The sequence below is a fragment of the Ascaphus truei genome, chromosome 14 (assembly GCF_040206685.1).
Source record: "Ascaphus truei isolate aAscTru1 chromosome 14, aAscTru1.hap1, whole genome shotgun sequence".
NCBI lineage: Eukaryota > Metazoa > Chordata > Amphibia > Anura > Ascaphidae > Ascaphus > Ascaphus truei.
Genome location: NC_134496.1, coordinates 21,422,826 through 21,494,914, shown reverse-complemented (window position 1 = coordinate 21,494,914; position 72,089 = coordinate 21,422,826). Strand labels below are relative to the sequence as shown.

The window sequence follows — 72,089 nt, the reverse complement described above, 5'->3', positions numbered from 1 at the left end:
TTCCATTAAGGAAGAAAAGGGAATCTCTCCCTGAAGCTTCCCCAGGGAGGGGGTTACCCAAAAAGGAAATTTGCTATGTTGGGGCAACCCCCATGGTGGCTATGTGCCAGGGAGTGTGGATACCCTCATAAAGACTTGCTATTCTGTGAGGCGACCCCCTGAGGCTATGTGCCAGGGAGTGTGGATACCCACATACACTCCTCACCCCCCTCCCCCACCCCCCAATCTCGCTTAGGGGTGGGGGTAGATGGGCTACATATGGTTATTACTTGTAGTCCAGCACTGGGTTTTTAGAAGGCTGGCTATGCTTGGGAACAGATCTCAGGTGGAGTCCAGCTCCCTGCCCACTGTGTGCTGGCATTGCCAGAGAGCCGAGCTCAGGCGAAATGCAGCTCACCAATTGAAAGACTTTAAAACACAGTCTCTGGCAAGACTCTCTAGTTTAAGTACCTGTTACTGTTCAGTTTCCTGCTCATATATCTCTAATCGCAGATCATAACCCTGCTGCTCAGAACTACTTAGACTGCCAGAAGAACAAGACTGGAGATACAAGAACTGAGTATCTACAGAACAGTACCTTCCCAGCCTCTATACAAAGGCTGACTACAGTACATTCCCAGCCTCAATACAGGGCCTGAGTATCCACCTTCCCAGCCTCAAGACAAGGGCTGAGTGTCTATATTCAAACCTTAGTACAAGGGAAGAGTACTATCTACCTTCCAGGAGAGACTCCTACATGTGTGTTTAAGGCTGGTTCCTTTAATCTTGCTTATGCTGGAAGAAGCTACAGTATTTCTGCTGTGAGACTTTCTTGCTAAATAAAAGCCTAGCTTCGTGTTCATCTATGGCTACGGCCCCAGTGTTTCCTGCAGCACGCGCGCCTGGCGGCACGTGCACAGGTGACAGCCGCATTGTGCAGTCATGGGGCAGCGATTGGAGGTGTGGGGGTGCGACCATTATGGGGGCATGGCCACGACAACAGCGCAGCACAATGCACAGCAAGCTCCCTATTGGTCCACCCGATCTGCCCTGCCATTGGCTGCCGCACACCACGTGATCGCGTCGCCTGCTGGCTGACACACCATCGCGCTTCATGAGTCACGACAACAGAAACCACTGGGGCCTGCCTGATTGAGGTGAGTGTCTGGTGTGCGTCGCGCCGCCGTGACCACTGGGGACTCAGCCTAATTTGTTGAGTCCTGCCTCTTTGTATCCTCTGCTACACCCAGGTTACGGCTGGTTCTATAGTGCGGGCGCGTGCTACGCCGTGCGCGTGCGCGGCAGTTATAGATGGCTGAGGTTAGTCAGCCCTTCTATACAAGGGTCGCGCGTGCGCACGGCAGGGAGCGTGGAGCCGACAGACAGCGGGGAAGACCAGAAAATAAAGAATTAGCGCGGCTACCACCGATTAAATGTGTGTGTGTGTGTGTGTGTGTGTGTGTGTGTGTGTGTGTGTGTGTGTGTGTGTGTGTGTGTGTGTGTGTGTGTGTGTGTGTGTGTGTGTGTGTCAGTGAGTGTCAGTGAGTGTCAGTGAGTGTCAGTGAGTGTCAGTGAGTGCACAAATACATTTTATTTTTATTCTTTAAAAAAATCTTATTTAAGCCATTATATCACTCACACAATCTATACACACACATATACTTACATGCACACACATATATACACACACACACAGTACCTGTCGCTCCCGGCAGCACTGAGACTCTATACACACGAAAAGCATGCGGCACGTGTGCGCGCACAGCCGCAAACAGCATAGAACGGCCCTAACTCAGACAAGACTTTTCACTAACCTCTATTTTTGGAGGACTTTTACTTCTGGACACAATGAGTTATCTCCCAAAGTATAACGTATTATCTTGCCATGAAACTCAGGGCAGTTAACATAGTTTGTGTGACTGCTGCCTTGATGGCATTAAGCTGTATTCTACATTGATCAATTCTACCAACCTCCTTTTTACAGCACAATAGCGCACGGCAGTATTATGCCAAATGTGTGTAATGCTGCAGAAACATTTGTGATTCAGATTAATAGGAAAATTATGAGCATGAATTGATTAGGAAATGGAGAACCAGAGCAGGAAAATATTCACATTAGGGCTTCAGTCAAAAGAACAGGCATATATCTCACTTGAGAAGTAGAACAGCACAAGATATCTATCATCTTGTGAATCAGCCTGCAGGCAAAAACATAGAGAATGGTCCCTTAACCTTTAGGGAATGATTCCATCATTAGATTAACTACCTTAAAAGCAAGATCATACATCATTAAAAAAAACAAGCCGCGCATGGGATATAGGAATAATATGTGCAGTCACTTTGTGTAGGCATCTGCATGTAATGTAATATTCAAAGTTTCCTTGAACCCGTCTTTGTTTATTCAGTTCATCCGTTTCAGCTGAAATACACCATCGCAAGGACTGAACTCGGGCAGATTAAAAATGATAACGCAAAGAGCACATTTTACAGTGGGTGAGTCGTATATTTCTTATTCGGTCCAAAGTATTGCTGATTTGCTCATTTCTATGGCAGCGTGCAATTGATAAAACTGATTACTGTCAGCCACAATCACCACCTCCTTCCGAGAATGTTTATAGAGATTATATTCTTATTAAAAAAGACATCACAGAGTTATTGCTGACTTGTTTTTTTCCTGCCTGCTATGCAGATTCCTTGCGAACATCTATGTTGAGCTAAACTGCCAGGTCAACTGGTTAGTACTTTCCAGTGAAACTTTTGGTCACTTGGTTCATGTGCATTTTGTTCTTTCTAGTGTTAGAGGTTAGACAACTGTAGCACCTATTTTCTTGCCATTTTTCACAGGGCTCTGATAAGGATAATCGGAGCATGTTCGGGGTTAACTGCTATGCAAGTCAATGGCAGTTAGCGTCACATCGAGCGCAGATGTAATCCCTCTTGTGGGATTCTCCCTCTTGTGGGATTCTCGGGTTTATTCTTTACAGCAGATGTACTTCTGCGACACACTTTATTCGAGCAAATACCCAGTATGTACCTGGCAGATACCTGGAATGCGCCGCTCCTCACCTCTGACAAGCCCCGTTGTGTTTGCCTTCCCAGCCACGGTTCATGCCTGGCTGACGGGCGGCTGATCTGTTAAATGATAATGATTAGGATTTAATAGGCTGCAATGCTTCGCGTGTCTACCAGATGGCATAAATTCATGAATTGTAATGCAGTATATATATATATATACTGTGCAGTATTGCAGCCAGCGGGAATAAAATGCTTCAATCCCTGCCTGGAAAATAACGCAATGCACTCGGGCAGAAAACAGTCACAAACCTCAATACACCCGGGTATACCCGAATTCGTGGGACTAGCCGAGCTCGAATAAAGTGTGTCGCCAGTGTATCATGTTCCATTGTCTGCAGAGCATTGGCTGGAGAAGCAAAGAGCCGCTGCTTCGGAGACACTGCCTGGTCCATACTTCTGGGCCAGAACCCCCGCAGCGTTACTCTTCCGGAGCCGGGGGGCAGCCGCCGTCGTGTTCCTGCAGCTTCACGTGCTGGCCATATCTGTAGAGATAGGTCAACTCAGGTCTAGGACAGGGGTGCGGCTTCTGGTTATGTGTCGCCATGGCAATGCGGCGTCATTTCAAATGATGTTGCATTGTCATGGCATTGCAATGTCACATGACAACATGATGTCAGAAAATACCAGACACAGGGTAAGGGGGGGGGGCACGAGCAGGGGAGGGAGAGCAGGAAGGGGGGCGCAGACAAAAAAGTTTGCGCACCTCTGGTCTAGGACATTTGGTTGCAGCAGTCTAGGTGCAAGTAAATCTCAGCTGGCGTTTTGCGACCAGTGACCTCGCCGCAGGGATCACCCACCGGCAGCCGCTTCGCTGCTAAGGTAAGTCATTAACCTTAGCCCTTACCGTAAAACCCTCTAATTTTAACCCTAAATACAAACGCTACCCCCTACCCTAAAACCCTAAAGTTAATTCCCTACCCTAACCACTAAACCCCCTAAAGTAAACCCCCTAACTGCTAAAAACCCTGAAGTGAACCCCATACCCTAAAACGTACCTTCTTGTTGAAGCCGCCGGCAGCAGACGGTCCAGCAGCAAAGGGTCCCCCTGCGACCAAATGCCTGTGGGGACGTGTGCGACCAAATGTCCCATTCCACATACAGTACTAGGACCAAAGTGAACTAACCACACTGGCATGTGTAACAGTTTAATGTATAGGATTGATGCCCCAGTGGTGGACGACACCTTGTGGATCCTAATGTGTGATGAGAATATTCTGATTTTGGCGTATTATGGAAGATTTTCTACTTCTGAAATATATATTTTTTGTAAAGAGATGTAACATAATTTTAGACATAATCTTTATTGTGAATAATGTGTTTCATGGTCAGTGTTCCCCCTTTTCTTCATAGGGCCATTTCCCAGACACCCAACAGTGTCAGGGGGTGATGGATCAGAGAGAGAAACGTCACAGGCCACTGAAAGTGAGCACTTCTTCATACTAAACCTCCCAGAGGTGGATGATCCAGCTGTGGCCCCAGTGTCTGCTCCTATGGCCCCCCTATCTGCTCCTGTGGACCCTCTGTCTGCTCCTGTGGCCCCTCTGTCTGCTTCTGTGGCCCTTCCTGTGGCCCTCAGCTGCAACTATGGCCCCTCAATCTGATCCTGTGGCCCCTCCACTTGCGGCCCTTCCTGTGGCCCCCTCAGATGCTCCTTTGTCCCCTCAATCTGCTCCTTGGCCCCTCAATCTGCTCATGTGGCCCCTCAATCTGCTCCTACTGTGGCTCCGCCACCTGCTGCCCCATCAGTTGAATCCCAAATCCTTCATTACTAGCGGGAACGGGGGTCTTTGCAGCAGCAGCAGCATGTGCACTACTTAGCACCCCAATAAGGAGGCATTTCTGATATTACATAGATGCTCTAGGATAGGTCAGGGAATTTCCCTGCTGGTCATGCCCACATGTACATGTAACATTTCAGCACATACATAACACTCTCAGATACAATTAATAACGCACCACATTGGAAATACATTTGCACCAGAGCTGTGACAGAAATGCTTGATCCTTTTCCTAAAAGGACACACTTTACATGTATCACAACCGAGGGAAATGGTATCAAATTCTGTTTAGATTTGTATTCTGAATTAAACTCAGTGACTATGTAACAGTTTGTCACAAAGATTCCCTGAGCGCCTCGCTGTCATATTCACTCCACGGCTAATGAATGGTTTAATATCTTTATCATTAAGTAGAATATGCCAGTGTTTTTGAAGAATATACCAAAGTTCATCCTACTGTGCATTAAAAGGTGTGATAAATCTAACCCTTTTAGACTCACCCGAGCTGTTAGGTTTAGGGATAAGCAGACAATCTTGGTTTCTTTTCAATGCCCTTGCATACATTAGGCTTTTTGAATACAACTAGCTGTGCCCGGTGTAACATACGCCAATCTAGCAGATCTTAAAGGTTAGTAATTAAATATTACTCTGTGTTTTCACCCCTCCCTGTAATGCCTTGCTGTCTCTTATCCCTTCTTCCCTACCTTACTCTCTCCACCATCGCGCCTTTCCTCTTTGAACTCTCTCCTCCTCTCTCTTTGCACTTGCTGTGTTACTGTGTCTCTGTACAAACTACACTCCTTCCTCTCCTACTCATCTGTCTTGTCCTCTCCTTGCTGTTTCTCTGTTTCCTCCTTCTACTCACCTTGCTGTCTCTCCTCGCCTTTCTTTGCACTAACTCCTGCCCCTTGTGCACCCTGTTCTCCATTTCCTCCTCCTCGTCATTCATCATCTCCTTCTCTCCTTGCTGTCTCTCTCTGTCTCCTATCCCCACCTTGCTGTCTCTCCTCTCCTCCTTCCTGTCATTGCTTACCTTTGTATGGAAACATAGATAGATAGATAGATAGATAGATAGATAGATAGATAGATAGATAGATAGATAGATAGATAGATAGATAGACCACACTTAGTTAAGTTATGGTGGGTAAAAAAAGTGACAGAAACCCTCCACAATAAAGCATATAGCAAATAGAAATATTTCTGTGTGCTCATTTGTATGTGTTAGATAGGTCTGCAACCCTACCTTTCACCATTATCACCCAGCATACAGCGCTTCCACTGCAGCATGGGATTCTGGGAAATAACATGCAAATGAGCACACAATGCCACCTTTTGCTTCAAAACCATATAACATGGTCCCCTGTAAGCTTATGCTGTGCTCAAGGCTGTGAAATGCAGCAAGCATAAGATCCCCCTCCCCCTTTTCTGACCCAGTGTCAAATGATGCTGCGGGTCATGTGATGTCACGTCACCCTGCAGCGTAATTTTTCAGGACATCCCTGCTTCAGCACGGGGTACAGTTTTCGACTGAGCCACCTGTGCTGACGCAGGGATATTCTGAAAACCTGACATGGTGGTGGCCCTTGAAGACTGAAGTTGACCACTCCTGGTGTAGATAATCTGTGCATAGGTCACATCAGGTCAACTAAGCCAGTCAGGAAAACTCGTGTATGCCAGAAATCAGCCCTACACCGGCACTCCAATGGGCGTATTAAAACAAACAGGATGTACATTTCTGTCCAACCTTGGACCTTTGACAAGAGGTCCAAGGTTCGACCGAAACGTCGATGTTTGAATACATTATGTATATTTTTATTATTAGAAAATTGGAGTGTCAGTATAGGGCTGTTTTCTGCCACAACAGAAGAAATCAGTGATATTATTTTGATTGGATATTATGTCTGTGTAGATCGGGGGGGGGGAGCAGCTCCAGTCCTCAAGGGCCAACAACAGGGCAGGTTTTAAGGATATCCCTGCTTCAGCACAGGTTGAGCCACCTGTACTAAAGCTGGGCTTGATTGTGTCACCTGCTGCTGGGCAGTCACGGAAAGCCCAAACAGGCATAAACCGGGAAACCCAGGTAGTGGAAAAAACGTAAAGGCTTTATTTGAACATTAAAAGAGTGGCAGTCTTAAAACTAAGTGTGTCCTCCCACGCGTTTCACTTTTTCTCAAGGAAAAAGAAAGTGCAAGCATTGTGTGGGAGGACACACTCTGTTTTAAGACTGCCACTCTCTTAATGTTCACCCGCGCACCCACTCAGTCACCCACCCGTGCACCCACCCACGCACCCACTCAGTCGCGCACCCACTCACCCGCACATCCGCACACCCACTCTCCCATGCACCCACTCAGTCACCCACCCACTCAGTCACCCACCCGCGCACCCACTCAGTCACCCACCCGCGCACCCACTAAGTCACCCACCCACGCACCCACTCACCCGTGCACCCACTCACCCGCGCACCCACTCACCCGCGCACCCACTCAGTCACCCACCCACTCAGTCACCCACCCACTCAGTCATGCACCCACTCAGTCACCCACCCGCGCACCCACTCAGTCACCCACCCGTGCACCCACTCAGTCACCCACCCGCGCACCCAGTCACGCACCCGCGCACCCACTCAGTCACCCACCCGCGCACCCAGTCACGCACCCAGTCACTCACCTGTCTTTTGTGAAAAATATAAAAAGAAACAGGTTTCATTGTAATCTTTTTTTCGGTGTGACAATAACAAAACAGTTACGTTCAAGTTGTGCGCTAAAAAATATTTTTCCCTGGTAGGTGCGCTATGGGTTGGGAGGGGGGGGAAAGGGGGTGCCCTGCTCCTTTCATTTGTCCTGGGCCCCATGCTTTCTGTTGACGACCCTGCTCCCGCCCGCCACCGCAGCGGACACCCCGCCCCACAGTAAGTCCGCTGCCGCCACCCCCCCTGTTACACCCCCTGAAGCGCTATGTACATTAATGGCGCTATATAAATAAAGACATACAATACACACCGCACCCAAAGTCAGCCGCCGCAGAGATACCCGCAGGGTGAGCCGCACCCTGTCACTAACCCACCTGCAGTGGGCCGCACAACCCTCCCGCCTGCGCCTGGGGGGGGAAGGAGAATCAACCCTCCCGCCCCACCAGTGACACACTGCTGCCGAGCTCTGAAGGAAGGGGGGGGGGAAATCACTAACCAAAGGTTGAGCAACCGCCACTAACCTCTGAAGGGGGGGAGATTCCAACCCGCCCACCCATGGAGACGCCGCGTAGCTGTGTAGGGGGGGGGAATCCCAACCCTCCCGGCCACCCCCCCCAGTGACCCGCCGCCACAGAGCTATGAAGGCGGGGGTGGGAGGGTGAAGAATTGGAGATGTGAAAGGGGAAATCGGAACTGTGAAGGGGGGGGGGGAATTGGAGATGTGAAAGGAGGGGGGTGAGCGTAGAGCGAGGCGGAGCGGGAAAATGTTATCCCGGGCAACGCCGGGTATATAAGCTAGTGTTCAAATAAAGCCTTTATGTTTTTTCCATTACCTGGGTTCCCTGCTTTTGCCTGTTTGGGCTTTCCGTGAGTGCCCTGAACCTCTGTTGCAGATTTGCTGTTACCTTCCAGTTTTGACGGCACATGGAGGGAGGAGGGGGAAGTTTTTACACCACCACAGACTAGCGGTCTTGCACTACTACAAGATCCAAGCTTCACTAGAGGGTCTACATTAGGAGGTAAGAAAGTTCATTCTACCTCCAATCCCTCATTTAGCTTTTTGACGGATCAGATTGGATTTCCTTACACAACGGGACTTCATTACTGGGTCTTCACTCAGAGGTTAACAGCTGCATCATAGCCTCCAAGACCCCATACTAATCCCAGACGGACGCTCCACCATTCCTTTCCCAGGTCCATTTCTACTTTCCCTCATTGGATCAGCGCACTCCAGAGCACATGACAGCGCTGTTCTCTATTTGCTGTAATTATTTACCTTATATAAGAGTTATTCCAATAGGGTCATTTGTTGCAGCTAAGAAAGAACCGCTCTGCGAATGAAAATATTCTGTTTCCAGAGGAAAAAATTAGATCAACAACTTGAAATAAAGAGTGCATCGTAAAAGAAAAATCTGATGCCCTTATATACTTGGGAATGTAACTCCCTGTGTCTGAAAGCAGCGCAGGACATGGCCCCTTTAAGAATTTCATTCCACTGGACCATGTGACTGTGCTTAGCCAGTGGAATGGTTGGTGACAGTTGGAGAGGGAGAGGGGCTGAGTAAGGGCTGCATGGAGCTGAGACAGTGAGGGTGAAGGCAGAAGCAATCCTACATATAGGAACCTGCATGTGCCTCACAGCGCCTCTATGCTGACGACACACACATTTACTTTTCAACCCCTGACCTTACACCTGCTGTAAAGACCAAAGTCTCAGAATGCCTCTCTGCGATATCATCCTGGATGGCCCTCCGCCGACTTAAACTTAAAATGACAAAAACAGAGCTTCTCATACTTCCTCCCAAACCTGGCCTTCCACATTACTGTTGGAAGTACCATCATTCACCCAGTAGCCCAAGCACGCTGCCTAGGGGTCACAATTGACTCCTCAATCACATTCAAAATGTCTCTAAAACCTGTCGCTTTTTCCTCCGCAATAATACAAAGATATGCCCTTTCCTCTGTTGCTCGACTGCTAAAACTCTGACTCAGGCCCTCATTCTCTCCCGTCTTGACTACTGTAACTTCCTGCTGTCCGGCCTTTCTGCCTCTCACCTGTCTCCCCTACAATCTATCCTAAACGCTGCTGCCAGAATCACTCTACTCTGCTCTATGCTGCTCTCCTGCCCCTGACCCTTGGACATTAACCCTCCGACTTCTGGCACCCCGGACGCTGCAAGTATATGGTTAACCCTTTTCTCACCAGGCCCGGCAATGCAACTTACCACACTCCGGGTATGCCCTCACTTCTGTGGGTGCGTGTTATACCCTTACCCACCTCAGTACTGGGGACTGGCCAGGTCTGCGGGCATACAGGCGTTACAACGTGTAGGCGTTCCTATCATTTTAATTTATATTTTTGTGCATATCCAGGATTGCACTATTTGTGTTTTTTCGTTTTCACGTACTCACCGATGACCTGAGCTCCCTGAGTTTTTCATCCTTTTTTCCTTATAAGGACCAAGAAGAGAGGTCCATCTAAGGTTGAGACGCCATCATCGGGTTGTTAATTTTGTTAATTTTTATTTGATTTTTTCATACATTTTGCCGCCTATATATTTCTCTGTGGTCTTTATGTCCAGTCCCCTGCTTTGTTTTGCACTACTTGAGCGCCGGGTGTGTTCTTTGTCCACATTAGAAACATAATGTATGAATATTTCTTGGAAATGCATATCCATGCCATTTTGCTTTTATCGATAACAGCCCAAGTGTCCTCATAGATAATAGGAAAGTCATTTGCAATGTTACCACTGTCAGATCCCTACGGAATGAGCGATGGGCTTCAGATGTCAAGTGGATGCTGTTTGTATCTTGTGGCCATGGTTACATATTAAATACTTTGCTTAAAGCCAGGGCCGCAGACAGATTTTCCGGTGCCCAGGACTAGTGTTACAACCGGGCCACCCTCGTGTTGGCAGTCTTGCGATCCCCCTACCCTTCCATTTCACACCTCGCAGCCCCCTCTATTTCCCCCTCTTCCCATGTATTTCTCTCCCCTCCATCTCACTCCCTCTCTTCCACACTCACCCCCTCTCTCCTCTCACTCTCCCCTCGCCATCAATTACCCCACTCTCACTCAATCCCCCCTGCCTCACATGTATTTCTCTCCCCTGAGTCTCACTCCTACTCCCTCTTTTCCTCACTCACTCCCTCCCCCTCTCTTACACCCACTCTATCCTCTCTCTGCGTCAATTACCACACTCCCACTCAATCCCCCCGCCTCACACTCATTCCATCCCCCTCACACAATCCCCCCACAAAATACATACCAAAGAAAACCACCCCCCAATTAAAAAAGCCTTCCCATCCCCCAAATACATACAAAAAAATCCCCACCCCCAAATATATACAAAATAACCTAAATATATACAACACCCCCAACACCCCAAACACATACAAAGAAAACCCTACCCCCCAAATATATACAACCCCCCACACCCCAAATACATACAAAAAATCCCCAAATACATACAAAACAAACTACCCCCCAAACACATACAAAGCCCCCAACCCCAAATACATACTAAAAAAAAACACCCCCAAATACATATTTTAAAAAAGAAACACCCCCCAGCTTGCTTCCGTCGCCAACATCAGAAGCTCGGTGTCATGGAACAAGAATCATATTTCTGTTTGACCCCCCTTCTGCTTGTCAGCTCCTTAATTTCAGCTGCATGCATTTGTTCCACACACACACACACCGTGCCTGTGTGATGTATCAATATGTTGCCCTTTCTGCCTCTGAGCATGTAACCAGTGAGTTGCTACAGCAACCTCTGAGATTCTTCTCAGAATGGGCTATTCTGCCCTCCCCCCTGTCTTTGTTCACAGATAGTCTGTCCCAAGACTATTCCTTTTACCCACATTGCTCCTCACTTCCTTTTCCACCCTGGAGACAGTGAGTACAGCATCCATATCTGTTACTCTCCTATGGCAAGGCCATCTCTTTCTACCTGTTTCTAACTACAAATCACTACTACACACCATCCACAAGTGCCTGTATTTACTGCTGCTTTTCCAATAAAGTGAAGGAAATATTATAGGACTTGGAGTGATTTGGAAAGGGAGCTGAGTTAATGCTATCTGGGGCAATTCACACATCACACGTGACCCTGGCTTCAGAATAGTAGAAAGAGGACCATGTGGTTTGGGGGACACACACAGAGGAGCTGCTACCCACAGCCTTTATGCTAATGAAACAAGCAAGCAGCTTACACAGCAAATAAACAGCAGTCTCTCACCACCACAGTACAAGCATACTGCTCCACATTGCTACACAGAGCCACCAGCCTCTATACAGCAAACAACTACAGCTTTATGCAAAGACAAGCAAGCAGCTTTACACCGCTAATAAAGAGCTCGGACTTTCTACAGCAAAAGCCTTACAAACAGCAAGCAGCTTACACTGCACATAGCCTGCAGCTCACACTCAAGACTCCAGCACTACAGTCAAACAGTGCACTATACACAGAACCTTGATTGCTATTTTCTGTCTTTGAGTCCATCCTCTGCACAGCCTGACAGTGAGGAATTACCATCTCACCTAATCCTGTGCACGTTCCCACGGCTAGCGCCACCAAGGGCCATGCCACCGGACACCGCCAGGACACGGGTCAGAGCCACTGGACACCTGTAAGTACAGCTACCCCTACGCTTACCGCTGCAGGACACCTACCGGCACTATCCGAGACAGTCATCCATCGCTGACGCAGGTAAACAGACCGCATGCCATACACATTAGCTAAAGGCCTACACACACCTACAGCATGGCAGAACTCAGATCCTCACTAGACATCACGCAGGAGAGTGACCACTCAGACACAGAGAACGCCGCACAAATGCAACAGGCGCAGGCAGACGCAAGGCCTAAATGGATAGTCACACTGACACAAAAGGCGCGCAAAAAGTACGAAACTAACGTTGAAGCGCACTGCGCTAAATTAGAGAAGGCCTGGGAAATAACCATACTGAGAATACGCAATGTTACTAGCATTGGCAACTATGCGCAACAGCTCGAGCAGGCAATAACGCAATTAAGGACTGATCACTTGTGTTACCAAGAGCTGTCAGAGACATACATTACTTACCTGACCAGGGCCAACACCAGCGAAAGCCTGCAAGAAAGAGACCTACAGAGTAACATTGTCCTAACACGTGACAGCCGCGTGCGATCCACTATCACAGAGGCCGAGAGTAGGAGAAAAGATCTTTTGCTGGAAACAGCATCACAGCGCTCCAGCTCATCCAGGCACTCGTCAAGGTCAGCAAAATCAGCGCAATCTGACGTGTTCAGCACAAGCGCTACCAAGGCACGAGCCACCGCAGAGGCCGCACGTTCCAGGGCCGAATATGGTCGGAGAGAGGCAGCCGTAAGGGCAGAAAGAGCACACATAGGAGGAGCAGAACACCGCCGCTGCCAATGCCGCTGCCACCGCCGCCAATGCCGCCGCCAATGCCACCGCAGCTGCGCGTAGAAAGGCCGAATTGGACACGGATCTAGAAGCTCTAACCAAAGAAGAGGACGCCGCCGCCATAGCCCAAGCCGAAGTCTTAGAAGCTGCTGCAAGACAGGACAGCGGGGAGCAACCGTACAGATGGATAGCCTCAGAGGATCCAGTCCAACGCACTGAGGACTATTTGAGAAGCCTCTTCAGCATAAACACCAGCGCACCATCTCAACACGACGGGAGTGACTATACAGACACCAAAAACTTGCTAGGTTCATGAGGAGAAGACGCTGTTCCTTCAATGCTATATGTTGCCTGGGTAGCCACAGCCGCAACAGTGATCCACACGCCAGCGTGCACACGGATGCACTACAACAGGCTCGCAATCCAGGCACACCCACACGGGAAAAAACAGCCCCTCACATTGACCAGCAGTCACCATGCATCCACGCCAAGGAAGAGGCAACCGCATGGACCCTCCCAGCAACTACCTCAGAACGCGACCAACACGCCGATGCCTCAGGCCTGACAGACCTGGCCAAGTACATGATCCGGCGTGACATGGTGCAAACAGGACTTTCCAACTTTGACGACCATCCTGAAAACTACAGAATGTGGAAGTTTACGTTCAAGGACGCAATCAAGAGCCTGGGCTTCTCAGCAAGGGAAGAGCTCAGCCTGCTATCCAAATGGCAGGGGAAAAAATCCAAGGAGCACGTGAAGAGACTTGGGACGGCAAACGCGAACCACCCCCAAGTAGGTCTTGACCTAGTATGGGAAAGGCTAGAAGAGTGCTACGGTAGCCCCGAAGTGGTCAAAGATTCACTATTCAAGAGAGTCGACAGCTTTCCCACGATCACAGCTAAAGACTGCTCGAAGTTACGAGAGCTGGAGTTTGCAAGAAAAGACCATTCCTTAACAGGTCTCAACGTCCTAGACTCAGCTCGCGGAGTGAGACCCATCTTGGAGAAGCTACCCTACAACCTCCAAGAAAGATGGATTTCACAAGGCTCCAAATACAAAAGGGAGAAGCAAGTCGCCTTCCCTCCCTTCTCATTCTTCTTGAGCTTCATCCGTGAAGCGGCAAGGACAAGGAACGATTCCAGTTTCATCTTGGGTGCAAAGACCACACACAGTGCAAGCGACCTGAGGAATGAGAGACCAGTTTCGAGATACGGTAACACTCGAACACCCATCTCAGGTCCACAGGACGGACGTGTCCCCCACGACCCCAACTACTCCCGATCAGTCGGTCGCCGGAGACGAGAAACCAAGGGACCCAAACAGGGAATGTCCCATACATAAGAAGCCACACCCACTTAACAGATGCTTTGGGTTCAGGATGAAGTCCCTAGAGGAACGCAAGAAGTTACTCTGAGAATTCGGAGTCTGCTTCACGACTCACCTAGCCAAGGACTGTAAAGAAGCCATCAAATGTGCAGTGTGCAAAAGGGACATGCACGTAACATCTCTACATCCAGAAGCGCTGACACTCCACTAACTCAACAACCCATCCTCCGTAGCGGAGCATGGCAGGGAGAAAGGAGAAGGAGAGCCAACATCTGTCACGTCTCAGTGCACCGAGGTTTGCGGAAAAGGAAGTGACAAAATATCCTGCTCCAAAATATGCCTTGTCGCAGTGCACCCCCAGGGACAACCTGAGAGGGCTATCCGGATGTATGCAATCCACGATCAAAGTAAAAGATCATGGGCGAAGACGGAATTCTTCAACTTATTCAAAGCACAAGACAATGCCTCACTCTACACCCTCAGACTGGGACAACAGGGAGAAGAGCAAGCGGCTACATTATACGTTCAGTGGATAACAGAGTGAAGATAGCTCTCCCCACCCTCATCGAGTGCAACTACATGGCTGCAAACAGGGACGAGATTCCCACACCAGACGTGGCACGCCATCACCCACACCTCAGAGGAATAGCCAACTCCATCCCGCCGGTAGAAAAAGGCGCCAAGATCTTGCTGCTGCTTGGTAGGGATATCCTGAGGGTGCACAAAGTCCATAAACAGCGCAACGGACCCCACAACGCTCCATTTGCCCAAAGGCTTGACCTAGGATGGGTGATAGTGGGCAACGTGTGCGCCGACAAAGGGCACGGACCAAACTATGTTGACGCCCACAGAACAGTGATAACAGAATGCGGACACACATCCCTCTCCGAACCATGTCTTGGCCATCTCCAAGTGACAGGAGGGTCAAGTGAGGAGAAGAGACAAGGTCATACCCCTGAGATCAACAAAAACATCTTCACATCAGGGGGATGTGACAGTGGCCTAGGATGTTTAGTAGTCCAGACAACTAAGGATGATGAGTCGACTTCACTGAAGGAAGAAAGAAACCTCCTGAAGGTGCCCGACAAAGGGATCGTCCAAAAGACAATAAACAATCGGATGATCCTCCTGCGAGCATTGGCACAGCTAAGACTTACAGCCATTCCTCTCCACAGAATACCAAGTGGCAAAGCAGCCAGCCGCCACGGCCAGTACAGTTGCAAAAGATTGCACCCTGCAGGTGAAGCCACAGGGGCAAAAAGACTGTCCTCTCACACGTCTAAAAAGAGACAGTCGCAGAGACATTTCATAAAGGGATTTACAAGGGCAAAGGAGACTGTTCTTCGTCATGTCCATGGAGAAAATAACCTACTGATGGCAGTTAACAAAGAGACACAAAAGTGTTTCACCAAAATACGTGGAGACGTTCTCGTGCAAGAGAAACGTTTCGATGACCTAGGGTGCACAGCATTCCAGACAACAAGGGACGGTAACAAACAAGCACCATCGATGGAAGATGGAGAATTCCAGAAGTTAATGGATAAGGAGATCTTGAAGGACAGATCGGGCAGTTGGGTGACCCCGCTACCATTCCGTTCACCAAAAAGACGCCTCCCAAACAAGAGTACATGCCATCTCTAGGCTCACTTCGCTCCACTGCGAACTACAAAGGAAACCGGAGACCAAACATAACTTTGTGGCTTTCATCCAGAAGACATTCCTTAGCGGCCACGCAAAGCCAGCACCCTCACTAAAGGAAGGTGAAGAATGTCGGTAACTTCCATCTGTCCACCATCATCAGAAACCCGGTCAGATCTGGGCAATGTTCAGCTCCAATGCTCAGCACCAGGAAGCCTCTCCAAACGACGCCCTACGCACTGGGCCAGACTTGTCAGACAGTCTTCCAGGAGTGCTGATTCGCAAGGAGCCAGAAGCCATTACCTTCCGTCAAACACCAGGTGATGGAGTGACAAACTATCACGACTGGCACATCCACAAGGTGATGCCCTCTGTAGAGAAAACTACAGAGATAAAAGGACTGTTCTCTCATAAATCTAAGAAGAAACAGGACCAGAGACTTTTGCAAAAGACATTGTGGCGCACCCAGCTAACCTGGACCTGTGCATCCGCTTGGCATCCTTTGCCAAAGAACCTTTGCCAAGGGACTTTGAAGCCAGTGATACCAGCCGGTATCACATCGTTGTGTGGACATGGACCTTTGCATTGTTTTGTGAATACGATGTTATCTTTGTCATGCATTGCACATATGTTCCACATATTCCAGTTACATTGTGGTATCTCCAGATACCAGACGGGGAGTGACATGGAACAAGAATCATATTTCTGTTTGACCCCCTTCTGCTTGTCAGCTCCTTAAGTTCAGCTGCATGCATTTGTTTCACTCACATACACCGTGCCTGTGTGATGTATCAATATGTTGCCCTTTCTGCCTCTGAGCATGTAACCAGTGAATTTCTACAGCAACCTCTGAGATTCTTCTCAGAATGGGCTATTCTGCCCTCCCCCTGTCTTTGTTAACAGATAGTCTGTCCCAAGACTATTCCTTTTACCCACATTGCTCCTCACTTCCTTTTCCACCCTGGAGACAGTGAGTACAGCATCCATATCTGTTACTCTCCTATGGCAAGGCCATCTCTTTCTACCTGTTTCTAACTACAAATCACTACTACACACCATCCACAAGTGCCTGTATTTACTGCTGCTTTTCCAATAAAGTGAAGGAAATATTATAGGACTTGGAGTGATTTGGAAAGGGAGCTGAGTTAATGCTATCTGGGGCAATTCACACATCACACGTGACCCTGGCTTCAGAATACTCGGTGTGGGACAGTCAGTGAGGGAGGGCGGCCAACTCCAGTCATCAAAGGCCACCAGCAGGTCAGGTTTTCAGTATATCCTTGCTTCAGCACAGGTGGCTCAATCAGTGATCGAGCCACTGATTGAGCCACCTGTGCTGAAGCAGGGATATCCCTAATACCTGTTGGTGGCCCTTGAGGACTGGAGTTGGCCACCCCTGTCTTACAGTAAACACCAAAAAATAAAGATATCATGAATGGTTGTCCTAAGCACAATGCTCCTTTGTTTTCTTGTCTACTGAATATTCTGTGGACCTTTGCATTTTGTGGATCTTGTATGTTTCCCAAAGGGGTATTGACTCCTTTTATATATGGGAATCATAAGCATTTTCCGCTCAGTGGAATAGTTAATATTCATCCTCAGGGTATATGAGCAGTGAAGCATTCACTACACTGTTATAATTCTGTAAGAATCAGCATTATTGCCCTCGTTTCCTAGCACATTTAATATCTGTTCATATTGTCCGTAGGGAGGAGAATATTTGCTCTGTGTAGGTTTGAAAATGTACCATAACTGTACCATTACTGTGACTTTAGTTTTTTCACTGGAACAGTAAATAAAAATCCCACTTGTGAGCACATTCACACATCTCAGACAGGTCCACAACCCTGCCTTCCCCCATTATCGCTTAGTATGCAGTGTGGCAAGGGATTCTGGGGAATGACATGCCAATGGGAACAGTGTGTCACTCTTTACTTCTCATCCATTTTAACATGCTACGACCTGATGCCTGCCGTATTGCACAGCTTTTCTGCACAGCCTGAGTTAAAGAAGTGCAAAGCCAGTAACCCTACTCATAGACGGCTATTTCGACGTTTTAGGTCTCGTTTGGGTCTTCGCTGTAATAAAAAGTCATTAATAGTTACTAAGCCAACAGCAACTCAATGGCGATGTGCACACATTGTTAACGCTGACAACTGACTAATAGCATGTAACATTCTTGGTTACATCCTCATTAGAGACGTGTATTCCAGTTGCAAGACCAATGTAGCAAATGGGTTGAACATTCACAGTGCCGGGGGGTTCCGACAGCACCAGAATGCCACTGGACCTCCGGCTCATGTGATTGCTCCAAGCCACAGATGGAAACCGGAGTGAAGAGGGTTCCACTTCTGTTTTGATCAGCATGGCCGCTCCATTGGAGCAGCTCAATCATCCCCAGGAAAATGAGCAAATACCTTTGAATTATCTGGTATGTTCTAATAGTCTCTGGCATGCCACCCAGTGCCGTGCCGCCCAGTGCCGTGCCGCCCAGTGCCGTGCCGCCCAGTGCCGTGCCGCCCAGTGCCGTGCCGCCCAGTGCCGTGCCGCCCAATGCCGTGCCGCCCAGTGCCGTGCCGCCCAGTGCCGTGCCGCCCAGTGCCGTGCCGCCCAGTGCCGTGCCGCCCAGTGCCGTGCCGCCCAGTGCCGTGCCGCCCAGTGCCGTGCCGCCCAGTGCCGTGCCGCCCAGTGCCGTGCCGCCCAGTGCCGTGCCGCCCAGTGCCGTGCCGCCCAGTGCCGTGCCGCCCAGTGCCGTGCCGCCCAGTGCCGTGCCGCCCAGTGCCGTGCCGCCCAGTGCCGTGCCGCCCAGTGCCGTGCCGCCCAGTGCCGTGCCGCCCAGTGCCGTGCCGCCCAGTGCCGTGCCGCCCAGTGCCGTGCCGCCCAGTGCCGTGCCATATCAGGTATGTCATGGGGGCACTGTACAAGAGCTGTGTACTGTACATGAGGCTCTGTATCTTTTAAACCCACGTTTCCTTTTCTTTCTTTTATTGCTGTTGAGATTATTTAGCTCTGTGAATATCATACAGTATGTTACGCGTTCCCAAAGAGCATGTCACCTAGGCTAGGGTCTGAAATAAACTGAAACCTATTACAGGTGCCGCCATCCTTCATAGGCACAGAGTAAAGAAGTGGGTGAGTGGGGGGTTTGTATTGGAAGATGTGGCTGGAAGTGTGAGGAAACAGAGATAGCAGTGAGAGGATAGTTGTTTGTACTTTTAAAGGCCACAATCTCTATTGATTACGCGGTGAGATCACAGTATGTCAACGTGTTGGAGAAGAGGTTAGGTCCCCGAACATACAGCAAATGACTGGCTATGTTGTTCTTTAATTGGAAGGGCAGTGCTACCATCGTAGTTGATTTTGGAGGAAGATTTACCTGATGACTGCTCCTTTACCTGTAAATAACAATACTTGGGAAAACTGCAATTTTTGATGGAAAGAACCCTAAGAAATAAAATGCTGCGAGTTAATCTTTTATTGCATTTTTTTCTTTGCTGAAATTCTGCATAATCATTGAAGACATTTATAATGCTCATGTACAATATTACAATGCATAAGAACATTTGACCTTTAACTCAATCGCATATCTCTGAAAACTATATAAAGCCCCATCCGTGTGGATAGTCAATATTGCTTTCTGCAATACCTTTTCCACTAAATTCCAGCAGTTTTATTCTGCCATGCCTCAAAGGTCAGATAATATTTGTATTTTTATGTCAGGTAATAAATCCGTAGACTTTTATATTCGGAATTCTCAACTATTCATTGTTTTTTGTTTTTATTTACTTTAGCATGCTGATAACACAACCAAACTCAGTACAGGCATAACCCGCATTAACGTACGCAATGGGACCGGAGCATGTATGTAAAGCGAAAATGTACTTAAAGTGAAGCAGTACCCTTTTTCCACTTATCGATGCATGTACTGTACTGCAATCATCATATACGTGCATAACTGATGTAAATAACACATGTGTAACAGGCTCTATAGTCTCCCTGCTTGTGCACAGCTTCGGTACAGGTAGGGAGCCGGTATTGCTGTTCAGGACGTGCTGACAGGCGCATGCGTGAACTGCCGTTTGCCTATTGGGCGACATGTACTTACTCGCGAGTGTACTTAAAGTGAGTGTCCTTAAACCGGGGTATGCCTGTATATGAGTTTGACATCACAAATCAGGCATGTATATATTTTACAGGGCGAGAAAGGAAAGGAAATGGCTGAAATGATAAATACAGTTATTTTGCAAAGTTAACTTGATGCATAATCCCCAGAATATTCAGTGTTTTACTTAATAAAGAGTTTCCATGATCTAACATGTAAATGGTACAATATTATTCCATGTAGATGGAAGTTAGAAGACAAGGTACATTTTTCCGTTTGATTGGACTAACTATCTAATTGTAATTAATTACAAAGACTGTGCCATTTATAATTAGAGATGGTGAATTTTTTGGGGTGGATTTGGATCCGCAGATTTTCGTGGATCAATCTCAAAAATGGCGATTTGACGTTTTGCGGATTAAACCAATCAAATCCATCCGCAGATTTTCCAACGTGAAACGATGTTTGGAGGTGAAAATGCGAGAAAGGCCGGGAAAAGTATTTGGGCGGATTCACCCATCTCTATTTATAATAATAATAATACATTGAATTGTGCTTCTTCTTATAAAAGCCTATTACATACCTGTAGTTACAGAGTAGATGAGGTTGAAAAAAGACCTATGTCCATAAAGTTCAACCCATGCTATATTTAGACGACAGATACTTATTACAGTATTTTGAGACTATTGCGACCTCTAATTACTTTACTCAATCGGTATCAGTGCTGCTCAAACCTTCTGGTCCTAGTAAAGTATATGTACAGAGTATGATCAACGAGAGATCAAAAACGCTTCCCAAATAACTGCACTCATCCAAATTGAATAGTTATTGCTAGAGGTATTAGTCTTCAATTAGAATATTTCATTAAATTGCTGGTTACCACAGCTTGATGAATCCGGACCAATGTGTTGTAAGAACCAAAGAACACTATTATGTTGAAAACATTACAGAAAACAAATGTTGTGTGAATATATTGCCTCTTCCTACTAGTTGCTGGACCCACGACAAAACCAATTCCCCCTCTATTCCTTTGCACTATTTCTGAATAGCAGAACTGATGTTGATCATTGATCCTCTGGTCCGCTCTGCATTCTTTTGGCATTCCTACAAATGATTCTTCCGTTATTTGCCAAGCGTCCTCTCCTCGCTGTGTGAGCGCAGTGGTGGCGTGGAATGCAGAGATGTATCTGTCTTTTTCCCATGATCTTATTCATTTATATAGCACAGCTGCTCTGAAGGGACTATGCATTTCCTTGCTCTTTACATGCATTAACTGGATTTCTTTTATTATTGTTTCCTTACAGTATGTTAAAATCAACTATTTCTTTTATTAACAGTGTCAATGTTACTTATTTTTACCTTTTTAAATGAGTCAAACAAACATGATAGAACAAAGATGTTTAAACCGCGCTATTGATGGAAAAAGGGATAACGGGGATTGAAGTAGTATAAACAAACACTGCAAGTTACTGGTAAGGAGGCATACAGTATACAACAGGGGTGTGCAAACGTTTTTCTTTGCGCCCCCCTGCTCGCGCCCTCCATTCACTCCGGCATCATTTGCTATGGCAACGCTTTACCATTTGACCCCACGGCGTCGTCTGACGCTGCGTTGTCAAGGCGACGCGTCGCCAGAAGCCGGCTGAGAGCAGGTGAGAGGGAGTTACAGAGGCCTTGCGCGTCCCCCGGCATTTAATTTAAATGTTGTGGGGAGGAGCGTGGGGCTTCTGTAAGCATAATGTCACACACCTTCTTTGTGCACCCCTGGTGTACAAGCATTAAAGGAGCAATCCAAGGGTTTTATTTGTATTATTTTTTTGTTTGTTTTTTACCCAGATTGAAGCAGGCGGTCTCCAGAGCAGAACCCCATTAATTTCAGCCCCTATCACTCCTGTTTCCGGAGATATTTACCTCTAGTAGGTGCCAGTAGCCGCTCTGGTAGAGCTCACTGGGTTTTAAAGTTTAAAACTCTTGCATCACTTGGGCCAATAGGAAGCCAAACCTGATGATGTCACAGCTTCCTTCTGTATTGGCCCGCAAGGCTTAGGTGCTTTGAAACTCCGCCATTACATGATCGTTGCAAGCTGAGCAGCTCCCGGCGCCCCCTACAGAGGTAAGTATCTCCGTAAGCAGGGGGTCCCGGAGCTGAAATTTATGGGGTTCAGCTCCAAGGACCCCCTGCTTCAGTCCTGTGCAAAATAAATAAATATTTAAAAAAATAAAAGCTTTAATAAGCTCAACGTCAATCGTAATTATCATATAGGTCATTCTTTGAAACAGAGAAATATTCCTAAACTGTAATCACATTGTTGTTCCTAGCAAACAGAGTGCTATTGAATGATACTGTATGTAGTCATTTTACCGTGATTTGGAAGTTTAACATAAAATGTTTTACATTTGTTTATCACAAGTGAGTGCGGTTTTCTTCTCAGCTCAGCTCTTCTGCTTTAAAATAATTTTACAGTCCCTTAAAAATTAGCTCTTGAGTTTGGACCAATTATATTTTGCTGTTGCAGGAAATGCAATCAATTAACTGTCAAATGTATGAATTTCAATTATTGTGCTTGTAAGAAAGGGCATATCAACAGTAGCATAATGACTATAAAAAATGGTATGAAACCCAACAATATCTCAGATATAATGTATATCTTTAGCTATATAGCGCCATCTATGTACCTAGCACGTCAGAGCAGTAATACATGCAACTTAATAATATAACACACTAGCTGAGAGACCCGGCGTTGCCCGGGATGTGAAGCGTGAATAAGTATGTGTAAATGTTGTATTGTAAACTTGTAATGTTATGTGAATGTTATGTAATATATATAAAAATTGTATTTGTGAAAGAAAAAGAGTAGAAAGCACATGTATATGAGGGAAATTTTGTTAAGTGTATGTTAATTGTTAAGGTTGTTAGTTATGAAAATGTAATTGTTGTAAAGGCTTGTTGAAATATGTTTATGTCCATTGTTGAGAGTAGTGTATTTGATGTAATCGTGAAGTGTGTGTTGGTGAAATTGTTTGTAATAAAAGATGAGTGCAGTGAATTGAGTGAGTGATTGTTTTGTTGATGTTGGGGGTTTTTTTTTTCTCCGGATGAGCACCATGCGGTGGAGGAGGGGGGCGGGTGGTGGTAATGGGGTATTTTTTGATCCATGTGGTGGAGGTGAGGAGCGGGGGGGGGTGTTAATGGGTTTTTTTTTTGATCCGGATGAGCACCATGCGGTGGAGGAGAGGAGCGGGGGGTGTTGTTAATGGTGTGTTTTTTACTCCGGATGAGCACCATGCGGTGGAGGAGAGGAGCGGGGGGGGGGGTGTTAATGGGTTTTTTTTTTGATCCGGATGAGCACCATGCGGTGGAGGAGAGGAGCGGGGGGTGTTGTTAATGGTGTGTTTTTTACTCCGGATGAGCAGGATGCGGTGGAGGTGAGGAGCGGGGGGGGGGGGGTTAATGGCGTCTTTGTGGCTCCGGATGAGCACCATGCGGTGGAGGAGAGGAGCGGGGGGGCGAGTGGTGGTAATGGGTTTATTTTTTGATCCGGATGAGCACCATGCGGTGGAGGAGAGGAGCGGGGGGTGTTGTTAATGGCGTGTTTTTTACTCCGGATGAGCAGGATGCGGTGGAGGTGAGGAGCGGGGGGGGGGGGAGGTTAATGGCGTCTTTGTGGCTCCGGATGAGCAGCATGCGGTGGAGGAGAGGAGCGGGGGGGCGAGTGGTGGTAATGGGTTTATTTTTTGATCCGGATGAGCACCATGCGGTGGAGGAGAGGAGCGGGGGGTGTTGTTAATGGCGTGTTTTTTACTCCGGATGAGCAGGATGCGGTGGAGGAGAGGAGCGGGGGGGGGGGGGGAGGTTAATGGCGTCTTTGTGGCTCCGGATGAGCACCATGCGGTGGAGGAGAGGAGCGGGGGGGCGAGTGGTGGTAATGGGTTTATTTTTTGATCCGGATGAGCAGGATGCGGTGGAGGAGAGGAGCGGGGGGTGTTGTTAATGGCGTGTTTTTTACTCCGGATGAGCAGGATGCGGTGGAGGTGAGGAGCGGGGGGGGGGGGTTAATGGCGTCTTTCATGCTCCGGATGAGGACCATGCGGTGGAGGAGAGGAGCGGGGGGTATGGGTGTGGATGAACACCATGCGGTGGGCGTTGTGGAGGTGAGGAGCGGGGTGAGGACCGGGGGGGGGGGTGGTGTTTGGGGGGGGTTAATGGTGTCCGTGGTGGAGGTGAGGAGCGGGGGGGGGGGTTAATAATGGTGTCCGTGGTGGAGGTGAGGGGGGGGGGGGGTGTTAATGGCAAGTCAGTATGCCTCCGGATGAGCACCATGCGGTGGAGGTGATGAGCGGGGGGGGGGGGGGAGGGGTGTTTAATGGTGGTTAATGCTGAGTCGGTAGCCCTGGAGCAGAGTGTGGGGTGGGGGTGTGCGAGGGTGGTGTTTTGAAGAGGCGGTGTGTGGATGTGGGTGTATTTATAGAGAGAAGAGTATTTATAGAGAGAAGACTCTGTACCTGATTGTTAGAAGGTGGTGAGGTAGCAGGTGGTCAGGGTTGTCCCAAAAAAGTTTCAAATCTGTCAGTTGTGCAAATGTCTAGAGCAGTTAGGGTTAGGTGCAGCGATTCCCAAAGCTCAGTGAGGGGTGGTAGAGTGTGTCAGTGGTGTAGCTCAGTGAGGGGTGTGACAGTGTGTCAGTGTTGTTGGCCTTAGACCAATGAGAGGTGTGCGGGGGCGGGCATGGTGCGGGGTGCTGGCCGCAGACCAATGACAGGTGTGCGGGGGCGGGCATGGTGCGGGGGGGCGGGCATGGCCGACCAATGACAGGTGTGCGGGGGCGGGCATGGTGCGGGGGCGGGCATGGCCTGAGGCGGAGTGACAGGCCAAAGGTGCAATGGCATTGTCCCTAGGGACACCGGACATCCAGCAGGCAGGCATGCATGCATGCAGGCAGGCAGGCAAACATACAGTGCTTTCACTAATATAGTATAAGATAATAGGAATAAGCCAGTGGTTTCCAACCTTTTTTGGTTAAGGAACCCTATGTGAAATTCTGAGGAACCCCAACCCTCTCTAATAGCGCATCTGCGATCAGATACATTGTAAGGAACCCCAACCCTCTCTAATAGCACGTCTGAGATCAGATGCATTGTAAGAAACCCCAACCATCTCTAATAGCGCGTCTGAGATCAGACGCATTGTAAGGAACCCCAACCCTCTCTAATAGCGCGTCTGAGATCAGATGCATTGCAAGGAGCCCCAACCCTCTTTAATAGCATGTCTGAGATTAGATGCATTGTAAGGAACCCCAACCCTCTCTAATAGCATGTCTGAGATCAGATGCATTGTAAGGAACCCTGTAAGGGAGTCAAGGAGTTAAACTCCCTTTCCAGGGCAGGAAACTGCACTGGTGTCAGGTTTCATGCATGTGATGTGTGAAACTCCTGGTTGAGCAGGGTGTAAAAGAAAGGAAATAGCTGCTTTTCAGTGTCCCTGTTGGAGTGTGACAGTGCTGTCTCAAATCAGGAAGCGGACCTGCAGGGCTGAGGTCATGCGTTTTTTGGCGCGAAATTTGATTAATTATCAAGACTTGTTGCACCAGGTATATAAAGGTCCCCCAATGTATTGTGCCTTACTCCGTGATAAAGCACCTTGTTGTGTGAAACGCGTTGGAGGGTTTGTACCCCCTTGTTTGCTCTGTCTGATTGACAATAAACTCATATTTTATTTTTATACACCTGTGTCCCTGGGCAGTGCGCTGCTTTGTGCATTTCTTTGCATATTTTGGATCCCCACTGTTTCCAGGCAAAACCCGTGCCGGGTTTTGCTGCGGTTCGGGTTTTCCGAGTCACTTGCCCTTTCAGCTCACTGTGGCTATTTTGGGTACTGGCAGCCTGCTATTCAAGGCTGCAGTTCCTAGTGGGAGTCGCCGGGAAAGGTTCTACGTTTGCAGTTCCTGTTTGTCTATGCTGTCACGCGTTACCCTTTCGCCTGTTTGGATTTCCCAGTTGCTGACCCCGGACCATGACCCCGACCTCGCTGCTTTCTGCCTTCCCTGACCATTTGCCTGTTTACTGGACTTTGCACCACTGCTGTCAGCCCTGACCTCTGCCTGCTTACCGACTATGGTTACTCTTACAGGACTCTGTCTCTGGGCTCTGGTTGGTTTATTTGCATCCCTGAAATTGACGTCATCAGAGCGACTCAGCATATGCCTATGGTATGTAAATCTACGAACTTCATGTCCCTTCCTAATCACGCCCCTCCGTGACATCACCGCCAATCCACTTCCTGGCATGAGATCCGAGCGAACGGCGCCCGTGCTCCCTTACAGTGGAGATCCCCACACCACCAAATGTGAAGTGAAGAATCCCCACTGCCTAAGCAATGGCGCCATATCCCCACGTTGCCTCCGTCTCGAAAATGGGGTAGCGGCGATGAAACTGACGTGATCAGACATGGCTACACCCCTTTGTGACGTCATCACTTAGTCCGTCCCCTGTAACTGTGGTTAAGACGTCTAAAACACTCCTCCCCTCCCTTCCCACAGACAGTGGCACTGCTGTCATCATGGAGAGGGAAGAGCTAATAGCCATGACAACCACGATAATACTATGGGTATAGATGATATTAACCCCATAAGGACACACAACCATGATGAAGTCTGAACAAAGGGGATAACACAGGGATAACATCACAATATCTTAACCCTAAGGATATCAAACTAGAGCCCCCAATGAATGAAGATAAGACACCTGTACACAAAACAAGTGACAAATTTTACACATGTTTAAAATAGAGCTGAATAACAAACACAAATAATAATAAAAACAATACAAAATAAAATTACACTGGTGATTAATCAGTCTATTTCTATTAATGGTGTCATTATGATAACCTATTTTTGCAAGAAAAAGACTTTTGCAGGATAAAGCACAATCAATGTATCAATGTATTTTAATCATACTGAAATATGTTACTTCTATTTATCATGTATTACAAATAAAAAAATGATTTTTGTTTCCAACTTCCAATAGCAGGTTATCATAATGACACCATTAATAGAAATAGACTGATTAATCATCAGTGTAATTTTATTTTGTATTGTTTTTATTATTATTTGTGTTTGTTATAATTTAGAGCTAGGTTAGATTTTCTTCCCTTCTGAGTAGGGAATTAGAAATAAATAATAAAGGTTAATGAATGATGTTATATCTATCAGCTCTATTTTAAACATGTGTAATATTTGTCACTTGTTTTGTGTACAGGTGTCTTATCTTCATTCATTGGGGGCTCTAGTTTGATATCCTTAGGGTTAAGATATTGTGATGTTATCCCTGTGTTATCCCCTTTGTTCAGACTTCATCATGGTTGTGTGTCCTTATGGGGTTAATATCATCTATACCCATAGTATTATCGTGGTTGTCATGCTATTAGCTCTTCCCTCTCCATGATGACAGCAGTGCCACTGTCTGTGGGAAGGGAGGGGAGGAGTGTTTTAGCCGTCTTAACCATAGTTACAGGGGACGGACTAAGTGATGAAGTCACAAAGGGGTGTAGCCATGTCTGATCGCGTCAGTTTCATCGGCGCTACCCCGTTTTCGAGGCGGGGGTAACATGGGGATATGGCACCATTGCTTAGGCAGTGGGGATTCTTCACTTCACATTTGGTGGTGTGGGGATCTCCACTGTAAGGGAGCACGGGCGCCGTTCGCTCGGATCTCATGCCAGGAAGCGGATTGGCGGTGACGTCACGGAGGGGCGTGATTAGGGAGGGACATGAAGTTCTTAGATTTACATACCATAGGCATATGCTGAGTCGCTCTGATGACGTCAATTTCATGCGTTTTTTGGCGCGAAATTTGATTAATTATCAACACTTGTTGCACCAGGTATATAAAGGTCCCCAATGTATTGTGCCTTACTCCTTGATAAAGCACCTTGTTGTGTGAAACGCGTTGGAGCTTTTGTACCCCCTTGTTTGCTATGTCTGATTGACAATAAACTCATACTTTATTTTTATACACCTGTGTCCCTGGGCAGTGCGCTGCTTTGTGCATTTCTTTGCATATTTTGGATCGTTCGGAACTCAACCAGCGACTGGACATGCCCCCAGGATTTCAGTGAGTTCTAGGAGTGGGTAAGATTTTCATAGATATAAATTCACATGGATCTTCATCACTACTAACTGGGGTGAGTTCTCAATTTCATCATATCTATTTCCAATGAGGTACAGCGAAGTGTGTCATACATATTTTTTCTGTTGCCTTCAGGAGATTTTCAGTGGAATATTATAGTCACTCACCCAGTAACTTACCCACTCCATCATTTGAGCTTTCACTGTTGTTACATGATTGATGAATATACATAGAGATTCCAGGACTTTTACAGCACTCATCACATTTTTACAGTATACTGGAAACAGTGGGGAACCCAAAGCTCCACACAGCAGAGAAGCCTGCACGGATAGGGCAAAAGACTTTCCTGGGAGCAGCAGGACTTCAACACCTGCGTCTGGAGAAATCAGAGACGCCGACCAGAACACAGTCAGATAAGACTTTATATATTGTTCCCTGCTATTGTTGCATATGTTTTGGGGTTGGTGACAAGCTTAGCTGGTGGCCTAGTTAGAAAGGGCCAGAACGTATAGTTAGTTTTCCTAAAGAGAATAGGTGTTTCTTTTATGGTTTGGTTTTGCCTTAAAGGGGCAGTAGCCCCACTGTTTTAATTGTTTTGTGGAGAATAAAACCACTCAAATATTATGGTTTACCCAGAAATGCATGTGTGGACTCTTCTCTAATCTCGCCTACAGGCCACTCCGTCACAAACCCTAACACTTCTAATAGCGCGTCTGAGATCAGATGCATTGTAAAAAATCCAAACCCTCTCTAATAGTGTGCCTGAGATCTGATGCATTGTAAATTCTTCTGTATTTGGTACAATTTTAAAATGACGTGAAAATTACAAGGAACCCTTTAGGGGTACCTGGCAAACCAAATGATTCATAGGAACTATGGTTGAAAAACACTGGAATAAGCGCTTGAGACATTAAAGTAACATTAGGAAAAAGGAGTCCCTGTCCCGAAGAGCTTACAATCTAAGTGGAAAGTCGGAAGAACGTACAGTGACAGTAGGAAGGGGTCCAGGTAAGTGCATCTGCAAGGAGCCAAGATGTATAAGGTGTATAGTATCAGCCACGCAGCTACCCACATGCTTCATACTATACATATGCTACATATAATTGTAAGAAATACAGTACCAAGAGGACTTTATATAAAGCTATTGAAATGTATGTGCATCAAAACGTCTTCTTCTACAGGCTTCAATCCATGTCAAATGTAGGAAATGTATTAATCATCTTCATTGATTATCCAAAATATTTCGTGGTAAAGGTAGCTGAGAATACTGTAAGCTTCCTGTTCTATTAGGTGAAGAAAATATATATATGTGTAACATCAACTATTTGACTTTATTTAATGATGGTTCTCATACACACCTGCTGGTATATTGATCCACATATACTGCAATTCTGTAGTGTAATTTAAATGCAGTGTTATTCTTATTCCCAGTGAAAATAGACGATTGATCGCTCTCTACTCAACTGTAATCTTTCTTATATTGACAAAAACCGGAAGGTTGCACATCAGATAAACACCAAAGAGAGTGAATACATATTTAAAGAACTGTATCCTTTATTTGCATTCAAGAGAGTTCCTAGAATAAAATATAACTTTCATTTTATATACAGATAAAATAAGAGAAGGAAACATAGAAATGTGCTGTTAAACAAAAACTAATATTAACTTCAGCTTGAACCCCCTCCTAAAACAAGTCCTATATTGAGTTGAAGTTCCATGTGGTTACATACCATATGGACTGTTTGTGCAAACATAAAGTGCTTGTATGACGTGTGTGTGTGTGTGTGTGTGTGTGTGTGTGTGTGTGTGTGTGTGTGTGTGTGTGTGTGTGTGTGTGTGTGTGTGTGTGTGTGTGTGTGTGTGTGTGTGTGTGTGTGTGTGTGTGTGTATAGTTTTGTACTAATTAAATTATATTTGTGCTTGTAATCCCACCACATCCATATAGTGGTTGACAATATTAATCCTATGGTAATATTTCCTTGTGAATAGTCGCTAAAGAACTGATTCCTTCGTGAGAAACAGAGTTAAAATAAACTCCTATGAATCACTAAGTGCTGCCTGACTTTTGAAAATCTCATTAAATAACAGTAACCCTACTCTAAAGAAACTGAACTTTCCTAAATCCCTGAGTGGGGAACAGCTAAGTGTGTGTAGTTGGCAAATGCCAGCAGCTCAGACATGGAGTACAGGATCACGTTCGTGACATCAGTTACGATGTCATAAGAACCCGATGCGCGTTTCACTCAACTTGTGAGCTTCTCCTGGGGTGGCTCAAGCTCAAGTTTATATTAGAGGGTTTTAATTACACATTTGTACGTTTACTTCTCTTTTTGTATCTGTCTTCCAAATTAAAAGTTATATTTTATTACTAGGAAGTCTCTTTAAGTGCAAATAAAGGATACTGTTCTTTAAATATGTATTCATTCGTATTTTTCAGTAAATGCTACACAAATATAGTTTGTAAGTTATGACAAATACAAAAAGTCCACTCAGACTTAATGGTTCAGCTCAACTTAAACTCATCACCATATGTGCCTCAGACACCAAAAACATAGATTGTAAGCTCTACGGGGCAGGGAATGTGTATGTAATAATCCTACTTGACGTGTACTGTGCACTATACTGTAATTGTGACGCACTTTGAGTCCCATTGGGAGAAAAGCGCTATATGAAATAAAGTTATTTTTATGATTGAAATTAACATTATTATTACATATATGAAAAAAGAAGGACGCAGTTAGGATATGAGTATTTATGATACTGACCCCAGGAGACACTCAGTCAGTGAAACGTGTGTCGGATTTAGGGGTGTGTATATGTATATAAATTATTCATTAAAATATTTACTCTATGCCCTTATATTTGCTGCTAAAAGAAGGTGGGGCATTGCATGGAGTTTAAAGCTGCAGATCCAGCAATATCCTACATGTGTGTTTTTTTTTAATAGATTATTGTAGTTCTGTACTAGGAGAAAATACTGTAGCGTTTCTTTTTAAATAATGAATGACATATCTAATGTATTATAATGTAACAAGCCTTTTTTTTGTTTCTATAGCAACCATTTACAAAGTCACAGATACTGAGTCAATACTCCTCTGCAGCCATTTAGTGAACCCCCGAGCCGAATCTTCGCTGATCGATCTTCAACTTAGCTAATTACTTATTATTGTGCGGATTGTATTAATGCACATATTAAAGGGGAAAAATGCTGTTAAAAATAAAACGGCAGCTTGGACTGCTGCTTTAAACAGCAATATACATTGTCACATTGTATTAAAATAACATGTAGCTCCCATAAGAAGACATGAATAAACATGACCCATTTATTGATAAAATATTGATGATTCGGCATTGGTTCATGTAAGTATTTTACAGCCGAGGCATTTAAAAACAGTTGGAAGTGCACAATCCACTACAGCAGGGCTGGGCAACTCCAGTGCTCAAGGGCCACCAACGAGTCAGGTTTTCAGGATATCCCTGCTTCAGCACAGGTGGTTCAGTTCATTGACTGAGCCGCCTGTGCTGAAGCAGGGATATCCTGACAAGTGGAGTTGACCACCCCTGCAATAAACTTTCATTCGCGACTTTGCCCAGCAAATAGCAGCGCAGGCAGCATAAGAAACTGATTCTGTTGATGTAATGAATCCTGCGCTGACTGGAAAAGGGAAAGTTATTTGGGAGAGGGTATGACTGTACAAGACGAGAACCGACAGCCACAACTTAGCATCTAAAAATAAATGATGAGGTTTATCATAAGAGTGGGACTAGAATTCATTTTCCATGGCAGCTAGATCATTATTAGACTTGCTGTGTTAGACAGAGCTGTGAGAAATAAAAAGGAAATGCAATTCTAAATTCAATTCCGTTTAAATTGCTTGGTTTGTTTTCTTCATTATTTGAAGTCTAGAAGGGATTTTTGGCCTCCGGATGTGTATTATAACTTTGGCAGTTGAGCCGATGATCATTTGGCTAAATCATGGCATCCAGACACATTTTAGGTTGTTGGGAGTAAAATAAAGAGCCATAAAATACCTCCACATTACAGAGTAAAGCAAATACACTGAACTTCGGTAAAATCAGTGCATTGCAGAGCGACTTTGCATTGTTGTATCGCGTTATAAAACGTGTGCCCCAGCTGTCCCCCCCTCTCGGCGGCCCTGTGTGTTAGGGGGTGGGGGATTGTTGGGGGTACAGGGGGTGGGTACCACAGTATTTAAATACTGTATTTAAGTATTAAAAAATGTATGCTGTATTTAAATGTTTTGGATTTGTGTTTGTTTTTATTTTATTTTTTTGGATTTGTAGATGGTTTTATTTCATTGTTGGATTTTTGTTGATTTGTTTTTTTTAGGTTGCCCATTGACTGCCATAGCGGCAAAGCATGCCCATATTATAGACGGTATATATAATTTTTTTATTTTATATATATATATATATATATATATACTGTATATAAAATATACATTACCAGAAACTGGCAAAAGGGAGACAGCACTCAGGCAGGTAAATTCGGTAAGTGTATTAAAACACAAAGCACAGAAGTCCAACGTTTCGATCCCACAGGGGGATCTCCCACAGTGGCGTTCAGCGCACACGCCACCTTCCGCTCCGCGCACAGCACCGTGGGAGAGCCAGAACACGTGACACGGGAGTACCGGTCCACCGATGATGACGTCACTCGGGCACGTAGTAACATGGAGTGTTAAAGGAACAATAGTCAGCCGAACGGAGTGGGGGGCAATATGAAAAGCTCCCAATAATAAAGAACAGTAATCACAAAGCTCCTTTGGCACAATCCGGGAAAGGTACTCCCGTGTCACGCGGAGCGGAAGGTGGCGTGTGCGCTGAACGCCACTGTGGGACTAGACATACAAGTGCCGATGAACAAAGTATAGTAGCTTGTACTGAACTGTTAGGCTCTACTATTGTCTGCACGGAGGACTAAATGTGCTGTGCTGTGAGAAACTCTGTCTTCATTTACCACCGGGAGGATTGAACCATCTTGCCACTGATGAGAAGCGATCCAGATGTCAACTTCCTGATCTGTGTTTCCAGTGTGCGGTAATCCTTGCCATGTCACATGCCATGCCTGTTTGTTTTTAACCTGATGTACGCAGAACCTTGAATTAATATTAATATACATTTATGTTTCACTCTCCACGATGCGCGTTGTGCGCTGTGTTTTTCTTTTTCTTCAGTGTGTAGGGGTGCTGAGCCACCCCCTTTGACGGCTGCAGACGTTCCTTATGTTGCGTGGGTTGAGGTTGTATATACATTTGTATACTCACCTTGTTGCACCTATATGTGTGAGGTTGTACTGGACATTTTCTCTATATGCAAAAGACTTTTAAGAGTTAATCCCAAGGTTTGGATTTCTCTTGACAATAAATAGCGACAGGGGAACCCATTTCACCGAAATTATTATGACAAAACTTTGAAGTATTAAAAATACAGCAACATTTTCACTGCGCAAATGGTATTCTCAAAAATAAACTGCCAAACTTTGTTCAAAGAGTAATATGAGGTGGCCCGATGCCCTTCCCCTTGTTCTTATGAGCAGTGTTCAACAAACCTATACATTTGCTCGCCCCGGGCGAGTGGATTTAACCCCCGGGCGAATAAATATTGGCCCAAGCAGCACACGTTTGGTACTAGGTGGCGAGTAGATTTTTTGGTGATTTGTCAACCACTGCTTATGAGCATGCGCTCAATGTGTAACAAAGACTGGACGGTCTCCTCATAAGATTTAGATGGGTAGACCTATATATGAGGCTACCAAGTACTCCTCCCATTCCAGCACAATGCCAAAGTTTAACCATGTTTGATGATGTATTGTATTGTATGTCTTTTGATGTGACTGTTTCTTATTGTAAGTCGTTACTGATTTCAGTCAAAGCATTTCATTCACAGGTTCTCGCAGCCTTGACACACCAGGCACAGGAAGCTTGCCATGATCTACAACCCAGTGATTGGGTCCATGTGATGGTCCACAAAAAAGGATGCATTGGTATCACACAGGAATGGTCCATATCAAGTCCTACTCATGACCAGCATCGCAGTGAAATACCAAGGCCGAGACACCCAGATACACGCTTTCCACTGTAAGAGATCTTCACCACCAACAACGCAGAGTACTTCTACATCACCTGCAACACCTGAGAGGGTGTCACCTCCTGGGTCCACGGATAAAGAACCCCAGAGCCTCCTCAGAGAAGGGGTCGAGTAACCTCAGGTTCAACAGCGATACAATCTTCGATCAAGGAAGACAAGTGAAAAACTATAGAATTCATCATGGATCACCCACATCAACCAAAGTACTGCCCCTGGGACTTGGAAACATGGATGCCTGTAATTGCCATCTTTACAGCCGGCACTATGATGGACATAGCTATCACATATGTTGTTTCCAGAGACGACCCGTGTATGGGAAATACCGCCAGAGGCACCACCAATCCTTTTACCAGGACAAGAAGAGAGGCAAGCCAACCATGGAGGCACTATAAGAACAGTTATCTCCAGGCAACACATAAATATGCTGATTTGCTTAATGTCTCTAACTGCTGGGTGTGTGCCTACCTTCCCTTGGACAGTCACGGGGGAATACCAATACTTCCAATCCGATGGACGCCAAGAGATATCTGTGGGATGGTCAAAGCCATCAACCGTACTGACTATAATGCTGATGGTTTCTGCAGGGGGTATGGAGATTATATATTTTCTCTACGGAACCCCACCCTCTAATATTGTAAACATTTGAGCAAAACTGAATGGTTCTTTTCCACTTTGTTCCCAACTTATTGTCTTATGCGTAAAGTTGTCCAAATAAGAGACCTTGCCAATCTGATGGAACAAATCAACAATGACACGGCAGACGCTTTGGGACAACTAGCCACGGAAATGTCTGCTATGCGAACTGTAGCTTTGCAAAATTGAATGGTGTTGGACTATATATTGGCAGAAAAAGGGGGAACGTGTGCTATCATAAGGAAATAATGTTGTACCTATATACCTGATAACAACAGTACTATTCATGATCAAGTTCAGCGTATCCGAGAAGCAGGATCCCAAGTTCATAAAGGAGAAGGATGGATTTTCACCACTTGTTTTTCTAGTTTATTTTCGTCCTGGGCAATGTGGCTTAAACAATTACATTTTTTGGTTTGGCCATATTGTTTGTTATTATTATGTTATATCTGTTATTTAGGTTAGGATGTTGTATGTGCACTCATCCTCCACAGTTGACATTACCTCACAAGGAACAAAATCATAACATAGAATGTCAGTTAAGAAGAAAGTATGAGTCCAGATTGAGGGACGAGATGGAAGAGAGGGAAATGTACATTTAAAATTTTCAGCGAGACTTCAATAGTCTCTAATGTTGGAATGTGGCAGTATAATATTTTTATATTATTAAAATGTATAGCTATAAGAAAAGCAATGGTTTGTATTACAGTGTATTATGGTTAGAAGGGTAATGCCATGTATATTAAATACGTTGGTTTTTTTTTTCCTTCTCTGAACTTTCTGTCGCCTTATAATAGCTGACTGTGCTTATTTTGCTGAGGTGGGGCCCTCAAGTTCTTATCTGTTAATTCTGGCTTTGTAGAGTTAGGCAAGAGATATATTGCTGTTAGCCTTGAAGGGGGAAGATGATTTTGCCAGGCACCATAAGTATTTCTTTGTGTTTAATCTGCAAAAATATATAATAGCAGATGTACTAACCACTAATGACATCATATAAATTAAGAAATGAGACATCAAATGAAAGTAATAAATATACTCGCATATGAAATTATGCATGCCCGCCCCCTTTTTGGGGTAGAAGTTAGATTGCTTGGGACTCTCAGTAGGGCTTTTGTTAGTCAGACAGCAATGTTTGATTAATATTAAATGCACTCTTCATACAGCTGTTTTCAATAAAGTCTCTATTCAAATCGCTTACCCTAAAAGTGGCAAGTGTGAACTCAATTTTTCCACAACAGGAGCATGTGGGGGAGAAGCTGGTGAGTAGGGGAGCATGTGGGGGACAAACTCATAAGAAGGGGGCATGTGGGGGAGAAGCTAGTGAGGAGGACGCATGTGGGGGAGAGGCTGGTGAGGAGGGGGATGTGGGGGAGAAGCTGGTGAGGAGGGGAGCATGTGGGGGAGAAGCTTGTGAGGAGGGCGCATGTGGGGGAGAAGCTGGTGAGGAAGGGAGCATGTGGGGAAGGAGCTTGTGAGGAGGGGGCATGTGGGGGAGAATCTGGTGAGGGGAGCATGTGGGGGAGAAGCTGGTAAGGAGCATGTGGGGAAGAAGCTAGTGAGGAGGAAAGCTGGTGAGGAGGGTAGCATGTGGGGAGAAGCTGGAGAGGATGGGAATATGTGGGGAGAAGCTGGTGAGGAGTTAAGCATGTGGTGGAGAAGCTGGTAAGGAGGTGAGCATGTGATGGACAAACTGGTGAGAAGGGGGTCATGTGAGGGAGAAGCTGGTGAGGAGGGGTGGATGTGGGGGGGAAGCTGGTGAGGAGTGTAGCATGTGGAGGAGAAGCTGGTGAGGAGGGGAGCATGTGGGGAGAAGCTGGAGAGGAGGGGAATGTGTGGGGAGAAGCTGGTGAGGAGGTGAGCATGTGAGGGAGAAACTGGTGAGAAGGGGGTTATGTGAGGGAGAAGCTGGTGAGGAGGGGTGGATGTGGGGGAGAAGCTGGTGAGGAGTGTAGCATGTGGGGGAGAAGCTGGTGAGGAGGGGAGCATGTGGGGGAGAAGCTAGTGAGGAGGAAGCATGTGGGGGAGAGGCTTGTGTGGAGGGCGCATGTGGGGGAGAAGCTGGTGAGGAAGGGAGCATGTGGGGGAGGAGCTTGTGAGGAGGGGGCATGTGGGGGGGAATCTGGTGAGGGGAGCATGTGGGGGAGAAGCTGGTAAGGAGCATGTGGGGAAGAAGCTGGTGAGGAGGAAAGAATGTGGGGGAGAAGCTGGTGAGGAGGGGAGCATGTGGGGGAGAAGCTGGTGAGGAGGGGAGCATGTGGGGGAGAAGCTGGTTAGGGTGGGTGCATATGGGGGAGAAGCTGGTGAGGAGGGGTGCATGTGGGGGAGAAGCTAGTGAGGAGGGGTGCATGTGGGGGAGAAGCTGGTGAGGAGGGGTGCATGTGGGGGAGAAGCTGGTGAGGAGTGGTGCATGTGGGGGAGAAGCTGGGGAGGAGGGGAGCATGTGGGGGAGAAGCTGGTGAGGAGGGGAGCATGTGGGGGAGAAGCTGGTTAGGAGGGGTGCATATGGGGGAGAAGCTGGTGAGGAGGGGTGCATGTGGGGGAGAAGCTGGTGAGGAGGGGTGCATGTGGGGGAGAAGCTGGTGAGGAGGGGTGCATGTGGGGGAGAAGCTGGGGAGGAGGGGTACATGTGGGGGAGAAGCTGGGGAGGAGGGGTACATGTGGGGGAGAAGCTGGTGAGGAGGGGTGCATGTGGGGGAGAAGCTGGTGAGGAGGGGTGCATGTGGAATCCTGTAATATTCTGTTGATTTGCGTATTGTGAACATTTATAGTACGTATAGACCAAATTAAGTCCAATTAAATTGTACTAGACCTGAGATATGAATTGTGTTTGATACCACTGATCTACACTACAGCAAACTCTTGAAATATTACTTCAAAAAATGTTAAATAACATTCAGAAATGTGGCAAACGTGACCTGCAGAACAACGTGAAATAGCCGGTAACGTTTCCATCTCAGCTGTTTCGTTGATGAAAACTGAAACTTCTTTTCATTGAAAATAACAATGGTTAATTTTCTTCTAAAGCCGAGATAGCAAAACAAAGTGAATGAAGCGGCAGCAAGAACAATTAGCTGCAGAATGACATGATAATATCTTTGGACATGTATACTGTATTGCAGTCATTGATTACAAATATGCATGGCAGCAGGCAAACACTTAGTGAATTAGGAGAATGCTGCTATTGACTAATTCAGAAATACAATCTCAAAAACCTAGACCTTAAAAAGGCATTTGGCCCAAATTGACTAAGCAGTGCTATTTCACCCCAAAACTGGAACAACCTACCAGAGACTCTCACATCCACCACCAGTTTAAATTCTTTCAAATCTAAGGCTGTCTCAGATTTTAATCTGGTCTGTAACTGTTTCATACGCCCATAATATATATTTTATTTAACTGTGCATGCAATGTCTTGCATATAATGTACTAGCTGATATACCCGGCGTTGCCCGGGATGTAAATCCGTAATAGGTAGTATTTCTAAATAGGGTAAGAATAGGTTGAGTATTTGGTGGAAAGGTTGTATAATAATGTTGAAAAGAAACATGAAAGAAAATGTAATCCGATGTTGTTTAAAAATGGTTTATTGTTAAGTTATTGTGAGTTGGCGAGTGGCTGGTGAGTGCGGTGTGGCGGTCCCACTACGGTGGGAAGGGGTGTGAGGTGGTGGGTGAAAGGCAGGGGCGGGAGGGGGGCGGGGGGGGTGAAAGGCAGGGGCGGGGGGGTGAAAGGCAGGGGCAAGGGGGAGGGGGAAGGCAGGGGCAAGAGGGAGGGGGAAGGCAGGGGCAGGGGGCAGGGGCAAGGGGCAGGGGGCAGGGGCAAGCGGGGGGAGGCAGGGGCAAGGGGAGGGAGGCAGGGGCAAGGGGGGGAGGCAGGGGCAAGGGGGGGAAGTCAGGGGCAAGGGGGGAGGCAGGGGCAAGGGGGGCAGGGGCAAGCGGGGGGGAGGCAGGGGCAAGGGGGGCAGGGGCAAGCGGGGGGAAGGCAGGGGCAAGGGGGGAAGGCAGGGGCAAGGGGGGGGATGGCAGGGGCAAGGGGGGGAGGGCGTGGGTTATTTAGTGACTTTATTTAGTGACTTTTATCTAGTGACTGGGTGGGTTATTTAGTGACTGGGTGGGTTATTTAGTGACTGGGTGGGTTATTTAGTGACTTGGGTTATTTAGTGACTTTATTTAGTGACTGGGTGGGTGGGTGGGTTATTTAGTGACTGGGTGGGTGGGTTATTTAGTGACTATTATTTAGTGACTGGGTGGGTGGGTTATTTAGTGACTGGGTAGCTGGGTTATTTAATGACTGGGTGGGTGGGTTATTTAGTGACTTTATTTAGTGACTTTATTTAGTGACTTTATTTAGTGACTTTTATTTAGTGACTTTATTTAGTAACTGGGTGGGTGGGTTATTTAGTGACTTTATTTAGTGACTGGGTGGGTGGGTGGCTTATTTAGTGGGTGGGTTATTTAGTGACTTTATTTAGTGACTGGGTGGGTGGGTGGCTTATTTAGTGGGTGGGTTATTTAGTGACTTTATTTAGTGACTGGGTGGGTGGGTGGCTTATTTAGTGGGTGGGTTATTTAGTGACTTTATTTAGTGACTGGGTGGGTGGGTGGCTTATTTAGTGGGTGGGTTATTTAGTGACTTTATTTAGTGACTGGGTTGGTTATTTAGTGACATTTATTTAGTGACTTTATTTAGTGACATCTCCCCCTACCCCCGCCCCCCGCAGCCCCCATACCTCAGGCGGAGGCCTTAAGATAGTGGTCGGGCAGGCCTGCATTTCCCCCCTGCATGAAGCGGCATGAAGGTAGTTTCAGGCCGGCACCCCCCCCCCATGCGGCGGCTTTGGGGGCATGAAGATAGCGGGCGGCACGCCATTCTCTCCAACCCCCCCCCCATACCTCACGCGGCGGCTTGAAGATAGCGGGCGGCCGTAGTGGAATCTTTGGGGAGGCGGGTTGGTGTCACGTGGTGATGTGTCCCTGCCGCGGCCGCCACTGCCCTGCTCCTCCCGCCGGCATGTCCCGCAGTGCGCGGGCAAGCAGGTTTGCAGGATGTGAGGAGGGTGGAAGGAGGCGGTAGGGCTGCTGTGTCGCCCCTGAGGGTTGTGAGGTGATGGGAGCGGCGGCGGCGCTAAACCCTCCACCCGCGCGGCCAAGCAGCGTTAAGGGCGCCGCGAGTGGAGGTGAGTTGCGGGTGAGGGCGGGTGATGAGGGGGGGGAGGTGAGAGGTTTGGGTGAGGGGGGGGGGGGATCCAGAGGGCCAGGCCTCGGAAGGGGTGTGTGTGTGTGTGTGTGTGTGTGTGTGTGTGTGTGTGTGTGTGTGTGTGTGTGTGTGTGTGTGTGTGTGTGTGTGTGTGTGTGTGTGTGTGTGTGTGTGTGTGTGACCTTTGGCCCGTCACTCCGCCTCAGGCCAATGAGAGGTGTGCGGGGGCAGGCGGGCCAAGGGAGCCATCTCATTGGCCTGAGGCGGAGTGACAGGCCAAAGGTCCAATGCGATTTCACACATACAGACACAGACACATATGACGGTTTCAGAAATATATAGTAAGATACCCTGTTCATTTATGTAACTGTATTTGTAACCATGTATTATTTGTCTTAACTCTGTGCCCAGGACATACTTGAAAACGAGAGGTAACTCTCAATGTATTACTTCCTGGTAAAAATATTTTATAAATAAATAAATAATATTTCATAATACAACTTTCAGCGCTTAAAGACACCTTACCGCCCATTCAATTAAGTATGCCGAGTCTTCCGGCACCTGGAACATGTCTAATGAGACAGTGTTAGGATGTGCTCACCACAAACGAGACGGGACCACGGTGCTGAGGTGGGAAGGTAAGAACACCACCCACAGCCACGAAGACACGTCTTGAAAGTAGATTGGTCGGGGATTCCGGATCGGGGCAGGAGAGGTACGGTTGGTAGAGAGTGCCGTTTGCCAAATCCAGGGTTAGAGAGAGGGACGTTGTCGTTTACCGTAAGCCAGGGTCGGGATGCCAGAGATGCGGAGAGTCGAATTGCCGTGTGCCGAGTTCGGGATACCAGAGGTACAGGAAGACGTAGCGGAAGCCGGTTTGATACACGAGGAGATCTGTAAAAATAGAACTAGGGAGGCAGAGAATGGTAAGGACAACTGGTACTATGCTCAACCAAAGAACCAGTGATTTTGGCAGGTATATAAAGGAGTGAGGGTCCAATAGGATTGCAGCCATAAAGGGGTGTGTAGAAGGAGCCAGCTGTAGCAGGGATAGGTCCCTTATGAGTCCCAGGAGATGAGGCATAAAGGGCAGCAGTCTGGCTGCATTCAATAGCAGCAACAGTCTTGGGACCTGTACCTTTAAGAGGCGGTTGCGCCTCCATGTGGCCGCGCCTCTGTGTAGCAGCGCCTGCGGCTGCGTGCGCACCCCCATGCCCTGATCCGAGGGCAGAAGAGAGAGAAGAACGTGTGCGCGCGCGCACAGTGCAGGAGCTCGCGCGCCTCTCTCCGGCGTCCCTGCGAGTCAGGATGGTGTCAGGCGAGACAGCAGGTAAGTGGGAGGCACGCCGTGAACGGCGTGTCTCCATAATCCTTACAGTACCCCCCCCTTCAGGGGCGACCTCCGGGCGACCATGATAAGGCTTGGAAGGGTTTCTTCGATGAAAAGCCCGTAGAAGTTGAGGTGCGTGAAGATCCCGGTAAGGAATCCAAGAACGTTCCTCTGGACCGAACCCCCTCCAGTGAACCAGGTATTGTACTCCTCCTCTGGACTTTCTTGAATCGAGGACAAACTGGACCTCGTACTCCTGTTGACCCGAAATCATAATCGGAGGTGGAGAAGAAGTTTTCTTGGAAAAGCGAGAGCTGCGAAACACTGGTTTGAGTAAAGATACATGAAAAACTGGTGAAATCTTCATAGAAGGTGGAAGGCGTAGTTCGTGAGCCACAGGGTTAATCCTCCTAACCACGGGAAAGGGACCGAGGAACTTGGGAGCAAGCTTCATGGTAGGAACCTTCAACCGGATATTCCTAGATGAAAGCCACACCGTGTCCCCTGGAACGAACTCCGGCACTTGTCGTCGAAGGCGATCTGCTTGGAGTTTCTGTCTCCCTGTAGCTACCCTCAAGTTTTCCTGTATCTTAGACCACAAAACCTTTAGGTGAGAGACGTGTTTGTCCACTGCTGGCACCCCAGATGGTAGTGAAGAGAAGGGTAACCGGGAAGGATGGAATCCATAATTTATAAAGAACGGAGATTCTTGGGTAGAGTCGTTGCGGAGAGAGTTCAAGACAAACTCGGCCCAAGGAAGTAGATCCACCCAGTCCTCCTGAGTATCCGTGATGAAGCATCGGAGATATTGTTCTAAGCTTTGATTGACTCTCTCTGTTTGCCCATTGGTCTGTGGATGGTATCCTGAGGAGAAGTGAAGAGCGATTCCCAACCTTTTGGAAAAGGCACGCCAAAATTTTGACACGAATTGCGAGCCCCGGTCAGAGACAATGGTAGAAGGAACTCCGTGAAGGCGAAAAATCTCCTGAATAAACACATCTGCCAGCCTGGGGGAATTTGGAAGACCCCTCAAAGGAACAAGGTGCGTCTGCTTGGAAAATCGATCGATGACCACTAAAATAGTATTCTTCCCTTTGGATTCTGGAAGTTCCACAATAAAATCCATAGAGATGTGACTCCAGGGGCGATCTGGAATGGGTAATGGAAGGAGTAGACCAGCGGGTCTGACACGAGGTACCTTGTTACGAGCGCAAATGCTACATGCTTTGACAAACTCCTCTACGTCTTTAGCCCTCTCTGGCCACCAGAAGGTACGTTGAACTAGATCGTTGGTCTTCCGTATCCCTGGGTGTCCTGCTGATTTAGATGAATGACACCACTCGAGAACCTTCATGCGGTGTTGAGATGCCGTGTAGAGTCTTCCCTCCGGAACCTTGAGTCCCCTCGGAGTCTGTGACTGTTCCGACTGAATTTTGCTCATGACCTCAAAGGAGTTGGCAGACAGGATACAACTAGAGGGGATAATAGACTCAAGCTGTTCCTCGGACCTGTCATCCGCAAGAAATTGTCGAGATAAAGCGTCCGCCTTAAGGTTCTTGGAGCCAGGAATAAAAGAAATAAGAAAATTAAATCGTGAAAAAAACAAAGCCCAGCGGGCTTGTCGAGCATTCAACCGACGTGCCCCCTCCAGGTAAAGGAGGTTCTTATGGTCCGTAAGGATGGTAATAGGTGTCTCGGTACCCTCTAAAAAATGTCTCCACTCCTCCAACGCCAATTTGATCGCCAAAAGCTCCCTATTTCCGACATCATAATTCTGTTCAGCGGAAGAGAATTTCTTAGAAAAAAAAGCACAGGGATGCAGTCTGGCTAACGGAGAAGTTCTCTGGGACAGAACAGCCCCGGCCCCAATGTCCGAGGCATCTACCTCCAAGGTGAACGGGAGTCCAGGATCTGGGTGGGTGAGGATGGGAGCAGACACAAAAGCCTTCTTGAGACTCTCAAACGCTTCTTTAGCGGTCACTGACCATGATGACGGATCTGCCCCTCTCTTGGTGAGGGCGGTTATGGGGGATACGGTATCAGAAAAATTGCGGATGAACCGTCGGTAATAATTCGCAAAACCTAAAAAGCGTTGCACGGCTTTGAGAGTAGTCGGAAGAGGCCACTCCAAGATAGCTTTAAGTTTCTCCGGATCCATTTTGAAACCGGAATCCGAGATAACGTAACCCAAGAATGCCACGGATTTAAGGTGGAACTGGCACTTCTCCAATTTCGCAAAAAGATGGTTCTCCTGTAAACTTAATAGTACTTGTTGAACGTGTTTAATATGATCTTGAGCAGTCTTAGAAAAGATGAGGATGTCATCTAAATAAACAATAAGAAAAGTGTTGAGAATGTCCCGAAAGATCTCGTTGACAAAATCCTGGAAAACTGCTGGTGCATTGCACAACCCGAAAGGCATAACAAGATACTCGTAGTGGCCGTCATGGGTGTTGAAAGCAGTCTTCCACTCGTCCCCCTCTCGTATCCTTACTAAATTGTAGGCACCTCTCAGATCCAATTTAGAAAAGATGGTTGCTCCCTGGAGGCGGTCGAATAATTCTGGAATCAAAGGCAGGGGGTAGCGATTTTTGCGAGTGATATTATTCAAACCCCGATAGTCTATGCATGGACGGAGAGATCCGTCCTTCTTCTTGACAAAGAAAAAACCTGCTCCGACCGGGGAGGAAGACTTCCTGATGAAACCCCTCTCCAAGTTCTCGGCAATGTAGGTGTTCATAGCCTTTGTCTCTGGGAGAGAGAGAGGATAAGATCTTCCCCTGGGAAGAGGTGCGCCAGGAAGTAATTCAATGGGACAATCAAACGGACGGTGCGGCGGTAGTACCTCAGACCGTGCTTTGTCAAATACGTCACGGAAATCCCAGTACACAGAAGGTAAGGAGTTGATCTTCTCGGATATGGTAGACACTCCTCCAATCCTCTGGAAAACCTTGGTACATGTCTTGGCACAAGAAGGAGCCCACTGAACCGGTTCCCGATCCGTCCAGTCGATGCGAGGATTATGAAGTTGAAGCCAGGGAAGACCCAAAATCAACTCAGCAGAGGGCGTGTGGATGACATCGAGAGTAATGATCTCTGTATGGACATCCACGAACTGCAGTAGGAGAGGTACTGTCTGAAGCGTGATAAATGCTGGCTTAAGAGGTCGACCATCGATGGCCTCCAGACCTACAGGCGTCTCCTTGTTGACAAAAGGGATATTGTTCTGTCTAGCAAAAGTTTCATCAATGAAATTACCTGCCGAACCGGAATCAATGAACGCCCCTGCCCGGGTGTGGAACCCCTCTCCAGACAGTATTATAGGTAAGACTATCCTGGTGGGTAGGATGTTTTGGATGATGGAAGAAGGGGTCAGTATTCCCAATGAAACTCTCCCGGATCTCAGTGGGAGCTGGCGTTTCCCGGTTTAAGGGGACACTGGGTCACGGCGTGAGTGGAATTGCCACAGTACATGCAAAGACTGGCCGTGCGCCTACGTAACTTCTCAGCCGGAGATAGTCGGTTGCCCCCCAACTGCATGGGTTCAGGAATGTCCCCGGAAGAAGGTGACGGAGCCACGAAGGAGGGTGCAAGAGTTCTTGGAACCCTTAAACGATAATGAGTACGTTCATATTTACGTTCCAACAGGCGTTGATCCACCCGAATAGCCAGAGCGATTAAGTCCTCTAGGTTAGTAGGACGATCTCGTGCGGCGAGCTCGTCCTTTAGGATCTCCGATAATCCTTGCCAGAACGCGGAAGATAGGGCGTCATCGTTCCAACCTGTTTCAGCAGCAAGAGTGCGAAATTCCACCGCATATACAGCAACCGAACGGTCTCCCTGGTTAATGTGGTGAAGAGCAGAAGCTGCTGTTAACTTTCGTGCTGGTGTGTCAAAAACTCTTCGGAATTCCTCAACGAAGAGATCGATGTCCTGTGTGAGCGCCCCCTGTTGCTCCCAGATGGGAGAGGCCCACGCCAGTGCCTGGTCGGTGAGAAGGGAGTAGATGTAGCCGACCCTGGAGACAGAAGACACAAAGCGAGAGTGAGAGAGCCTAAATTGTACAAGACATTGGTTAATGAATCCCCGACATCCTTGAGGATCCCCTGCATAATGTCTTGGTGGCGGAATACGTGGTTCCGGAGTGAACGGAGATAACGAAAAAGGGTTAGGCTGTGCAGTAGGTGCCACGAGAGGAGATTGCCGAGTGAGGGTTCGGACCTGAAGAGTAAGAGAGTGGAGGCTTTGCTGCATGGTATCCAAGCGTCTATCGGATTGCTCCAAATAAGTCTCTAATCTGGTAAACAGAGCAGAATGGGCATTTAAAGTCCGCTCCACCTCAGCTTGGTCCATGTTTGTTGGGTTGAGCATAATGTTAGGATGTGCTCACCACAAACGAGACGGGACCACGGTGCTGAGGTGGGAAGGTAAGAGCACCACCCACAGCCACGAAGACACGTCTTGAAAGTAGATTGGTCGGGGATTCCGGATCGGGGCAGGAGAGGTACGGTTGGTAGAGAGTGCCGTTTGCCAAATCCAGGGTTAGAGAGAGGGACGTTGTCGTTTACCGTAAGCCAGGGTCGGGATGCCAGAGATGCGGAGAGTCGAATTGCCGTGTGCCGAGTTCGGGATGCCAGAGGTACAGGAAGACGTAGCGGAAGCCGGTTTGATACACGAGGAGATCTGTAAAAATAGAACTAGGGAGGCAGAGAATGGTAAGGACAACTGGTACTATGCTCAACCAAAGAACCAGTGATTTTGGCAGGTATATAAAGGAGTGAGGGTCCAATAGGATTGCAGCCATAAAGGGGTGTGTAGAAGGAGCCAGCTGTAGCAGGGATAGGTCCCTTATGAGTCCCAGGAGATGAGGCATAAAGGGCAGCAGTCTGGCTGCATTCAATAGCAGCAACAGTCTTGGGACCTGTACCTTTAAGAGGCGGTTGCGCCTCCATGTGGCCGCGCCTCTGTGTAGCAGCGCCTGCGGCTGCGTGCGCACCCCCATGCCCTGATCCGAGGGCAGAAGAGAGAGAAGAACGTGTGCGCGCGCGCACAGTGCAGGAGCTCGCGCGCCTCTCTCCGGCGTCCCTGCGAGTCAGGATGGTGTCAGGCGAGACAGCAGGTAAGTGGGAGGCACGCCGTGAACGGCGTGTCTCCATAATCCTTACAGACAGCAACGCTTAATACATATGTCTTACATTGTTTCAAAGGTTTCTATCATCTATATTTCCGTAAAACATCAACAGTTTTAGCATTAAGAAGCATATTTCCAGTATGATATCATATTTACTGGACCATTAGTACTAATTGGGTTGAAAAAGAATAATATGCCCATTATGTATTGAGTTTTGTACTAATTAATTTGCATACTTAGCTCGGCTATGACAGCAACTAATCCAAAATGATAAATCTCTCCAAGATCGTAAAATAGAAACATTATACACAGTGCAAAATTACTAACAGTGATCAAAGAAAGTGCCCATTTATAAAGGGTTAACACATGTGAGGTCTTGGTCTTTTTGTTTAGGACGTTTGTATATGCAAAAAATCCCAATGGTTATGTGGAGATAAGAGAACACAGTGCAAAACTGTTTTATAAAAATAATATGTGCACTAGATAATGCACTCACATGCTCCAGGTACGTTAAAAGCATACAAGACCATTCAGGGTTTTTATAGCGCGCCATCCTGGACACTCGCTCCTGCAGACGCCGGCTTTTCCTGCCTCGGTGCGCAACCGAGCTTCTGGGTAGATGACGTCACTGGAAGGGAGGTGCAGAGAAGCTCGCGTTCCAGCGTCTACTGGCAGGGAAGGAGAAAGGATGATTGGCACTCAAAGTTCTACCCTATGCGTTTCACTCAGTTCTGTGAACTTCCTCAGGGGTTCAGTGATCCATCCATGGTGGGAAATGTGGTTTATGATGTCATGTCACGACGATGAGGTGGACGCATTGGATAGTACACATCCTAACTAAATTAATGACCGTTTGACACTGATCATTGGACCCAAACCATTGTGAGTGATAATTAGATAAGATACATCAACAGCACTTCAATGAGATCAAACGCCTAACAGTGCAGATACAGCTCAACCCATTTAGGCTGCGGTCCCAGTGACTGCTACAGTGCACGCCTCAGCATGCGCTGTGCGTATAAGCACCGCCCCTCAATGGGGATGGGCCCAGTATGCACCTTCCCACTGAAGGTGCAGCCTCGCCGTACTGCCAGGTTTTTAAAACTCAATGAGGGCGAACCAGCCGCGTGAGCTCATGACCACACCCCCGCAAAACCACCACCACGCCCTCTCCCGTCGCAATCTCCCTCTCTCCCTGGAAGACCGCAGATCGCGGTTAGAGCTGTGCACGCAACGACACCCTCCCCCCCTGCCGGGTGCGCGTACCACAGTACTGACTGGGCCCACAGCCTTATACCGCTGTGCTTGGGGTCCAAAGAATCAAATTGCGCTATAAGCGGATCGCGTTAGACATTATAGTACAATTGTACATTAAGTATTTAAGATAGCAATAATCGTGTTGTTAAGTATTCATAAATACGAAAATTGGGAGCCACGCTTACATCGCGTTATAAGTGGATTCGCATTGTAACGGATCGCGCTATAACGGGGTTAAGCTGTACTATTTTTAGGACCAATTGCGTGAGAAACACAGTTGCCAATTAAACATTTCAATGTTAAAAAAAAACACAAGCAAAAAACATTTGCTAATTTTGAAGACGATGAATCTAAAAAAGACAAACAAGTGTTAATGCATATACAATAATTACATTGGAAACATAAAGTGATATATTAGGAGGAAACGTAATGAATGTTTGGAAACAATGAAAGCACTATCAACATTTAATACATCCAAAAATCTTGTGATGCATCATGTGTACATGTGGGCTATGCAGGCGGTCCTCGCTTACCGACGTCCCGGTTTTCAACGGATGCCTTATCCCAGCGGTTTGCTGGGGGGGGGGGGGACACGGGCTGTTGCAGGGGCCCTGTGCTCTTCCCCACAGCATTTCATTTAATGCCGGGGGATTGTGTGAGGCCCCTGCAACGCTATACTTACCGGGATTCAGGCGCTCTGCGGCGCGTCGCCATGGCAACATGGCATCAAATGACGCTGTGGGTCATGTGATGTCATTTGACGCAGCTTTAAGGTAAGGAGGGGTGGGGGTCATCACCGAGGCAGAGAAGACAGGGGGGCGCATTCTCCGACGCCAGACCCGCTTATCCGACGGTCACCGTCGACGATTAACATGAGACCTGCTTTCCGGCGGTCGGTTAACCGATGGCAGTTAGCGGGGACGCATTCCGTCAGAAAAGCGAGGACCGCCTGTACATTGTTTTTGCATCACAACCTGGTCTAGTGGGTGGGGGATAGGGGTAGGTTTAGTAACCACAGGCATCAAAGCCTATGATATAAATATTTTTAAAGCGATCGCTATGCAGTAATTAACGCATTATTGCTGCATTCTTGATGTATACCATCTTCGTATTGCGATAATAAGAAGCAGGTTTTCTAACCTGGTGTGATATTAACTCCATTTTGAGAGAGTTTAATGTATCTGCGCCTATGTATAAACACAGAATGAATGAAGAAATATTACACACACGCAGAATTTGATTGCTATGTGCTCCAATCACTCCTCCTCAACTCCTACTAATACTTCCCAAGTGGCAAGCTGGTGTACTAGAGCAACATTGGAGCAAAGTTCTTCGATACCTTAATGCAGGATGCATCAGTTTTGCTTAACATGGCTTAATAAAATGATAATAAAGTCTGTCGTCACCCTACTCATCTTCATCATTATTTTGGTACATAGGGCGGATTGGAGATAGATATCGGCCCCGGTGATATCGGTCTTATCAGCGCTCCTCCCACCACGCGGCTTCAAGTGACATCATGGTGATGAATCGCCGTGTGATCTGACATTGTCATGGCAACGTGTCGCCATGTGACATTGGGTGGCCATGACAACGTGACACTGCAGGAGGAGAAGCCGCTCCGGTAAGAGACACACAGGCCCAGCGCTCCCCCCCAGCAATCAGTTTAACTGTTGTGGGAAAGAGAGCGGGGACCTCTGTAACCGCCTTCAAACCCACCTTACACTACACACACACACTAGGTAAGTTTAATAGCCAAGGCGGCACTGGCCCCTGGACCCACCGGGCATTTGCCCTCATCCTTTCCTCCTGAACTCTACTGTACCCTTTCTAATGTGTTGCTTCTTCTACAGTGTCTGCCCTTAGTGAATTTCTATACCGTCATTTACATGATTTCAATCTTTTAAAGCAGCAGTCCAAGCTGCTGTTTTTTATTTTAAAAAGTCATTAGCGAATATTCGGCTCAGGGGATCACTAAATGGCTGCCAGTGCAGCGGAAGAGGACCAAAGATGCAAAGTTCTGTGGGGAAGATCATGTGACCAGGCAGTACCTAGATACAATTGGTGCACTGCTAGAGAGAGGGCAGGGATCAAAAAGGGGTGTGCCAGTGCCTGTTTCAGAGGGGGATGTGACAGTGTAAATGGTTACTGTAGAAACAAAAAAAATGCATGTTACATTATAATGCGTTAAAAATTTAATTCAGAGTTGTTTAAAAAAAATGCTACAATTATTTTCTCATATTACAGAACTAATTTTTTATTTTTTTTTTTAAACGCATGTTGGATATTGCTTGGTCTGCCTCCCACATACCATATCATTTACATGTTACCAGTGCGTTTTTCACATGTACCCATGACAGAACCTTTCGGATCTGCCATTTGGGGCAACAGCACCACTAATATATACAACTTTGTCTTTTAATGTCCTCTAAGCTTTTAAAACTCATTAAAAAAATGTGGATTTTTAAGCAGCATTATTGTACAGTACAACGCTCTGCTAGCATATTGAAGAAATCCTAAAATATGCACATTTATTTGTATATTCTTTACATAAAGTAGAAATATATATATTTTTTAAAGTGAATATATTTTAATGTTTTTCCATATTTAACAACAGCTTGAAATCATCTGTTTAGAGACCAAGCATAAATCATTTTCACTTATATATGTATGCGGCAATGAAAATACTCACAACAGCTATTCTTGGGCTAGTTTCAGGGTTACATTTCGCAAATATTATCAGGTTTTTTACTTATGCATACAGACAACAAAGAGAGGTCAAAAAGGTCATGGAGCAGATCACAGAAAGACCGTGCCACGGTGACATACTGTAGCCACCATGTACAGGGGGTGCAGATCTGGATGGAATAGGCAGAAATCAGAGACATTTAAGGGTAAAAAAATGTCAATGCTAGACTGAAACCTCCCCAAACTGTATACTTGGCTGTAGTAAATGGTAAATATGTGTGTAGTATATTTCATTTTCACATATATTTTTTTAGTTCTATCAAGGCAATTACAGCACAAAGCCGAGATATTGTTATCCTGCATTTACTGTATGTATCAAAGTAATTAGATCCAATTTTGCAACATTTGCTGCAGCTTGCGACTTGGGGAGTGTCAGTGGGTGGAGGTTGGGGAGCAGTTTCTTATAAAGTCCTGTTCTGGACGTTTTTAACAGCCCTTCCTGAGGGCTAGGGCTGGTAAACCGTCCAGAACGGGATTTTTGAATAAGCTGTAGCTTGGACAGGTGATCCGTCTTCTCCTTCATCCATCTTCCTGAAAGAACAGCATTGGAGGTGACGCCGCGAGGAGGAACGCAGACGGAGAACAGAGAGAAGGGTCAGACGTCTGTTTGTCCAACCAACAGGCGCCAATGCATTTTTAGCTCTGATGTTTGTAAGTGCAGTGCTTTTTAAGTGTAACGTCTTTGTCTTTTGTCACTGTTTTGTCACATAAATTGTATTTGTGATGGTGATGTTTTTAATTAAAAATCAAAACACAATGTCAATGACAAGATGCAAACAAGTGTTCAATACTGGGTGAATATGCAGCTTTCACTGCCTCGTTAGCGCAGTAGGTAGCGCGTCAGTCTCATAATCTGAAGGTCGTGAGTTCGATCCTCACACGGGGCATTTTTTTATTTATTATTTGTATTTACAGCAATAATTGAATAAATAAATTACATGATGTGGCTGACCTACAGGTTATTATTTGTATTTACATTACCAACATACAGTCCCAGCAGTCTCAAACCCTGAACCCACAGCATTATATATATATATATATATATATATATATATATATATATATATATATATATATATATATATATATATATATATATATATATATATTTGTATCAATAGGAGTGCTCCTGTACTTGATGGTGAGAGTTTGATTGATAGTGAATGTATAAATACCTAAATATGAAATTGTGATACATTTTTGGCAAAATAGACACACAATCACACTGACAGACATAAACACACACACACACAGATACACTGACAGACACGCATACAGAGACAGATAATGACAGACACACTGACACTGAGACACAATGAAAGATACAAATACACACAACAAACACACTAGCTGTTATGGCGTGTGTGCATGGGAGGAGGGGGGAGAGGGAGTGAAACGTCGCCTGATATTAAAAATCAAATGTTGTCTTCTAGTTCTTCTTCCCCACCATCCCAATGGTGAAAACAATACAGTGAGTTACTAGATATTCATTTCAAATTGTTTTAGGGAAAAAAGCGAATGTTTAAATAAAATTAAAAATATATATCCAGCTTTGAATGATCCTTTGGGTACAATTGCAACATTTCTCTCCATGAAAAACATAAAAAGTTGTTATTTTGTAGTTATATCAGTGAGCACACACCTGCATGTCCTCCCATATGGTCTAGTTTACAAAACTGATTTTGACAAGGATTTGTCAGCATTGAAAATTGCATTAAAATACTGTAAATGTGTATACGAGCAATATGCTTGTTTCATGTATTTTGCTAATGAAAAGGGGGCACTAATTTACATGCAGTTAACAGTATTATCTTTCTTTTAACTTTTCATCTTAACCAAAATAATATTGTATTCCAAAAATACTTTCCGCAGCAGTGCGCAAACTGGGGGGCGCAAGATTGTTTAAGGGGGGTGCAGGTAGCAGGCGGCGATTTTGCCAGGAGCAGAGAAAAGCACTCTGTAGGTGCAATTTCTCTTTCGGCCATTAGGTGGCGCTGTGCTACACAGCTCCTGCAGTTCTTCCTTGTTGCATGCAGAGTGATGAGAGCGTCTGAGTGTGACATGGGGTGGGGGGGGGGAGGTAAGTGTGTGAGTGTGACATGGGAGAGGGGGTGAGAGTGTGAGTGTGACATGGGGAGGGGTGGTAAGAGTGTGACAGTGTGACATGGGGAGGGGCATTGAGAGTGTGGGGGTGAGAGTGTGGAGGGGGGAGAGTGTGACATGGGGAGGGGGTGAGAGTAAGTGTGACCGTGTGACATGGGGAGGGGGGTGAGAGTGTGAGTGTGACATGGGGAGGGGGTGAGAGTGAGTGTAACAGTGTGACATGGGGAGGGGGGTGAGAGTGTGGGGGGGTGAGAGTGTGGGGTGGTGAGAGAGTGGAGGGGGGTGAGAGTATGAGAGTGTGACATGGGGAGGGGGTGAGAGTGTGAGTGTGACATGGGGAGGGGGGTGAGAGTGAGTGTGAAATGGGGAGTTGGGGTGAGTGTGACAGTGTGACATGGGGAGTGGGTGTGAGTGTGGGGGGGTGAGTGTGACATGGGGAGGGATGGTGACAATGTGACAGTGTGACATGGGGACATGGGGGTGACAGTGTGACAGTGTGACATGGGGAGGGGGGGTGACAGTGTGACATGGGGAGAGGGGGTGAGTGTGGAGAGGTGAGAGTATGCCATGGGGAGGGGGGTGAGTGTGGGGAGGTGACAGTGTGACAGTGTGACATGGGGAGGGAGGGTGAGAGTGTGACAGTGTGACATGGGGAGGGGGGGTGAGAGTGTGACAGTGTGACATGGGAAGGGGGGGTGACAGTGTGACATGGGGAGGGGGGTGAGATTGTGACAGTGTGACATGGGGAGGGAGAGAGAGACACTGGCGGGAGGGAGAGAGAGACTGGCTGGAGGGAGAGAGACTGCCCCTTTACAAAGCATTAGTAAGACCACACCTTGAATATGGAGTACAATTTTGGGCACCGATCCTAAGAAAAGACATTATGGAACTAGAGAGAGTGCAGAGAAGAGCCACCAAAATTAATAAAGGGATGGACATTCTAACTTATGAGGAGAGCCTAGCTAAATTAGATTTATTTACATTAGAAAAGAGGCGTCTAAGAGGGGATATGATAACTATATACAAATATATTCAGGGACAATACAAGGAGCTTTCAAAAGAACTATTCATCCCACGGGCAGTACAAAGGACTCGGGGCAATCCCTTACGGCTGGAGGAAAGGACATTTCACCAGCAACAAAGGAAAGGGTTCTTTACAGTAAGGGCAGTTAAAATGTGGAATTCATTACCCGTGGAGACTGTGATGGCAGATACAATAGATTTGTTCAAAAAAAGGTTGGACATCTTTCTAGATGGGAAAGGTATACAGGGATATACCAAATAAGTATACATGGGAAGGATGTTGATCCAGGGATTAATCTGATTGCCAATTCTTGGAGTCAGGAAGGAATTAATTTTTCCCCTTAATGGGGTTTTTTGTTTGCCTTCCTCTGGATCAATAAGTATAGATATAGGATAAAGTATCTGTTGTCTAAATTTAGCATAGGTTGAACTTGATGGACGGAAGTCTTTTTTCAACCTCATCTACTATGTAACTATGTAACTATGTAACTGGCTGGATGGAGAGAGAGACTGGCAGGAGGGAGAGAGAGACTGGCGGGAGGGTTGAAAGATACTGGCGGGAGGGTTGAGAGAGACTGGCAGGAGGGAGAGACACACAATGGCTGGAGGGAGAGTGTGAGAGAGACACTGGGGGAGGGAGAGAGTGAGAGACACTGAGGGGAGGGACACTGGTGGGAGGAAGAGACACTGGCTAGAGGGAGAGTGAGAGAGACACTGGGGTAGGGAGAGAGTGAGAGAGACACTGCAGGAGGGAGGGAGACACTGGGGATAGTGAGAGAGACACTAGGGGAGGGAGAAAGAGAGCGACACACACGGGGGAGGGAAAGAGAGAGTGGGAGGAGGGAGAGACACTGGGGGGAGAGATAGAGAGACACTGGAGGGGGAGTGAGAAATACTGGGAGAGGGAGACACTGGGAGAGGAGTGTGAGACTGTGGAAGAGGGGACAGAGGTCCTGATGTGGCGGGAAGAGAGAGATTAATAATACAGCAGAAATGGGGACGCTATTAGACAAATATCATAATATTTCTTTTTAAGTGATGTAATTTGCTATAAATACTTTTTTTGTAGATGCGTGGCGGGGGCGTCACAAAGCTGGTTCGCCCTCATTGGCTGAACCAGCTCACGTGCGCTGACGTCATGTGATTTTGATTACATCAGGCAGGAGGGGGGGCGAGAAATTTCATGGATGAAAAGGGGGGCTCGGCATAAAAAGTTTGCTCCCCCCAGGTCTAGCGGTTAGGATTCCTGGGTTTCCCCCATGTGGCCTGGGTTTTACTCCTGAATTTATATTTCTTATATTGTAACTTCAAGCATACATTTGTTTTATCCTAAAACAGCTGTCTGTGACTTCACTTGCAATGTCCTACTTTAACCCACGCTGTGCTGAGAAAGCTGTGTAATGCGGAAGACTTTTTGGGGAACCATGTTAAAATGGATTAGAAGCAAAAAGTGTCTCAATGTGGGTGCTCATTTGCATGTCATTACCCAAAATCCCCGGTGTCACGTTAATGCATTTAAACTATTCAGTTGTGTTAACAATGCAACAACCAAGGTGTTAACTTGCATTTTAAAATATTCTTTTTTCTGTGCCTCCTGTGAGCTCATCTAGGATTGACCTAATCTGTGTTTGTTGGGGCAATAAAACAGAGAACCATGTTGACATTGATTTGATTTGATTTGACAGTGAGCTGACAGTATACAAATCAGACACAGTATACTGTTCTGCCAGGCCAATCTTTAAAGGGGCATCGTAAAAGTTTATGGACCCTCTCTGGCATTCCCCAGAGGTAACAGAAAGGACACTATTCAAATCTTCCCAGATTTACAAAATAAGATAATTAAAATATGATATATTAACCTAGGGCACATATCAGATAGGCTAATTTGAATCTTTGGGGGGAGAGAACTCCTATCAAAATTGGTGCCCAAGATGTTGTTACAGGTTATATATAGATCGAGAACAGTCTTTTTGCTAGATGTTTCTCTCCTGCTCTGAGGTTCTATTCCTCATGCAAGGCGTGATATAGCTTTTTCCTAACTATAAATTAACCTTTCAATTTTAACCTTTTCATAGCTTGTTAGTATGAAGAAACAGCTACTAGAACAAAGCACAATTCATATATACATTATTTAAGGTCGTTTATCTGCTGTCCATGTGCCTGACTTATCTCACTCCGGTGTACTCCCACTTGTACTAATCAAAGTTGTTTCTTTTGCACTCTGTGGAACTTTGTATTAGTAGTATCACAGAACATGCAAAATTAACCCTTAAATGGAGACTTCAGTGAAGCTGAATTTTGAACCCCAAAAATCTATCTACATTAGTTACACTTATAATTCCAGAAATGTATGTGCAGCATGTACAAAAGAGGTACTGAAAATGATTCATATGCAGTGATAAATACACAGTGGTTATAACTGATAACACCACATGTATCCACTGCCTCGTTAGCGCAGTAGGTAGCGCGTCAGTCTCATAATCTGAAGGTCGTGAGTTCGATCCTCACACGGGGCATTGTTTTTATTTATTATTTGTATTTACAGCAATAATTGAATAAATAAATTACATGATGTGGCTGAGCTACAGGTTATTATTTGTATTTACATTACCAACATACAGTCCCAGCAGTCTCAAACCCTGAACCCACAGCATTATAGATATATATATTTCTATCAATAGGAGTGCTCCTGTACTTGATGGTGAGAGTTTGATTGATAGTGAATGTATAAATACCTAAATATGAAATTGTGATACATTTTTGGCAAAATAGACACACAATCACACTGACAGACATAAACACACACATACACAGATACATTGACAGACAGTGACAGACACGCATACAGAGACAGTCAGTGACAGATAATGACAGACACACTGACACTGAGACACAATGAAAGATACAAATACACACAACAAACACACTAGCTGTTATGGCGTGTGTGCATGGGAGGAGGGGGGAGAGGGAGTGAAACGTCGCCTGATATTAAAAACGAAAAGATGTCTTGTAGTTCTTCCCCACCATCCCAATGGTCAAAACAATACAGTGAGTTACTAGATATTCATTTCAAATCGTTTCAGGAAAAAAAGCAAATGTTTAAATAAAATAAATATATATATATTTCCAGCTTTGAATGATCCTTTGGGTACAATTGCAGCATTCCTTTCCAGGAAGAACATAATAATTTGTCACATTGGATGAAGCAGGCACTATCCTGGCTGATGGAGCCTGTATGGACTCAGTTTTCTGGTAATCCCTGTTTTTTGGTGGTCATGTGAGTCTTTCACATGTATAGACCAACATCTACTCCCATATGGTCTAGCGGTTAGGATTCCTGGTTTTCACCCAGGCGGCCTGGGTTCGACTCCCGGTATGGGAAGTGATTATTTTTACAATTTGTCTTTCTTTTAATGAAGTTTCACCCTTGCCTGGGAATGAAGGATAATAATAAAGAAAAAAACTGCAGCTTGGATTGCCTCTAAATGTTGTGCCTCGGAATTCTTAGCACCTTGTGTCCCCACACGTAATCCAATGTGCACAGCACGAGCGCTTGAGAAGGTGCTACGGGAACCTGAAATGTTGCTTCTTCCTTTGCTGTATATGACTAAAGTGCTGCAATAAATGGACGTTTTCTTTTTTGCCATTTTGAGCGCTTTGGATTATTTTGCTTATATTTTGGTGGTGGGTGGTGGTGACATCTCGTCCTACATCTGCCCTCAACAAATATGCGTTTGAAATAGGGATGTTCTACTGGTGCTGTTAACCTGTATTGATTGTAGACACATAAATGGTTATAGGGAGGGCGGACGCTTTCACAAGTTCCACCACAGGCCCAAGGAACATATGTCTATAGGCACTGTGAGTAGGAGTGTACCGAGTACCCAGAATTACCCGGCACATTTTCAGCTACATAGACATTACCCGGACCCGGCAACTGAGAAGTGGGCCCGGCGTCGGGTAATGTTAGGGTAGCTGAAAATAAACTTATTACTTACCTTTCTTACCTTTCAGCCATCGACGGACGACATCTAGGAACAGCAGCAGCGGTCCTGTGGCGGTGGCAGCATCGGAAGTGTCTTCAACAGGCGTGGGACAGCAGGAATCTATTACACAGCACTGCAGCAGGTAAGCAGTGTGAGCCAGGGAACCATGTGACCGGAGCAGGAACGTTCCTATTGGACAGCCGGCAGTCCAATAGGAACGCTCCTGCTCCGGTCACATGGTTCCCTGGCGGCTCACACACACACTGCTTACCTGCTGCGGTGCTGTGGAATGGATTACTGCAGCTTCCACGCCGGCTGAAGACACTTCTGATGCTGCCACCGCCACAGGACCGCTGCTGCTGTTCCTAGATGTTGCCACCTCACTGCAGGTAAGTGCCAAACCGGGTACCCGGCCGGGTAGAACTATTGATTTTGGCCGGGTACACGTTACCCGTTTTTTTTTTTTAAATCACTACCCGGTACAACACTAACTGTGAGATGGAAAATTCCTGAAGAGCGTATGACTGTTAAATATTGAAGAAAGTTTACCGACAAAATGCATTTCACAATAGATATCACGAATCATTCACCATTATTTAAAATATTAAAATGTCCAACAATTAAGCTCTGAGAATCCAAAGTGCTTGTGTATTTGTATCGTCTCTGTGTTTAAGGGCTGAAAGCGGCTCAGTGAGTAAAGACACAGGGGCCTATTCTCGTAGCTCCAAAGTTGCTTCGCGGTTTCGCATGTTCAGAAGTAGCGGAATGAAATGGGAGAAAAAACCCTATTCTCAATTGCAAACTGCTTCTATAAAAAGTGACAAAGCTCGCGGTTTAACAGCCAAACCGCCCAGATTGTACGCGCTTTAGAAGCGGAATGACATGAGCTGGTGCTAACTCCATCCCCGGTCTGACGTAGGGGTTTTGCTCTCTCAGCCAACCCCCTATTTTCGGCTCTGGATGTAACTCGCACAATACTGTTAAAAAAATGTAAATTTTTAGACGCGGTTTGCATAACGGAGCAACGAGAATTGCAGTTGTGGGCAAAAAATGCGAGTTGGAGGCTTTTTTGACAAACCGATTGGGATTGGCCGATCGGAGTGAAACCGCTTCTACAAAAGCCGTTTAGACACGGAATTGGACATGCGATAAGGGTTACAGAATAGCAAAGCATGGCGATCAGAAAGGGTACTTCAGACGCGGTTTGTCACACTTTGTATTATTATTTGTATTTACAGCAATAATTGATAAATAAATTACATGATGTGGCTGAGCTACAGTTATTATTTGTATTTACATTACCAGCATACAGTCCCAGCAGTCTCAAACCCTTTAACCCACAACATTATATATATTTGTATCAATAGGAGTGCTCCTGTACTTGATGGTGAGAGTTTGATTGATAGTGAATGTATAAATACCTAAATATGAAATTGTGATACATTTTTGGCAAAATAGACACACAATCACACTGACAGACATAAACACACACATACACAGATACACTGACAGGCACGCATACAGAGACAGTCAGTGACAGACACGCATACAGAGACAGTCAGTGTCATGGAACAGGTATACCCCCTGTCCACACTTCTGTTTCACCCCCCCCCCCCCCCTTTTTCTTGTAGCCCTGCTTGTCAGATTTCTTAATGCCAGCTGTATGTGTTTGGTGCTGCACACAAACATAGTGCTTGTGTGGTAAATGCAGTGCCATTTCCCCTCTCCCAGCAGCTTGCTGCATTAAAGATGTAACATTATTGCTACATGTTGTAGCTTCCCCGGACACTCCTGTGAGTTGCCATGGCAGCCTCAGCCTTTCTCTCTAAAGGGCTAGTTAGGATAGTAGGGGGCCCCTGCTGCAGCCACACTAATAAGATAGGGTGATGAACGGTGCTTAGGGTGTACATACAGTAGTGAAGGGATAGAGAGAGAACCCTGTATAGCACTCAGGTTCACGCTCTGATGATAGATGAGTGATTTAAAACATAAACTTTATTAATAGCATATTTTAATATAGTGGATGTTGGAACAACGTGCTGGAGGTAGGTTGATCAGGATCAACCTACCTCCAGCACGTTGTTCCAACATCCACTATATTAAAATATGCTATTAATAAAGTTTATGTTTTAAATCACTCATCTATCATCAGAGCGTGAACCTGAGTGCTATACAGGGTTCTCTCTCTATCCCTTCACCTCACTAAAGGGCTAGTCTGCTTTCTCCCCCTCTGCTCTGCCTACAGATGGTCTGTCCCCAGACTATCTTACCACCCAGCATACATTGCTTCTTCCTTTCCACCATTCCTCTGGACTCGTGAGTACCTTGCTGTAACCCCTGTAATGGTGCTGCAGGATTATCTTTTCACCTCCCTTTACTACTAAGCACACACAGAGATTTAGACCTACACCTCTACACAAGAGACTGTATTTCCCTGCTTTCTCCAAAATAAAGTAAGAAAAGAAACAGACCTTGTCGTGCTTGGAAAAGAGGGCGAGTTGACACTATCTGAGCTAAGTCATCACCACGTGGCCCTCTGACTTCCAGAATAGTCAGTGACAGACACGCATACAGAGACAGTCAGTGACAGATAATGACAGACACACTGACACTGAGACACAATGAAAGATACAAATACACGCAACAAACACACAATCTGTTATGGCGTGTGTGCATGGGAGGAGGGGGGAGAAACGTCGTCTGATATTAAAAATCAAATGTTGTCTTCTAGTTCTTCCCCACCATCCCAATGGTCAAAACAATACAGTGAGTTACTAGATATTCATTTCAAATCGTTTCAGGAAAAAAAGCGAATGTTTAAATAAAATAAAAATATATATATATATTTCCAGCTTTGAATGATCCTTTGAGTACAATTGCAACATTTCTTTCCAGGAAGAACATAATAATTTGTCACATTGGATGAAGCAGGCACTATCCTGGCTGATGGAGGCTGTATGGACTCAGTTTTCCGGTAATCCCTGTTTTTTGGTGGTCATGTGGTTTTTCACATGTAGAGTACAGCATCTATTCCCATATGGTCTAGCGGTTAGGATTCCTGGTTTTCACCCAGGCGGCCCGGGTTCGACTCCCGGTATGGGAAGTAATTATTTTTACAATTTGTCTTTCTTTTAATGAAGTTTCACCCTTGCCTGGGAATGAAGAATAATAAAGAAAAAAACTGCAGCTTGGATTGCCTCTAAATGTTGTGCCTCGGAATTCTTAGCACCTTGTGTCCCCACACGTAATCCAATGTGCACAGCACGAGAGCTTGAGAAGGTGCTACGGGACCCTGAAATGTTGCTTCTTCCTTTGCTGTATATGACTATTGTGCTGCAATAAATGGACGTTTTCTTTTTTGCCATTTTGAGCGCTTTGGATTATTTTGTTTATCTGCCCTCAACAAATATGCGTTTTTTTTTTTGCACACTGCACACTGCACACTGCACACACACTGTACACACTCCCAGCACTCACTGCACACACTCTACACTGCACACACTACACTGCACACTGCACACACTGCACACACTCTACACTGCTCACACTGCACACACTGCACACACTCTACACTGCTCACACTCTACACTAAACACAGCACACTGCACACACTCCCAGCACTCACTCTCACTGCACCACTGCACACACTCTACACTGCACACACTGCACACACTCTACACTGCTCACACTGCACACACTCTACACTGCTCACACTGCACACACTCTACACTGCACACACTCTACACTGCACACACTGCTCACAGCACACTGCTCACAGCACACTGCACACACTCCCCCCCCCCCCCCACCCTGCAACTCACACCACTCTCCCCCCTCACAAAAAAAAACAGAGTCGGGCCCCCCAGCCCATTCCATTTCAGCAGTCCCCCCCATATGTCAGCAGCCCCCCACCCCCTCCTCCCATATCAGCAGCCCCCACCTCCCTCCTCCCATGTCAGCAGCCCCCCACCCCCTTCCTCCCATGTCAGCAGCCCCGCAGCCTCCCTCCCATGTCAGCAGCCCCGCAGCCCCCTTCCCATGTCAGCAGCCCCCTTCCCATGTCAGCAGCCCCGCAGCCCCCTTCCCATGTCAGCAGCCCCGCAGCCCCCTTCCCATGTCAGCAGCCCCTGCTTAAGCCTCGCGCATGTCCTCCCTCACCTCGCGCTCCCTCATTGCTGCGGCTCCTGATGAAGCTTCACCAACCACCCAGGCCGCGAGACACAACCGGCTACGATGACGACGACAGCGAGATCACCCTCCCTGCTGTCTGTCTCTTTCACTGCGTCACGCACCCGAGAGACCAATCAGCGGCCGGCTCGCCCAGATGACGCCACCCCGCGTACAACGTTAGCTGTGGCAGGGAAGCGCGAGGGATGCGCACTCCAGCAGCAGACCCGGAACTTCCAGGTCGCGCTACACTGCTAGAGCGCGTCCCCGTGCTGGAGGAGGGAGGAGGTTAGGTTAGGTGAGAGCGCGCGCTCCTACTGGAATGCGTCCTTTCCCTACCAGGGAAGGGGGGTTGAAGGGGGTCCGTCGCGGGCCGCACGGGGTGCCCCAGCGGGCCGCATGTTGTGCAGCCCTGGTGTAGGGCTTCCGGCCACCTCTTCTTTCCCTCCTCACTCCCTCCCTCCCGATCAGGCACGCGGCGGCCATTTTTTTTTTTTAAATTAGCGCGACCCCCGTTACTAACGCGGTGGTCTCAGGGTGGACCCCGAGGACCGCGCTATAACAGGGTTTACCTGTACTTTTGTTTTTCACACAACTGTATATAAGGGCCGTGTAATATATATATACACTGTATATAAGGACAGTCAGTGTAATATATATACACTGTATATAAAGACAGTGTAATATTTTGATATATAAATTAAGGATAATTTTACATTTATTAGTTGTATATATAAGTGTAGCCAGGTCACCTGTTTTCCCCTTCGCCCTCCTAGGGCGCCTCCGTGGCCAGGAGAGATGCCGGGTGCTGCCGGAGGCCAGCGGCAGACCCGACGGCCATCCCAAGGGTGGGGGCCGTTGCAGGGAGCGGTGCGCTGTCTCCACGAGCGGGCCGGTTGCCGGGGACGCGATCGGGCCGTTGCTAAGGCCGCGATCGCGTCTCTAAGGTCCCGGCGGCCGGCGAAGAGAGTGCCGCCATTACTCCACCACTCGCGCATGCGCAGGAGTCGCGCGAGAGTAGGGACAGTGAGAGGGATGTTGCGGCGGCCATTAGGGGTTAGTGTAGGCAGAGGGGAGGAGCGCACGCGGCCCCAATGTTATTGTAAGGGCCTCGGGACTACAATTCCCATGAGGCATAGCGAGGCAGGCACCAGGTGCCTGATAGGAGCCAATAGGGCTGCAGGACTGCCCTGGAGGGAGATAGATACATTTGGCGGGCTGGAGCTGCGAGTCATTGAGGAAGAAGCAGGGCAAGGAGACAGACAGAGGAAGGAGGTAGGGTGCAGGAGCCGGAGACTCCCTGCACTAAGGCCCTAGTTAGCCCTGAGTCCCCAGTAGTGTGAGTGTTGCCAGGGACAGCCCTCAGGATAGGGAACCTGTCACTTACTTTAGTTGGCACTGGGGAACAGCAGGGAAGATAAGGACAACTGGGGGGGTTTCATAGCGGTAACCAATCCGGGGAGCCATAGCCCAGGGTCCTGTTGTGAATTAGTGGCATGAGACAGCTGGGGGGTTCATAGCGGTAACCAGTCCGGGGAGCCATAGCCCAGGGTCCGTGTTGCGAGTGGCGAGGCGAGGGGGGGGTTCATAGCGGTAACCAATCCGGGGAGCCATTGCCCAGGCCGGCGTTGCGCGTAGTACGAGGCAACTGGGGGGGGTTCATAGCGGTAACCAGTCCGGGGATCCATGGCCCAGGGCCCGTATTATGAGTAGGGTGGGTACAAGACCTACCTATATAGGATAGGCAACCCCGAAGGCCCTAGGAGATTGACCCTTAAGCCACTTAAGGATGCTGTGTTATAGGGACGCCTATAGTGTAGTATGTGTCATGTTGCTATTGTGTTAGTGAGGGACTCAGCGGATGCTGCGGTTCCAGTGAAGGAGTTCGGACCCACGTTGGGGTCACAGAGAATATCGCCAGGATAGGATCAGACGGATTCATCACGCGTCTGACCCTTTGTGAAGCGTTGCTGATCCGAGCACTGGAGTGCTCGGCAGGTATCTACAGTTCTAAGTGCACCACCGGGCCCTTAGCTTAATAGTGACTGCGCAGTCACCCATTGATTCTCTGCAAGAGTGCGGGACATTGGGTGGGGTTCTTTGGACACTGGGTGGGATCACCTAGTGTTGGGGAATCGTCCTGCGAGACGTCACGGTTAGTGTCTCCTCCTGAGAGGGACACAGGTTATGTTATGAATGTGATGTGTCGTATTACATGTTAGTAAAGTCCTTAGTTATTATACCCCATTGTGTATGTTATTACTGATTGTCCTGCGAGGAACCACTCCCCCTCTGGTGGGAGCCATCGCAGGTGGAGGCGCTGCATCGTTGTAAGTGATCAACCCTAGTGTAATTGCCCCAGGTTCCCCGTGGCGGAAGCTCAGCCCTCCTGTGAGCCAACAGGTTATGCACCACACCTGAGTAACAATATATGTTCCTTGCACCTACACCATATCTGCGATTGGGTGGGGGAATACCCGTTACATTTGGAGGCGCTGCTGAGATAGACCTGGGGTGCCCTGTTTTCATTTTTTCAAATTGTCCCATTCGTATTTTTCATCATGGCGGTGCCGTCACCGCAAGACGTCGATGACTGGGCCTTAGCGCGGCAATTATCCCCAAGGCGCGTGTTTGTAGTGGCCGGAGTATCCCATGATACGGAATTGTCCACTATGCGCGCCCAAGTAAGAACTTGCCCGGAATTGGCCACTGCCCGGGTGACAGACTTAAGGCTGGATACTGACGGCCGGGGGATTACCTATCTCCTGTTCACCACGCATGACATATGCCTAGAGACTGTTCCCCATGTATTAACACTCCCCGAGTCTTCCGCAGGGGACTGTCTCATGATCTATGCAAAAAGCTGCAGTGTAGTTGACAGGACTGTAGTTAAAATGGAGGCTCCTGCAGCAGGGAATGCTAACAGTGAGTCCCACCTAAAATGCCGGCTCCCGCCAACTCAAGATGACACACGTGCTTCTGACTGCCAGGCTGCTCAGAAAAAGGTTACAGAAAACCATCCGGGACTGGCGGGAAAACCAGAGCCCCGCCCCCGTAATGTGAGTGACTCAGTGCAGAGCCAGAGCCATCCAGTGATAGAGCACACCCCTCCTTTAAACTCCACCAGGGGGAGTGAGCACAGTGAACAGCCATTAGACCCTTCTATTCACCAGGAGGAGGAGGAGGAGGAAGGCATTGTCGTAGACATGGAATATTTTCTTTCTGAGCAGGAAACCGAGATAGACTGTCAAGGGATACACCCTAGTATGTATGTGGCCTGGCGTGCGCCCGGAGTAGATTCTCTTCTATTCATATGCTCCTGCCTGCAAGAAGCCCACGCTCAGGGAGCCAAAGTGTCTCGGTTATCCCTCGACTACAGGACCATCGAGGTGGAAGGGGAAATGGGCATACAGTGTTTTAGCCCCACTTGTGACTGTTCTAGAGAGACATTGACATGGTGGTCCTACTGTGAGTGTTGCGTTGTGCGGTTACTGAAGTCTATTGTGCCCCAGCATGCAGAAGTTTCCAGTGAAGAGGTTGAAGTCCCCTTGGTGGCGATGCGCCTACCGGCGAACCACCCCAACGATGATGCAGAGGATACGGACCCTGCTGTGGGCCCGTGTGCCCTACAATGGTCAGTCCGACCTACTACAGAGGTACCATCGGTCCTAGGCGTGGGACCAGTACCTACAGACGACCAGGAAGGAGAGAAACCCATCGCAAGCCAGCAGAGTGGTAAGGAACCCCCTTGCTCCCCACAGGCTCCGATGGAGGTGGCCGTGCAACAGGCCAGAGTTACGGTTCCTGATCTGAGTGAGAGCCCGTGCGCTCCAACCCAAATGGTCCCAGGACTGGGATCCAACGCTCCCGAGTTTAAGGACAGCAAGTGGACTGCCCCAGAAGTACAGGGGGCAGGTCCCGAGACAGCCGAGGTGGGAACTGACAGCGTCCCCGAGGACCTGTTGGCCACCGAGAATCACCGCAGGGGTAAGGTGTCTACTCTTTACCCCCTGCCAGGTGAAGCAGAGACTTTGAGTAAAGAGACAGTGTCCAGTTCTCGCTTCTCAGTGGAAGCTGAGCACGTATGTAGGGACAAGGACTATGTGGCAAAGGAGCTGGTAGAAGTTGCCTCCTTTGCGCCCAAGAAGAAGCGGCCCATTCGTCACGTAGTGGACCGAGGGAAAGGTCCTGGCCGCCTGGCCTGCTGCTTCCAGGCCATGGATGATCAAGTAAGGGTTGGTGTGAAGGACACTGTGCTATTCCTTCCACCAGGGGGAGGAAGTAGCACTGAAGCAGTGACTGTTACGCCAGAGTGTGCTTTCCGAGAGATTCACCCCGGGGAGGCTCACGGACGCAAAAGTGTGGTACCCCCATCTGATCAGTTAGGGGCACCCCACAAATGGTCTCAGCAAGCAGCTGATACTCAGCTGGCCTCGGGTAATAGTGGGTGTGATATGCCATGTAATTTTTCATTGTGTGAAAATGTGCCATGTTTTGAGGATGTTGCAGTCGATCTGTTAAGTGTGCGGGGTATGCCATGCCATTTTTCAGTGTGTAAAATTGTACCATGTTATGTGGTTCCCCAAGCGAGGGCGTTGGGTGTTTCACCAGGGGGAGAGTGTAGCCAGGTCACCTGTTTTCCCCTTCGCCCTCCTAGGGCGCCTCCGTGGCCAGGAGAGATGCCGGGTGCTGCCGGAGGCCAGCGGCAGACCCGACGGCCATCCCAAGGGTGGGGGCCGTTGCAGGGAGCGGTGCGCTGTCTCCACGAGCGGGCCGGTTGCCGGGGACGCGATCGGGCCGTTGCTAAGGCCGCGATCGCGTCTCTAAGGTCCCGGCGGCCGGCGAAGAGAGCGCCGCCATTACTCCACCACTCGCGCATGCGCAGGAGTCGCGCGAGAGTAGGGACAGTGAGAGGGATGTTGCGGCGGCCATTAGGGGTTAGTGTAGGCAGAGGGGAGGAGCGCACGCGGCCCCAATGTTATTGTAAGGGCCTCGGGACTACAATTCCCATGAGGCATAGCGAGGCAGGCACCAGGTGCCTGATAGGAGCCAATAGGGCTGCAGGACTGCCCTGGAGGGAGATAGATACATTTGGCGGGCTGGAGCTGCGAGTCATTGAGGAAGAAGCAGGGCAAGGAGACAGACAGAGGAAGGAGGTAGGGTGCAGGAGCCGGAGACTCCCTGCACTAAGGCCCTAGTTAGCCCTGAGTCCCCAGTAGTGTGAGTGTTGCCAGGGACAGCCCTCAGGATAGGGAACCTGTCACTTACTTTAGTTGGCACTGGGGAACAGCAGGGAAGATAAGGACAACTGGGGGGGGTTTCATAGCGGTAACCAATCCGGGGAGCCATAGCCCAGGGTCCTGTTGTGAATTAGTGGCACGAGACAGCTGGGGGGTTCATAGCGGTAACCAGTCCGGGGAGCCATAGCCCAGGGTCCGTGTTGCGAGTGGCGAGGCGAGGGGGGGTTCATAGCGGTAACCAATCCGGGGAGCCATTGCCCAGGCCGGCGTTGCGCGTAGTACGAGGCAACTGGGGGGGGTTCATAGCGGTAACCAGTCCGGGGATCCATGGCCCAGGGCCCGTATTATGAGTAGGGTGGGTACAAGACCTACCTATATAGGATAGGCAACCCCGAAGGCCCTAGGAGATTGACCCTTAAGCCACTTAAGGATGCTGTGTTATAGGGACGCCTATAGTGTAGTATGTGTCATGTTGCTATTGTGTTAGTGAGGGACTCAGCGGATGCTGCGGTTCCAGTGAAGGAGTTCGGACCCACGTTGGGGTCACAGAGAATATCGCCAGGATAGGATCAGACGGATTCATCACGCGTCTGACCCTTTGTGAAGCGTTGCTGATCCGAGCACTGGAGTGCTCGGCAGGTATCTACAGTTCTAAGTGCACCACCGGGCCCTTAGCTTAATAGTGACTGCGCAGTCACCCATTGATTCTCTGCAAGAGTGCGGGACATTGGGTGGGGTTCTTTGGACACTGGGTGGGATCACCTAGTGTTGGGGAATCGTCCTGCAAGACGTCACGGTTAGTGTCTCCTCCTGAGAGGGACACAGGTTATGTTATGAATGTGATGTGTCGTATTACATGTTAGTAAAGTCCTTAGTTATTATACCCCATTGTGTATGTTATTACTGATTGTCCTGCGAGGAACCACTCCCCCTCTGGTGGGAGCCATCGCAGGTGGAGGCGCTGCATCGTTGTAAGTGATCAACCCTAGTGTAATTGCCCCAGGTTCCCCGTGGCGGAAGCTCAGCCCTCCTGTGAGCCAACAGGTTATGCACCACACCTGAGTAACAATATATGTTCCTTGCACCTACACCATATCTGCGATTGGGTGGGGGAATACCCGTTACATATATATATGTAATATATATTTACAGTATATCAAAGATTGTTACATTTTAAATGTCCTCTTTATTTTCTTGAATATTTATTCATATCTTAAGGCTGCGCTTATAGTGCCGGCTACGGCTACGGATGACGTCTCCCGTCTCCGTAGCCCAAGCGAAAGTTGTAATTTGAGTTTGGGAGACGTCTCTTGCTACAAGGGGAGTGACAAAAGGCAGAGGGGCGGGGACAAGAGCAAGGGGGAAGGCTGAAATGGAGAGGAGTTATAATTTCTGTTTGTATGCTGAATTTACAGTACTTTTACTTTAAATTACGGGAGAATTTACTATTTTAAAGTTGTTTGTCTAGTGTGTTTCACTTGACAGACACACACACACACACACACAATCAGAGCCGCCAACAGAAATCATGGGGCCTAGGACAAATGAAAGGAGCAGCCCCCCCCCCCAACCCATAGTGCACTTACCACGGAAAAACAAATTTTAGCGCACAACTTTTACTTAACCCCCCAATACATATAAAAATACATCCCCACCCCCCAATACATATAAAAATACACCCCCACCCCCCAATACATATAAAAATACACCCCCACCCCCCAATAAATATAAAAATACACCCCCACCTCCCCATACATATAAAAATACACCCTCACCCCCCCCCCCAATACATATAAAAATACACCCCCAAAAATAAAACGCTGCACCCGGTGCCGGGTCTCTCGGCAGCGGCGGAAATCAGCTGGGCTAAGCTTCCGCCTCACCGGCGTGAGAAGGAGGCCCGGCGCACACACGATCAGCCATTGTGGGACTGAGAGGTGCTGTGACCTGCAGCCGGGCCCCTGCCACCGTCAGCCCCCCTCAGTCCCGCCAGCTGCTGGGCCCCCGCCCCCACCACCCACCGCCCCCCCCGCATTCCATCCTGCTGCCGGGCTGCCGCCACCCATCGGCCCCCCCACAGTCCCGCCACCCACCGGCCCCCCGCAGTTCCGCCTGCCGCCGAGCCCCCGCCACCACCCCCGCAGTTCCGCCAGCCGCTGGGCCCCCGCCACTGCCCCCCCCCCCCCATCGCCAGCCACCGCCCCCCCCCCCCCACCACCACACCACCCTCCCCCTGCAGCCACCGGCCCGACCTGTGATAATCCCCAAGGCAAGCCTGATTTGTATATGTATTCGGGGTGTATTTTATATATGTATTGGGGGGGAGTGGGGTATATTTGTAGATGTATTGGGGGTGTGGGGTATATTTGTAGATGTATTGGGGGAGTGGGGTATTTTTAGATGTATTGGGGGGGGTGGGGTGTGTTTTTGTATGTATTGGGGGGTTAAGTAAAAGTTACGTGTTAAAAAAATATTTCCGTGGTAGGTGCGCAATGGGTTGAGGGGGGTCTGCTCCTTTCATTTGTCCTGGGCCCCATGATTTCTGTTGGCGGCCCTGATCTCACACACTCCCCCCCCCCCACACACACACACACACACAATCACAATCACACACAATCCCACACACACAATCCCACACACACAATCACACACAATCCCCCACACACACAATCCCCCCCCACATACACACAATCACACACAATCCCACACCCACACACAATCCCACACACAATCCCACACACACACAATCCCACAGACACACATAATCCCACACACAATCACACACACAATCCCCCACACACACTCACACAATCCCACACACAATCCCCCCCACACACACAATCACACACACTCACACACAATCACACACACTCACACACAATCACTCAATCACACACACAATCCCACACACACACACAATCCCACACACGCAATCTCACACACAATCCCCCTCCCCACACACACACACACACACAATCACACACACACACAATCCCCCCACCACACACACACACAATCCCCCTCCCCACACACACTCACACACACAATCACTCAATCACACACACAATCCCACACACAAACACACAATCCCACACACGCAATCTCACACCCAATCCCACACACACACAATCCCACACACAATCCCACACACACAATCCCCCCCACACACACACAATCACACACACACAATCACTCAATCACACACACAAACAATCCCTCCACACACACAATCACACACAAACACATAATCACACACACACTCCCACAATCACAATCCCACACACACAATCACACAATCCCCCCTCCCACACACACACACATTCACACAATCCCACACAATCAATCACACACACTCACACAAATACACACACACAATCCCACACACACACACAATCCAACACAATCCCACACACACACACACACACATTATCCCACAGACACACACAATCACACACCCCCCCTCTCCCTGCACTCACACACAGACACGTTTCTCATCTCCCTGCATCAGATCAGAAGCTATCTGATTGGTTACAGCCTGTCACATGAGGAGACCGTCTCTGTAAAAATCAAATTCTACTGACTACAGAGATTCATGTCTCTTCGTCGCTCCGTCGCCGTCACCCCTACTATAAGCGCATGTTACAGATTCAATGCATTTGTTTTGAAGCGACATCGCGTCGCTGTCGCCATCGCCGGCACTATAAGCGCAGCCTTAGAATAAGCCAGCAACTGCTATAGTACAGTTCAGTTTGGTTCAGTACTGTATGCATTTTGGCAGAGATAAGAGATAATGGGCCATATCTGCTAAGCAGTACTTTCCCATAAGACACCTTCCTGCACTTGAAGACACATGAATGAGCTGGAAGGTGCCGTATGGAATAGCACTTAGCACTTAGTAAAGACAAGGAATATTTCACACCTCTTTAACGAAGCATATGGGTAGCTCTGTGACATACTATTCATCTCATACATCGACCTGGGCCTTGGAGACGCACTTCCCAGAACCCCCTCCTCCTGTCTCTGTAAGTTCTCCCTACTTACCACTTAGATTGTAAGCTCTTCAGGGCAGGGACTTTTTTCCTAATGTTTTATGTCTGAAGCTCTTATTCCCATTATGAGTTATAATATTATGTCACGTGTATTACTGCTGTGATGCGCTATGTACCTGGATGGCGCTATATAAATAACAATATACAGCTCAACCCGTTATAGCGTGATCCTCTAAAACGCGGATCCGCATATAATGTGGTGTGAGCGTGGTGCCCATTTTTAAAAGCAAAAGGTTTTTTTTTATCTTTATTGCTAATGGACGGACGGACGGACACACACAATACTCCCCTGCACATCACATCCCACCCTCCTGCCCATCACATCCCCCATTCCTGCACATCATATCCCTCAGCCTGCGCATCACTCCCCCCAACCTGCACATCACACCCCCTGCACATCACATCCCCCCTTCCAACACATCACATCCCCCCTTCCTGGCATCACATCCCCTGCCTGCACATCACCCCACCTACACATCCCAGCCCATCACATCCCCCATTCCTGCACATAACATCCCCCCTTCCTGCACATCACATCCCCCCTTCCTGCACATCACCACACACACATATACACACACACATACACACACATATATACATATACACACACACATACACACACACATGCACACACACATACACACACATATATACATATACACAAACATACACACACATACACACACACATACACACACACATACACACACCTCTCCCTCCCTACCTCTGCTGGGGGGGGAGGAGAGAAGGGAGCTGGTTCTTGGCCACGGGACTCACAGAGACAGTTGACATCCCCGCCCAGACTTCGTGAGATCCTCCCCCCGCTCTCTCCCCTCTTGCAGACTCACAGCTTCTCTGCACAGGTCAGCTGCTGCGGGTAAGTGTTGCGTGGGGCTGGCGCTGTGGCACCAAGCTCAGGATGCGGATGCGGAATGCGTGATCACGGCGGCCATTTTTTTTCCAAATCACGATCCCGGTAATAACGCGGTC

At 47.5% G+C, this 72,089-nt stretch overlaps 4 non-coding genes across 4 annotated transcripts; all 4 read left to right on the top strand.

Annotated features, from left to right (window-relative positions):
* The first annotated feature begins 51,345 nt into the window (after window positions 1-51,345).
* Window positions 51,346-51,418, top strand: TRNAM-CAU (transfer RNA methionine (anticodon CAU)). The gene has a single exon. It is a non-coding gene; the product is annotated as a tRNA-Met (tRNA).
* A 4,682-nt stretch (window positions 51,419-56,100) lies between these two features.
* Window positions 56,101-56,173, top strand: TRNAM-CAU (transfer RNA methionine (anticodon CAU)). The gene has a single exon. It is a non-coding gene; the product is annotated as a tRNA-Met (tRNA).
* Window positions 56,174-56,967: 794 nt separating this feature from the next.
* TRNAE-UUC (transfer RNA glutamic acid (anticodon UUC)) lies at window positions 56,968-57,039 on the top strand. Its single transcript has one exon. It is a non-coding gene; the product is annotated as a tRNA-Glu (tRNA).
* A 3,635-nt stretch (window positions 57,040-60,674) lies between these two features.
* Window positions 60,675-60,746, top strand: TRNAE-UUC (transfer RNA glutamic acid (anticodon UUC)). Its single transcript has one exon. It is a non-coding gene; the product is annotated as a tRNA-Glu (tRNA).
* The last annotated feature ends 11,343 nt before the right edge of the window (window positions 60,747-72,089 follow it).